General features: G+C 44.7%; 7 protein-coding genes, 1 non-coding gene and 3 pseudogenes across 11 annotated transcripts; 8 read left to right on the forward strand and 3 right to left on the reverse strand.

Annotated features, from left to right (window-relative positions):
* Positions 1 to 2,905: 2,905 nt before the first annotated feature.
* LOC127775743 (aspartyl protease family protein 1-like) lies at positions 2,906 to 7,013 on the forward strand. Of its 4 annotated transcripts, none has more exons than XR_008018030.1 (9): positions 2,906 to 3,449; positions 3,536 to 4,159; positions 4,241 to 4,376; positions 4,684 to 4,772; positions 4,875 to 4,989; positions 5,141 to 5,204; positions 5,287 to 5,358; positions 5,482 to 6,445; positions 6,605 to 7,013. XR_008018030.1 is itself a non-coding variant. In XM_052302035.1 (8 exons), the coding sequence occupies exons 1-8, from the start codon at positions 3,142 to 3,144 to the stop codon at positions 5,733 to 5,735; spliced, it is 1,662 nt and encodes a 553-aa protein (XP_052157995.1). In that variant the 5' UTR covers positions 2,906 to 3,141; the 3' UTR covers positions 5,736 to 7,013. The 4 variants fall into 4 exon arrangements, 1 of the variants encoding a protein (XP_052157995.1); XR_008018031.1 differs by having other exon boundaries at positions 6,616 to 7,013; XR_008018032.1 differs by having other exon boundaries at positions 5,482 to 6,339.
* Positions 7,014 to 17,147: 10,134 nt separating this feature from the next.
* LOC127775453 (expansin-A29) lies at positions 17,148 to 18,366 on the forward strand. The gene is made up of 2 exons (XM_052301699.1): positions 17,148 to 17,435; positions 17,521 to 18,366. The coding sequence occupies exons 1-2, from the start codon at positions 17,282 to 17,284 to the stop codon at positions 18,156 to 18,158; spliced, it is 792 nt and encodes a 263-aa protein (XP_052157659.1). The 5' UTR covers positions 17,148 to 17,281; the 3' UTR covers positions 18,159 to 18,366.
* A 34-nt stretch (positions 18,367 to 18,400) lies between these two features.
* TRNAA-AGC (transfer RNA alanine (anticodon AGC)) lies at positions 18,401 to 18,473 on the forward strand. Its single transcript has one exon. It is a non-coding gene; the product is annotated as a tRNA-Ala (tRNA).
* A 144-nt stretch (positions 18,474 to 18,617) lies between these two features.
* LOC127777460 (putative UPF0496 protein 2) lies at positions 18,618 to 21,273 on the reverse strand. Its single transcript, XM_052304058.1, has 2 exons — positions 21,066 to 21,273; positions 18,618 to 20,131 (listed from the first exon to the last, which is right to left on the reverse strand). Exons 1-2 carry the CDS (start codon positions 21,118 to 21,120, stop codon positions 18,894 to 18,896), a joined length of 1,293 nt encoding a protein of 430 aa, XP_052160018.1. The 5' UTR covers positions 21,121 to 21,273; the 3' UTR covers positions 18,618 to 18,893.
* Positions 21,274 to 25,220: 3,947 nt separating this feature from the next.
* LOC127777564 (basic blue protein-like) lies at positions 25,221 to 26,108 on the forward strand (annotated as a pseudogene).
* Positions 26,109 to 26,521: 413 nt separating this feature from the next.
* Positions 26,522 to 29,453, forward strand: LOC127777448 (uncharacterized). The gene is made up of 2 exons (XM_052304042.1): positions 26,522 to 27,995; positions 29,041 to 29,453. The coding sequence occupies exons 1-2, from the start codon at positions 26,522 to 26,524 to the stop codon at positions 29,067 to 29,069; spliced, it is 1,503 nt and encodes a 500-aa protein (XP_052160002.1). The 3' UTR covers positions 29,070 to 29,453.
* Positions 29,454 to 33,266: 3,813 nt separating this feature from the next.
* LOC127776630 (uncharacterized) lies at positions 33,267 to 36,744 on the forward strand. The gene is made up of 13 exons (XM_052303113.1): positions 33,267 to 34,142; positions 34,218 to 34,327; positions 34,406 to 34,482; positions 34,559 to 34,652; positions 34,793 to 34,916; positions 35,016 to 35,070; positions 35,145 to 35,226; positions 35,301 to 35,378; positions 35,464 to 35,604; positions 35,884 to 36,113; positions 36,192 to 36,335; positions 36,402 to 36,515; positions 36,607 to 36,744. Exons 1-13 carry the CDS (start codon positions 33,515 to 33,517, stop codon positions 36,710 to 36,712), a joined length of 1,983 nt encoding a protein of 660 aa, XP_052159073.1. The 5' UTR covers positions 33,267 to 33,514; the 3' UTR covers positions 36,713 to 36,744.
* Position 36,745: 1 nt separating this feature from the next.
* On the forward strand, positions 36,746 to 40,993 carry LOC127776631 (uncharacterized). The gene is made up of 9 exons (XM_052303114.1): positions 36,746 to 37,468; positions 37,623 to 37,786; positions 37,872 to 37,919; positions 38,558 to 38,590; positions 39,905 to 39,970; positions 40,043 to 40,074; positions 40,165 to 40,225; positions 40,315 to 40,392; positions 40,792 to 40,993. Exons 1-9 carry the CDS (start codon positions 36,746 to 36,748, stop codon positions 40,832 to 40,834), a joined length of 1,248 nt encoding a protein of 415 aa, XP_052159074.1. The 3' UTR covers positions 40,835 to 40,993.
* Positions 40,994 to 53,967: 12,974 nt separating this feature from the next.
* Positions 53,968 to 56,489, reverse strand: LOC127776844 (uncharacterized). The gene is made up of 2 exons (XM_052303406.1): positions 55,007 to 56,489; positions 53,968 to 54,310 (listed from the first exon to the last, which is right to left on the reverse strand). The coding sequence occupies exons 1-2, from the start codon at positions 56,424 to 56,426 to the stop codon at positions 54,264 to 54,266; spliced, it is 1,467 nt and encodes a 488-aa protein (XP_052159366.1). The 5' UTR covers positions 56,427 to 56,489; the 3' UTR covers positions 53,968 to 54,263.
* A 49-nt stretch (positions 56,490 to 56,538) lies between these two features.
* Positions 56,539 to 57,231, reverse strand: LOC127777075 (uncharacterized; annotated as a pseudogene).
* Positions 57,232 to 60,589: 3,358 nt separating this feature from the next.
* Positions 60,590 to 67,067, forward strand: LOC127776475 (homeobox-leucine zipper protein HOX29-like; annotated as a pseudogene).
* The last annotated feature ends 2,333 nt before the right edge of the window (positions 67,068 to 69,400 follow it).

The following is a 69,400-nucleotide window of genomic DNA, read 5'->3' on the forward strand; positions in this document are numbered from 1 at the left end:
CAAGGGTGGCCCTCTCTAACTCTACGCGTTTCTTCTCTGTCCAACGAAACGCCCATTTAACTACCTGACAGCATACGTCTTGAGGATCACTGCACTATTATTATTAACTGATGTTTCAGCTAATTAATAACAACGAACAAATCCGTCGAACAAGTCAAGCAAATCATCTACCTTAATTAGCTGTTGTTAGCTGAGCATTTTTGTTCTGCCTAAAACTATATTTGTCGGAAGTTGTGGGCTGCATGAATAATTCGGTCGAAGAGAGAACACTTTCCGCTGCTGTATTCTGTTGCCACAAGAAAAAATAACAATTCTCACGGTCAACACGACACCAAGTATTAAGAAAACGGCTTAGCAAAAATCAAGTTTATCACAGGCGACGATCTCTCGTAATTTGTCGAGTTGACGTGCATATTATCCAAATGAATATCCAAGATCTCCTCCCATTAGTACATGCCTGCATGTGCAACTAACTGCATTACATTATTACAGGATAATTCAGTTGATCAGGTACTGATGATTATGTGTCAATCAGAAGAAACTGCTCTAACGTGCACAAATCATTTTCTGCAACATAATCTCTTTCTTATTCCGACTTCCCTACAGCTTGCAGATAGCATAACCTCGGAACCTTTTTCTTTATTATTCTTGATGGCTGGAAACTATGATATTGTTTTTTTCTTCTAAAGTGTTGACCACTGGAATAAATTAAAATGTCTGGTATTTCTTTTACATATATATGAGAATTGCAACATTATATATGTTGTTAGAAATGCCTTGATAATACCAGTTCTTATTTCTATATTTTAATACAAGGTTATAAAAATATAACGGTCGCAATCCCATTTTATTTAAAGACTCTGTCAAAAACAGCGCGCACAAAAAATGCAGTTATTAACTAGTTGTTGGAAAATTTTGAAGATTATCAGGTTCACTGAATGCCCCGTAATAAGTTGAACTGCACAAAAGTGCTGTGGTACAGTCAAGTCATGATGCATAAACATGAGTCCATGTATATTAATTAATTAATTTCAAGTTTTGGTCTGCCTAGATTAATTACTTTTTTGAGTGCCATGGCCATGGGTTAAGTTGAATGGTAACGTGGCCATGTAGGTCAGTTCCAACCACAAAAGACTGAGCAATCAACATCAAGCTGGCGACAGTCAATCCGTGTTGGTCCTGATTCATGAACAAAACACAAAAAGTAACATGGTTTGCTCGTACGAACCACTGAGCTTGAAAAAAGAAGAATATTATATTAAATTGATATATATGGAAATCATTTTGACGGATTCCTAAGACTTGTTTGGTTGGAGACTAATGATGCCACAACTTTTTGACTAAAGTGGCTAAGATTAGTCTTGTCATACTTTTGTGGCAAACTAAGGGCTTATTTAGTTTGGAGAAATTTAAACTCATAGGAATAGGAAAATGGAGGACTAGGAATGTTTGCACATATTAATCCATAGGAATTTTTCCAAGAGCTTTGAGTGGATGGAAAAATTCATATGTTTTCTCTATACACCTTGTAGAAAAGGAAATTTTACTTTGATTTTCCTATAGTTCAATCCTACAAACCGAATAACATCTATAGGCATTAATCCTTAGGAATCCAAATCCTTTGTTTTTCATCAAAAACAAACAAGCCCTAAGCTTAGGCAGAGTTAGAGAGTATAATATGTGGGCCAGATGACTAAGAGATAGGTAAAATAGAGTTGTGGTAGAAATCAAATATTGTCTACAAAATAGAGGTATGATAAATTTAGTTGATAACCAAACATGCCCATCAGGATACAATGCATTTTCTATTGTTAGTCAAGTACAGAACAAATGTTTCTTATTTTTTGTACGGTTAAATTGATTTCAGCATGAAAACATAGAACAACGACGTAGAAAATTGTAACCCAATTCAACGAGAATCAAGAGAGCACAATTTGGGTATGGTGAGTGAATTTTGGATGAATTACTTTATCCAATAAACTTCAAGTATCTTGGTTAATATTCATGCACAATGAGGTGTGTTTTAATACTTTTTTTTTGAGGTTCAAAGAGCAATATAATGCTGCATGCCATCAATTCAGTGCCTGTTATCATGGATTATATATTTGATTGTAGAGATTTTCTATACTTGATTATAGAGATAGATCAAATATTTTCAGGAATAATCTTAAAAAAAACTACATACGTAATCTGTAGCAATATATTACTTCAGAACACAATTTTTTTTGAACGTTTAGAAGTGCTATACCTTCATAGTATAAGCTGAAAAAGACATGGCCTAAGTACATAGTTGCACCCATATTTCATATATCTGAAAAAATCGAACAAAACTCTAAAACATTTCTCTTTCTCTTTAGAGAATGATAATGATTTACATCTCTAACCTTTTCCATTAAGCATACAACTAATCCAATACTCTCTTTAATCCAATACTCTCTTTAGGGAGATTCTAGCAATTGCAACATCTTCCAGAATCTACAACTCTTCTAAACAGTCCAAATTCTTACTTAGGGTGTGTTTAGTTCACGCCAAAATTAAAAGTTTGGTTGAAATTGAAACGATGTGACGGAAAAGTTGAAAGTTTAAAGAAAAAGTTTGGAACTAAACTTGGCCTTGAGTAGATTTTAAGAACAGTCCTAGAATATAGAGAATAAATTAGAAACCAGAAATTTAAAAGCGCAACCTTTTTCTAATTGTTATCAGGCGGTTACTCTACTCATTAACTGTTTATTAGAATATTAATCTCCCCTAAAAAGGATTATTTCCCTTTACACAAAAGTATGTTGTGCATTCCTATCCTAATTAATCCCTCACCCCCACAGGTTAGCAAAAAAAGATATACTCCAGGGACCTAGGCGTAAAAAGCCCCCTGCCTGCCTGCCGTCCCACACGGGCACGCCGCGGCGGCCACGTTCTCTTCCCGCTCCGACGAATTCTGCTCTCCATTCTCCTCGCCGTTGACGAAAACCAAACTAAGCCAAGACTTTGACTCGCTCGTCACCTCGACCTCGACCTCGACCTCGACCTCACCATGCGCGTCGCTCTCCTCCTCCTCCTCTTAAAATCGATGTCGATGGCGCGCACCAACCTTCATCTTGCTGCCCCCGCGCGCACGCCACCTCGCCCCGTCCCCACCCCACCATGCCTCACTCCTCCTACCTCGCCCTCGCCCTCGCCGTTGCGGCGGTTCTTGCTATGGCCGCCGTCGAGGTGTCCGGCCTCGGCTTCGACCTCCACCACCGCTACTCCCCCATCGTCCAGCGGTGGGCGGAGGAGCGTGGCCACGCTGGCGTGTCCTGGCCTGCCGGCGCCGAGGTGATCGGCTCGCCCGAGTACTACTCCGCGCTGTCCCGACACGACCACGCCCTCTTCGCGCGACGCGGGCTCGCCCAGGGCGACGGCCTCGTCACCTTCGCCGATGGCAACATCACCCTGCGGCTCGACGGATCGTACGGACACCTTCTCGCCGCCACGCGCCCCCCTGCTCTTGCTCCCTCCTGCGCGCCGGCGAGTTGACCTGATCGAGTTTTTGCAGGCTGCACTACGCGGAGGTGGCGGTGGGCACGCCGAACACGACGTTCCTGGTGGCGCTCGACACCGGCAGCGACCTCTTCTGGGTGCCCTGCGACTGCAAGCAGTGCGCTCCCCTCGGCAACCTCACGGCGGTGGACGGCGGCGGCGGCCCGGAGCTCAGGCAGTACAGCCCGAGCAAGTCGTCGACGAGCAAGACGGTCACCTGCGCCAGCAACCTCTGCGACCAGCCCAACGCCTGCGCCACGGCCACCAGCAGCTGCCCCTACGCCGTCCGCTACGCCATGGCCAACACCTCCTCCTCCGGCGAGCTCGTCGAGGACGTGCTCTACCTCACCAGGGAGAAGGGCGCCGCCGCCGCCGCCGCGGGAGCCGCCGTGCGAACTCCCGTGGTGTTCGGGTGCGGGCAGGTGCAGACGGGCTCGTTCCTCGACGGCGCCGCCGCCGACGGCCTCATGGGTCTCGGCATGGAGAAGGTGTCCGTGCCCAGCATCCTCGCCAGCACCGGCGTCGTCAAGTCGAACAGCTTCTCCATGTGCTTCAGCAAAGACGGCCTCGGCCGGATCAACTTCGGCGACACCGGCAGCGCCGACCAGTCCGAGACGCCGTTCATCGTCAAATCCACACAGTAATTAAGCAAGCTTAACCTGTTCATGATTTGATCGAGCTGCGACAATTAACTGAATTACTACTGAATTTGTTGCTGCAGCTCGTACTACAACATCAGCATCACGTCGATGAGCGTCGGGGACAAGAACTTGCCGTTGGGGTTCTACGCCATTGCTGACTCCGGCACGTCCTTCACCTACCTCAACGACCCGGCCTACACGGCCTACACCACCAATGTATAGTACTAACTTGTCCTACATGTTCACTGACAGTTTTCTTATAGCCTCTTAATGAATCATGTCTCTGAAACTCTGATGTGAGCTAGATATTGATTATACTTAAGACTTAAGAAAGCCCAAGTTGGTGACTGGCTTTCTTTAGTTTTTGTAGACCAAGTCAGATTAATCGGGTGGAGTACTATATAGAATGGTCCTGAAGAGTTGATCAAAAATGCAATTACAAAAAGAATGCAATGAACAGAGTGTACAAAGTTAAATGAGGTCAACTTGCTCATCATTTCTGTTTATTCATTCTGTATCGCAGTTCAACGCGCAGATCAGCGAGAGGAGGGCCAACTTCAGCGGCAGTACTCGTTCTGGTCCATTTCCTTTCGAGTACTGCTACTCGTTGAGGTAACAATTCTGCATCTAAGCCTCTACAAATTTAAGTTGCAAGATTGTTTCATCTCGCAAGTCGCAGCACAAATCGTTCTGATGGTGTTTGGGAAAATGCAGTCCTGATCAAACAACGGTGGAACTGCCTATTGTGAGCCTGACGACCAATGGAGGAGCCGTGTTCCCGGTGACCAGCCCTGTTTACCCCATCGCGGCTCAGATGACAAACGGAGAGGTAAATTACAGAAAAGATCACCATGTAGTCAGTAGTCATGGAACAAGAAGCACCAATTGCATCGTCATCTCTGAATCTCTCTGACATTTAGTACTAGTTGAAGTTGATTATTCAACTAATCGAATGTGATTCTTCTTACCGTGACAAGCAGATTCGTATCATTGGTTACTGCCTGGCTGTCATCAAGAGCGATCTCCCCATCGACATCATTGGCCGTACGTTGTTAACTGTGTTTTTCTGCTTGCTGCACGCACTGTTTCAGTCTTCAGTTAATAATGCTGAATGTGTTGCGTGCAGAGAACTTCATGACCGGGCTCAAGGTCGTCTTCAACCGTGAGAAATCCGTCCTGGGCTGGCAAAAGTTCGACTGTAAGTTACCTCATTCATCTCGATCCCCTGCAGCTAGCAAGAATTAACGATGACATTTTTTCTTTCTGCATCTGATCGATCACTGGCTCACTGCTGCGAATGACTGAAACTGAATTTGTTCAGGTTACAAGGACGAGAAGATGACAGACGACGGGTCGAGCGTCGGGAGCCCGAGCCCATCGCCGGGGCCGACCACTCACGTCTTCCCGCAGCCGCAGGAGAGCGACTCGCCGGCGGGCAGAACGCCCATCCCCGGCGCGGCGCCGGTGCCGCGGTCGAGCAGCGCGGCAGCTGGCGGCCGTGCAGGCTTCCGGCTCCTGTCGTCCATGGCGCTCTTGCTGCTGGCTGCTGCTGCTGCTGCTGCAGCTGTTTTCTGATGATTTTTTTTTTTACTTGGGGAGTTTATAGGTGATTTCATTCGTGGTGGCTGCTCTGCTGTGTACATAACACATGCATGCATTCGAGATGATTTTTATTCAGAAAGCGTAGATAGATCGATCGATCATTGTAGGATTTAGTAATTTGTTCTTGTGATGATGATTGATGTGTATATGGTTACGAGAATTTTCGTTGTTGGATTCGATGATAAGCGAGCTACGTTCATTTATTATACGAATAAAGATGGATAAAATTAGGCAAAATTTGCTACAGGACACTCAAAAATCGTGTAATTAGCTGTGAGACACCGCAAAAACGCATCACAGCACACGGACACTATGAAAGTTGCGTAATTGGCTGTAGGACACTGGAGTAAATATTTTATAATTTTCGAGCTTTGAAAGGTGAGAGTTTTTTCGTAATGCCCGGATTGCCCCTGTGGCGCCATGTAAACCCGACTGGGTCGAACCAGACCCAGTTGTCCCCATCTCCCCCACTCAAGTTTCATTCCCCAATCTTCCCCAATCGGCGGCGGCGGCGAGGACGGCGGCGCTGGAAGCAGCGACGACTGCAGCGACGTTGGGCGATGGAGCAGTTATATTGGTAAGCGCCTGAGCGGTAGCTGGGATGATGTCGCCGAGCGGCGCTGCGGCAGCGGCAGCTGGGATGACGTTGGGCGATGGAGCAGTTATATGTGTAATTTTTGCATGTATGGCACTAACTACTTTCATGTATGGCACCTAGTTTACGTGGAAATGGAACATCAAACCACATTACATTCAGAAATTACACATTCCTTTGCTACCAAATACTAATTGCTTGCTTGCCTATTACATTACTTGCTAATGACAACTACTAATATCAACAGCAACAATACAGCTTCCAGCGCCGCCAACCTTCACCGCCCTCGTCATCGCTTCCAGCGCCGCCAATGTCGCCGCCGTCGTCGCTTCCAGCGCCGTCGCCAACACAAGCTGGGGTTAGAGATTGGGGATGATTGGGGAATGGAACTCAGGTGGGGGAGATGGGGACGACTGGGTCTGGTTCGACCCAGTCGGGTTTACAACGTGTACGCCAGGGGCAATCCGGGCATTACGAAAAAACTCTCACCTCTCAAAACTTGGAAACTATACAATATTCACTCCAGTGTCCTACAACCAATTATGCAACTTTCGTGGTGTCTATGGGACATGTTTTTATAGTGTCTCACAGCTAATTACACGATTTTTACGTGTCCTGTAGCAAATTTTGCCATAAAATTATACTGCATCTTTCAATTGATCTGTCCAACAACTTGCGGTGTTGGTGTGATCTGGCTTTCGTGGAGCAATTCTCCATCGCCGGGGTTCTTATAGCATAACCGGATACTGCAGCTGAAGGCTTCGTTAGATGCCTCGACGCCGGCGACGGACACTGACTGGTGGGACCGGGCAAGATAGCTTCCTGACCGTTTATTTTAAAGATGGATGGCCCAGATCGATGCACAAGCTATGGTACTAGCATCTGTGGGCCAATATCTACCGTTCGTTGAAAGATGGACGGATGAGATCAATGCTACTTTCCACCATCTTCGCCGAGTCGCCGCCGCCCGCTGCCAATCCGGCTTTCTTCTCCGGCGACAGTTTCCGCTTCTTCTTCTTCTTCTCCGTCCTAGTTCTTGCCTTGTACTACGATCGATATGGACAAATGGCAGACTAATCGGCGCCCTCCACTGCTCGAGCGCGTGATTATGTATTCCTCTTCTTCTTTTTTTTGCGGGGAGATTATTTATTCCTCTTGGCTTGCCGGCATCGAAGTCCTCGCTTTTTCTTTCTCACCGGGTGTTCGCCGGCCGAAATTAATTAAGATCAGGAGAATTCCTGGCCATTCTTAATTATGAAAACATCATTGAGTGACTGGATGACGAAACTTGGCCAATCGTCTGCGTTGATGTGGCAATTGCTGAATTGCTATGCCAATTGCCAAATGGGATCAGAAAATAAGTATCTTTGGTTACAGAATTCAGAGATAAGAAGAGAGGCAGATTTTAGCAAGTCAAGAATATGGACATAATTTCCATTTTTTTTCTCTTGCTATAATCTATGGATTCCTTCGGAATATTGGATGATTGGATCTGACATTCCTTGTGGATCTAACAGAGTCTGACCAACCAGACGTCAATGGTTCAGTCTCTCCCTGCCTTCAGGTTGCTAACTGTTTATCTCTGACACTATTGGCAATTGACATATGGCCTGTTTGGTTGGTAACTAAATTTGCCACACCTAACCTTAGGCAAGCCACAGTTTTAGTAGATAGTGTTTGGTTCTTGCCACAAGTCTATTTTGCCTAATTCTTAGCCACCTGGCCCACATGCCATACACACTATTTTCTTGCCAAACATTGCCTAAGCTTAGTTTGTCATTTTGTTTGCCACAAAAGTGTGGCAAGACTAAGCTTAGCTATCTTAGTAAAAAAATATGTGGAAATATTAGTCCCCAACCAAACAGACCCTAAGGGATAGGCAATATTAGTCCTCAGCAAGTCTATTTAATGTTTTCTTCAGGAATAGGCTGCTCCTGACGACAAGTTTGTGACCTCTGATGCTCTGGAGATGGAGTAGCAGACTTGCTGAAGACTATCAAGCAAACTCAATTATCTCTCGGCTTTAAGTTCGTTGCTTGCTCGGTTGCTCCTCCAAATTAAGTTGCTAGCAGTAATGAGATACGTAGGAAATAAACAAGTAATCAACATTGTGAAATCTGGAACAAACAAGTGAACAAGCAACACGAACAAAGATACTGGCTGGCTGGCTGCTGCTTTAGACTTGAAGCTGCTTAAGAGAGGCTGAACTGGGTGTTGGAATTAATGAATGGGCCTTAGCCCACTCGAAGATTAATTCTTTGGAAAATCACAAAAGCCCACCTCATGGGATGGCATGCATGTGGAGTTTAGTACCACCTTGCTTATTCTAGGAGAGGAGGACCTCCTTAAAAGGGAGGATGCCCTCCTAGCCACTTGAAGCATGTGTGGTGGAGAGAAGAGGGGAAACACACGCGCGCTCGCTCGCCTGGCCTGGCAGGCGGCGCGCGTGCACGACGTACGCGTCGAATGGTCCGAAAAATTGGCTTCTCACCCTTGCGCAGATGCAGCCTCCTTTTGCAGTTTTGTTTTGCTGCAAATTCGGATTCGTTTTTGTTTTGGAAACGTTCCGAAAAATTCGGTGCGTGCAAACGGCGTGGAGTCCGGATAAGTTACGCGCGATTTATCCGGTTCGGTTACGCGCAGTAGAGATCGTGCGGGCGCCCTGATCAAGCGACCCTTCTCTAAATCAATCTAGGGTTTGCCTCCTACTCTGTACTGCGCCGTCGCTCGTAGACTACTCCATCTCGCTCGCCGGCGTGCACCGGCGATCGGGAGAGCAGGTCTCCGGAACCTCTACCTTCGACGTCCTGCACCGGGAGAAGGCGGCAATAAGGTTTTTGGGAAGCGCTTCGCGCGACGGCTCGCCTTCCTCTTCGCTCGCGTGTTTCGTGCCTTCGTAGACGCCTGCGAAAAGTTTCGACCAAGCAGCCGGTCTTTCCGTCACCTCGGTACGTGTTCAATATGTTGCGCATATTTGATCTGTTCATGTTATACTGTGGAGTTTACATGTGTAGATCTAATGATGCGTTCATGCTAGTTTTCATCTGTAATGTCATGATTTATTTATGGAATAGATTAAATCATTATATGCCTATAATCTCAACAATCCAAAAACCTTATTATAGGCACTGTGATTTTACTATGGCTGGTTTTGCCCATGCACTGTGGCCGGATAAATTCACCGGTGTGCATTTTAAGAGATGGCAGATCAGGGTCACTCTGTGGCTGACAGCTATGAAATGCTTCTGGGTGAGTACTGGCAAACCTGAAGGAGTTCTTACTGCTGAACAGCAGAAGCAATTCGAGGAAGCCACTACTCTCTTTGTGGGATGCATTCTTAGCGTTCTTGGCGATCGTCTGGTCGAGGTGTATATGCATATGACCGACGCTAAGGAGTTGTGGGATGCACTGAATACTAAATTCGGTGCTACTGATGCTAGCAATGATCTGTATATCATGGAGCAGTTTCATGACTACAAGATAGCTGACAACCGTTCTGTAGTCGAACAGGCTCATGAGATACAAACCATGGCTAAGGAACTCGAACTCCTTAAGTGTGTCTTACCCGACAAATTTGTGGCCGGGTGCATTATTGCGAAATTACCTCCATCTTGGAGAAGTTTCGGTACTGCACTCAAACACAAGAGACAGGAATACTCCGTTGAGGGGTTGATAGCGTCTCTTGATGTTGAGGAGAAAGCTCGGGAAAAGGATGCCACGTCTAAGGGCGATGGTGGGCAGTCCAGTGCCAATGTTGTGCACAAGGCCCAAAACAAGAGCAAGGGAAAATACAAAGCTCAGCAGACCACCAACTTCAAGAAGCAGAAGAAGAACAACAACAATCCTAATCAGGATGAGAGGACTTGCTTTGTGTGTGGCCAAGTTGGTCATCTGGCTAGGAAGTGTCCACAGCGCAAGGGGATGAAGGCACCTGCAGGGCAGACTTCTAAGTCTGCTAATGTGACTATTGGCAACACTGGAGATGGAAGCGGGTATGGTAATCTACCTACTGTTTTTCCAGTGAATCAGTCTACTAATTGGTGGGTTGACACTGGGGCCAATGTACATGTTTGTGCTAACATCTCATTGTTTTCTTCTTATCAGGTCGCACGGGGTTCCACCGTCCTAATGGGGAATGGGTCACATGCTTCTGTTCATGGTGTTGGCACGGTAGATCTGAAGTTTACTTCGGGAAAGATCGTGCAGTTGAAGAACGTGCAGCATGTCCCTTCTATCGATAGGAATCTTGTTAGTGGCTCCCGTCTGACTAGAGATGGATTTAAGTTGGTTTTTGAGTCTAATAAAGTAGTCGTGTCTAAACATGGATATTTTATTGGTAAAGGTTATGAGTGCGGAGGCCTATTCCGCTTTTCCCTTTCTGATTTCTGCAATAAGTCTGTGAACCATATTTGTGGCAGTGTGGATGATGAGGCTAATGTTTGGCACTCACGTTTATGTCATATTAATTTTGGCTTGATGTCTCGGCTTTCCAGCATGTGTTTAATTCCTAAGTTTTCCATTGTCAAAGGTTCTAAGTGTCATAGTTGTGTGCAATCGAAGCAACCTCGCAAGCCTCACAAGGCTACCGAGGAGAGAAACTTGATACCACTAGAACTCCTACATTCAGATCTTTGTGAAATGAATGGGGTGTTGACGAAGGGTGGAAAACGATATTTCATGACGTTGATTGATGATGCTACTAAATTTTGCTATGTGTACTTGTTGAAAACGAAAGACGAGGCTCTAGACTATTTTAAAATTTATAAGGCAGAAGTTGAAAATCAACTTGACAGAAAGATAAAAAGGCTTAGGTTTGATCGTGGTGGAGAGTTTTTCTCGAACGAGTTTGATTTATTCTGTGAGGAACATGGCATCATACATGAGAGGACGCCTCCCTATTCTCCCGAGTCTAATGGGATTGCTGAAAGGAAGAACCGCACACTGACTGACTTGGTGAATGCCATGTTGGACACCGCGGGACTGCCTAAGGCATGGTGGGGGGAGGCATTGTTGACCTCAAATCATGTGTTAAACAGAGTTCCTAACAGAAATAAGGACAAAACACCATATGAGATATGGATTGGGAGAAAACCATCACTTTCTTATTTGCGCACATGGGGGTGCTTGGCGAAAGTCAATGTACCAATAACGAAAAAACGCAAACTTGGACCCAAGACTGTGGACTGTGTCTTTCTGGGATATGCTCATCATAGCATTGCCTATAGATTTTTAATAGTTAAATCCGAGGTACCGGACATGCATGTTGGTACAATTATGGAGTCTCGTGACGCTACCTTCTTTGAGAGCTTTTTCCCAATGAAGGATACACATAGCGGTTCGAACCAACCCTCTGAAATAATTCCCAGTTCAAGCACACCACCAGAACAAACTGAACATACACATGAACATGTCTCTGAGGAGGATGTCAGTGAAGCTCCTCGAAGGAGTAAGAGACAAAGGACGGCTAAGTCTTTTGGTGATGATTTCACTGTGTACCTCGTGGATGACACTCCTAAGTCAATTTCAGAAGCATATGCATCTCCTGATGCAGACTACTGGAAGGAGGCTGTCCGTAGTGAAATGGATTCCATTATCGCTAACAGGACTTGGGAGGTGACAGAGCGACCCTATGGGTGTAAACCTGTGGGGTGCAAGTGGGTGTTCAAGAAGAAGCTTAGGCCTGACGGTACTATTGAGAAGTACAAGGCTCGGCTTGTTGCTAAGGGCTATACTCAGAAAGAAGGCGAAGATTTCTTTGACAACTTACTCACCTGTTGCTAGATTGACCACAATTCGTGTGCTACTTTCCCTAGCAGCCTCACATGGTCTTCTCGTTCATCAAATGGACGTTAAGACAGCTTTTCTTAATGGAGAGCTGGATGAGGAGATCTATATGGATCAACCTGATGGGTTTGTAGTTGAAGGTCAAGAAGGCAAAGTGTGCAAATTGTTGAAGTCTTTGTATGGTCTGAAACAAGCTCCTAAGCAATGGCACGAGAAATTTGACAAAACATTGACATCTGCAGGCTTTGCAGTCAATGAGGCAGATAAATGTGTGTACTATCGCCATGGTGGGGGTGAGGGAGTTATTTTGTGCTTGTATGTTGACGACATACTGATATTTGGGACAAACCTTGAGGTGATAAATGAGGTTAAATTATTCTTGTCTCAAAATTTTAATATGAAGGATTTGGGAGTAGCTGATGTTATCTTAAACATTAAGCTAATTAGATGTGAGAATGGGATTACACTCTTGCAGTCCCATTATGTGGAGAAGATTTTGAATCGCTTTGGCTACATTGATAGTAAGCCTTCTCCAACACCTTATGATCCTAGCTTGTTGCTTCGCAAGAACAAGAGAATTGCTAGGAATCAACTGGAATACTCCCAAATCATTGGCTCGTTGATGTACCTGGCTAGTGCAACTAGGCCTGATATCTCCTTTGCTGTGAGCAAGTTGAGCCGATTTACCTCTAATCCAGGAGATGATCACTGGCGTGCGCTTGAGCGAGTAATGCGCTATCTGAAAGGTACTGTGGAATTGGGGCTTCACTATACTGGGTATCCTGCGGTACTGGAGGGTTATAGTGATTCTAACTGGATCTCTGATGTGGATGAGATCAAAGCCACTAGTGGATATATCTTCACACTGGGTGGTGGTGCTGTTTCATGGAGGTCTTGCAAACAGACCATTTTGACGAGGTCAACTATGGAAGCAGAGCTGACGGCACTGGATACTGCTACTGTTGAGGCAGAATGGCTGCGTGATCTATTAATGATCTGCCTATTGTTGAAAAACTGGTGCCGGCTATCCTTATGAACTGTGACAATCAAACGGTAATTGTCAAAGTGAATAGTTGTAAGGATAATATGAAATCGTCTAGACATGTGAAAAGACGATTGAAGTCTGTCAGGAAATTAAGAAACTCCGGAGTTATAACGTTGGATTACATCCAAACAGCGAGAAACCTGGCAGATCCCTTCACGAAGGGACTATCACGAAATGTGATAGACAATGCATCGAAGGAGATGGGTTTGAGACCTATGTGAGTTATACTATGGTGGTAACCCAGTCTATGTGATCGGAGATCCCATGAATTAGATCCTGGGAAGAACAAATCATTAGTAAACTAGAGGAGAGTACCAATATATACCCTCTCCAAGTGAAGATGCATGTACTCTCGTGAGCTGCAAGGCAGGTTGGCTATGTCTTAATGAGTTCTGTTGGCTTTAATTAGCGAAGATGTTGTCCTGCAGAGCATTCTTGAAAGAACTCACCTTTGTGAGCTTGACTGTTGGTCGTAGTATGTGAAGATTTTGGGTGAATCTTCTAAGAAGCTTACTAAAAACCTAGGAGTATGACTTATACGCTCCACCCGAGGGGTAGTCTACAGACGGTCTAGTACCAGATAAGACTTTGAGTGAAACTTGCTTGCACAAGACTTGCAATTCAAGGCGTAGTCCATTGTTCAAGTTGTGAGTAAGTGTAGCTTGGAGTTCTAGGTGGATGTTCAACCTTAATCGGTCTCCATCGAACCGCTGGTATATAAACAGTACATTGGAAAAGGCAAATCTCAGTGGGATTTTGAGATTTGGTGGGAGATTGTTGGAATTAATGAATGGGCCTTAGCCCACTCGAAGATTAATTCTTTGGAAAATCACAAAAGCCCACCTCATGGGATGGCATGCATGTGGAGTTTAGTACCACCTTGCTTATTCTAGGAGAGGAGGACCTCCTTAAAAGGGAGGATGCCCTCCTAGCCACTTGAAGCATGTGTGGTGGAGAGAAGAGGGGAAACACGCTCGCGCTCGCTCGCCTGGCCTGGCCTGGCCTGGCAGGGCAGGCGGCGCGTGTGCACGACGTACGTGTCGAATGGTCCGAAAAATTGGCTTCTCACCCTTGCGCAGATGCAGCCTCCTTTTGCAAATTTGTTTTGCTGCAAATTCGGATTCATTTTTGTTTTGGAAACGTTCCGAAAAATTCAGTGCGTGCAAACGGCATGGAGTCCGGATAAGTTACGCGCGATTTATCCGGTTCAGTTACGCGCAGTAGAGATCGTGCGGGCGCCCTGATCAAGCGACCCTTCTCTATATAAACCGACCTGCCGTCTTCACGCAACACACGCGAAATCAATCTAGGGTTTGCCTCTTACTCTGTACTGCGCCGTCGCTCGTAGACTACTCCATCTCGCTCGCCGGCGTGCACCGGCGATCGGGAGAGCAGGTCTCCGGATCCTCTGCCTTCGACGTCCTGCACCAGGAGAAGGCGGCAATAAGGTTTTTGGGAAGCGCTTCGCGCGACTGCTCCCTGTTCGTTCGCGACGGCTCGCCTTCCTCTTCGCTCGCGTGTTTCGTGCCTTCGTAGACGCCTGCGAAAAGTTTCGACCAAGCAGCCGGTCTTTCCGTCACCTCGGTACGTGTTCAATATGTTGCGCATATTTGATCTGTTCATGTTATACTGTGGAGTTTACATGTGTAGATCTAATGATGCGTTCATGCTAGTTTTCATCTGTAATGTCATGATTTATTTATGGAATAGATTAAATCATTATATGCCTATAATCTCAACACTGGGTGCGCTCGTTCCCGCGGGCAACCGCTCCTGCCACCTCATTTTTCGCACGCACGCTTCCCAAGCTGTTAAACGGTGTGTTTTTTATAAAAAATTTATATATAAAAGTTGCTTAAAAAATTCATGTTAATCTATTTTTTAAAAAAATAGCTAATACTTAATTAATCATGTGCTAATGGCCTGCTCCTTTTTCTATGCCGGCGGGATTATTCCCCGTCCCTCGCTCTCTCTTGGGGCCTAAGTTTAAAAGAAACGCAAGCGAGCAACGTTAAGTTCATCTTCATCATGCACGATATAACCTGCGCCGCAATATCCGAGCTATCAGTTAAAATAAAAACCATCAAATCCAGGTGAAATGAGAGAAGTGGCAAGGTTTTGATCTTGTAAAATTTTGGGAGTACAATTTGGTAGGTAGTACATGGTCTGCTACTCATTTGCAGGCAGACCACGTACTGCCTGCAAAATTGTACTTCCAAACTGATTGGCGGCCCATGTCAGTCAAATCAGTTTCTTTCTTTTTTTCTTCTGAATATCACTGAACTTTCAGCATGCTGCTGTCTAGGACGCATGATCCTACAAAATTCCGTCATGTAATGAGTGCTGGGACTAAAATACTGGAGTGCATAAGACGGATCCTGCAGCTCAAGTGTGAAAAGGGGAAATTTTGCGGCTGCAAATCCATGTGCCTTTGAATTTTAATTTTGATTGTTAACATTACAAAGCTTGGACCTCAGTTCATATGGTAATCTTATATTGACATGTCAAAAGCTTGCTTTTACTCAACTTTAGCTATACCTTAGAGAATTAGCAGGAATGGGGAATCCTTTGTGTTCTGACCCTCATTTTAGTTTTCAAGTCAATGTTACTGATGCAGTGAAGTCAACCACAAAACCTTATCTTTTACTCAAATCAAAAGTGTTCTTTTAGGAAAAGTTTTTTTTTTTCTGTGGAGCACTTTTCACTGGCATTAATCCCTAATGTAAATCTCATATCACTATATCAGCTACAAGACTTGACCTAGGTAAACTGAAATGACTGACATATGCTGACATAGTATGCATTTAGCCACTTCCTCATTTTCTATGAGCTTACTTTAAAACAGCTAAACGATGTGTTTTTCTATAAAAAAGAATTTATATACAGAAGTTTCTTTAAAAAATCAAATAAAACCATTTTTCAACTTTAAAATAATTGATAATTAATTAATCAAATACTAATGGGTTATCTCGTTTTGCGTGCAAGTAAAAGCTCAGCCGTTTGGCATACTCAAACGCAGCCTCACTCAACACGAACCAATCCACACTGCACTGCAACTGAAGAATTTGTCTAGATGTTCTGCTGTTTCTTGTCTTTGCAGGCAGTTCATCATGCCCTCAAATTGAGATGAGGTTAAAAATAAAATATAAAAGCAAGATATCCTAAACAAATTGATGTGTAATATCATTTTTGGAGCTTACTGTTTTGTGGTGGCAGCAGATGCAGAGAGATTTGGAAGGAGACCATGTGCACCGCGCAATTCATCTCCCGTCTCAGTCTCAGATTGTCCATGTGCTCGGCTGGCCTCCTTCACTTCAGTGTCCGGACCATACTGCAGTGATCTGCAGCTGCTCTGCTAGTATTACTGCACCCAACCAACCACACAGTGCGTGTTCTTTCTGAAGCAATTAATGCTTGTTAATCTGCAGTTAGTTGTCAGGCAGATTTGCAAATATACCGGCCATTTTTGTGCTCTTGATATCTTCTACTATAGTTGTATGCTTCCTTGCCATACTGAAGAAAGAAACAGAGGCAGATTTCGGAAGGTGCCTAATCTAAATCGGCTTGCTGCCTCTGAAGCAGAGCTAGCGGCAGTGTTTGCAACCTGTTTAATGGCAGTATTACGAATGCCTCCTCCAAGGAAATCAGCATGTCTGTCTCTCAATCTCCTGAGCATGGACTATATAGCTAACCTAACAAGGTTGTCACCGACTTTAACATCTTCAAGTTTAATTGTGCAGCTAGCTCTGAACCTGATGACGGCAGAGGCATGCATGGTCGGTGCAGAAGCAGCAGCAGAAAGACGTAATAACTTGGCTCGAATTAAAGCGAGATAGAAAGCGTACGTACGACCGTACGTCCTCCCTGTTCTTCTTGGGCGAGATGGATGTATCGAGCAGAATATGGGACGGATTGATCGTGACATGACAAATTTTAATTTCGCCCGCAAGCCATGGCTCTGCATGTGCAAAGCTATCTCTCGCGTGTATATATACAGCTCACGTATGCAGCAATCAGATTCAGTTCACCATAGTAGCTAAGCTAGCACAGGTTGCAACGAGCAGAGAGCTAGGCGAAATCGATCGGAATTCGGAGATGGCGCGCCGTGGCCATGTGTTCGCCGTGGTGGCGTTCGTCTGCTACGCGCTGCTCGCCGCCGCCTCGACGACGGTGGAGGCGTTCGCGGCGTCGGGCTGGAGCAAGGGCACCGCCACCTTCTACGGCGGCAGCGACGCCTCCGGCACCATGGGTACGTACCTATGTGTTCGTCCGTTGCGTCGCGTCGCGACGCGTGCTTGGACTGACTGACAGAGTGCGGTGTGCGTGCATTGCAGGCGGCGCGTGCGGGTACGGCAACCTGTACACGCAAGGGTACGGGACGCGGACGGCGGCGCTGAGCACGGCGCTGTTCGACGACGGCGCGTCGTGCGGGCAGTGCTACGCGCTGACCTGCGACGCGAGGGCGGACCCGCGGTGGTGCCGCGCGGGGGCGTCGGTGACGGTGACGGCCACCAACTTCTGCCCGCCCAACTACGCGCTCCCCAGCGACGACGGCGGCTGGTGCAACCCGCCGCGGCCGCACTTCGACATGGCGCAGCCGGCGTGGGAGCGGATCGGCGTGTACCGGGGCGGCATCGTGCCGGTGGCGTTCCGCCGCGTGCCGTGCCGGAGGCGCGGCGGCGTGCGGTTCACGGTGGCCGGGCGGGACTACTTCGAGCTGGTGCTGGTGACGAACGTGGCGGCGGCCGGGTCGGTGAGGTCGATGGAGGTGAGGGGCAGCCGCCGTGGCGCCGGGTGGATGGCCATGTCGCGCAACTGGGGCGCCAACTGGCAGTCGCTGGCGTACCTCGACGGGCAGGGCCTCTCGTTCCGGGTCACCGCCACCGACGGCCAGACCATCGTCTTCGCCGGCGTCGTGCCGCCGTCGTGGAGGTTCGGCCAGACGTTCGCGAGCACCCAGCAGTTCATGTAGCTAGTCTCACTCTCGCTCGGGTTCCCTTTGGTTGGCACTTGGCAGTGGCGTTGTTTGCTATACTTTGCTCTCTTCTGTTGGTGTTTAATTAGCAGCCCGCCAACGATTTGTGCTATGTAATCGTGTTAATTTGACAGTTTTTGTGGTGTATTGAGAAGACTTGTCCACGTATCAATCTAGCACAAATTGCTTTGCAAAGTAACCATGTTTGGAGGCTAAAAAAAATTAAGCTTACATCAACTGGGGATGTAGCTCAGATGGTAGAGCGCTCGCTTAGCATGCGAGAGGTACGGGGATCGATACCCCGCATCTCCATTTCTCAATTTTCTTTTTTATTTTCCTCCTCCACTTCTGAATTCTAATTTCTCACTTTTTTTTTCTCCACCTTCCATGCTACGTACGTACTAATACACAAGCATTTATTTAGACATAATGCACAAGAAGTAGTAGATCATAAGCATAAGCAAGACAGGCAAAATATTTTTTGCTCCAACAAGTAATCTCGTCTCCTCAATCCAACAAGCAAAACGATTCTTACATTTTCCTAGCTATCCACGAAAAACAAAAAATGGCCGTGTACTACACTACTACTTAATTTCTGTATGTACATTCATTTATTTTTCTATCTACTGTAAGATCATAATTAATCAACAAAGAAATAAAAATAAACAAATGAATCATGAATGAACAAGTTAACCAGCAACCAGAGTAAGCAACTGTTGCTGATCAATGATCTCATCGGCTACTAGTTAATCTTTCTTCGGACGTCGTCGTCACCGTCGCCGGCGACGGCGGCGGCAGCCCACGCGCCATCTCGTGAGCCACCAGCCGGCGCGTCCGGTTGATGGTGATGAGGCAGAGGCAGACGTGCTCCTCCAGCTCCGCCAGCTGCGCCCTCAGATCCTCCTCGCACTCCTCTTCCTCCCTCGCCACCTCCTGCAGCAGCGGCCGCTCGCCGTGCCCGCGCATGGCGATGCGCGCCACGTCGCGCCCGTGCTCCAGCTCGTCGTGCGCGCGCCGCACCATGCGGCTCACCGTGTCGAGGTCCCGCCCCACGATGTACGCCCCGCGCGCCGCCGCGTCCAGCGTCGCGCCGGCGCGCGCGTAGTGCCGCGAGCTCACCTTCTCCGCCGCCCTCCTGCCCCACCACCGCGCGGCGCCCGCGGGTGTGGCGCCGAACGCCGCGGCGGCGACGCCGATCCCCACGAGGGCGTGCGCGGCGAGGACCACCGCGGCGACGATGGCCGCCGCGCACGCGCCGACGAGCGCCGCCGCGGCCGTGCCCCGCGCGATGCGCAGCGCGCGCGCCAGCCTGCGGAGCCGGCGCTGCGCCGCGGCGAGGCGCGACGCCAGCGGGGAGCACCGGGCGTGCACGTCGTGGAACTCCGAGAGGCTGCCCGGGGAGAGCGGGTTGTCGAGGCGGACATGGCGCGCGAGGGCATCCTTGGCGTCGTCGTCGTCTCCCCCGTCGAGCCGGAGCAGCAGCCGCCGGAGCGTGAGGTGGTGCCGCCGCGCGGCGCCGATGGCGGCGAGCAGCGCGGAGCAAGCCTCGCACGCCTCCTCCGTCACATCAAAATACTCAATCAGCAGCGTCTCCACGCGGTGACGCCGCGGCCGCCGCCGCCGCCGTTGCTGGAGACGAGCACCCCGAGCAAGCGACTCCGGGCTCGGCTCGAGGACGAAGTCGTCAAGAACAGTATAAGAGCACGACTGCTCCGAGTCATCCGCCGCGCCGCCATCACCGCCGGCGTGCAAGAAGTCGTCCTCCCTGGCACCGCCGCGGCCGGCGCAGGGGGTGGAGGTGGAGAGCTTGAAGGAGGAGAAGGTGTGGGTGAGGTGGTGGTGGGCGTGAGACCATAGGTCGAGGAAGGACTTGGAGCGGAAGGCCTGGTTGTACTCCTCGTCGACGGCGAGCGGTGGCCTCGCCGGAGTGGCGGAAGGGGTGGAGTTGCTTCTCTCGATCATGGCTCCCTCTGCAGCATTGGCGCGAAGATGAGGAAGACGACGACCAAGTTAGTAAGTTATTAGTAGTTAGTTAAAGCAGCAAATTAATTAAATTAAGGCGGCAAACAACGCGGAAGAGCAAGCATGAGAGCGCGAAAGCGTCAAGAAATGGAGATGAGTCTCTTTGGGAGCACAGCTATCTCTATAGCTTGCTGTTGCTTGTGATGCAAGTGTGCAATTTAGCTACACTACCATTGACTCTCTAGTGTGCAACGTGTACAAGCTATTGGCTATAGCTTAGCTAGCAGATGAAACCTGAGGAAAAGCATGCATTTGTAGGTCGGTTAACCGGCCTAAACGTACCCTGTTTAGTTTTCAGATTATTTGTCCGATTATTGAAACAGATTATTTGCTCTACGCTTCAGAAAATACATTTCTGAAGAAAAGAAAAAATATCTCTGTTGTATTGCTTATACCAATTGTATTAAGTTATTTGCTAAGTTTGTATCTCAAAATTTTTATATTTTTTATATATAATCAAGTGAATAATCCGTAGCAACAACCTACTCAATAATCTAAATTACACAGGACTAATTGGCTTACCCACCATAGTTATTTTAAGTGAATAATTGTGTGTGTGCTTCTTGATTAAAGTTTTGATTCTAGCTAGCTGCAGGCTTGCCTACCATAACTTTTGTTCTGATGCAAATGTAGGGATTAGTTAACGAGTATGAATTAAGGCGAGTGGAACATTGTAGGTAGTTTGATCTTTCAAAATGATTTGCGCAAACTGAACAAAACCGAAACACACAAGAGCTGACAAATATGGATTTTATTATGAGGTCATGCATGCATGTTGCTACTTAAAAAAAATTTAAACATTGGCAGAATTTTATAATAAGCTTCCAGTATAAAACTGTTGAATTCAAAGATGCTATACATGTATAGCAAGTGTCTACTTACGAGTTCCGAGGCTAAATATGGATTTAGCCAACGAAGGTGACGACGAAGACCTCATCTGACTCGCCGGATGAATTAAGCAGAAAAAAAGAAAAGGAGAAAAAACTCTCCAACTGTGTTCTCTCGATCAACCGGCCGGTGCTCTGCTCTCACGACATGTGGAGCTTATTGGAAATTTCATTTGAGTTCATGCCTCTCCTCTTATATAGGGATCGACCCAGGAATGTAGCTATATAGCTAGCAATGGAGAGAGAGAGAGAGAGAGAGAGAGAGAGAGAGAGAGAGAGAGATTATTAGGGGAAGCTAGCTCTTGCAAGGCAAGAAACAAGATCCAAAAGCCAAGAAGAGAAAGGTGTCCTCTTTCTGGCACACACTGGAAAGGAGAAACGATAAAGCAACACATCACAAGGAACACGAAAGCGATCCATCGAGCAATAGCAATATGCACACAACCTTACAATTTGCACCACAGATATGTGGCTATATATCTTCTTTATTATTTTGTTGGCATGTAACTGTGGTGTGTAGTGTTTGAGTAACATAACATCAAATATATGTTGAGCTTGACATGTAATCAATGGCGACTAATGATTCAACATAGAAATGTGCAGGAAATTGAGTGAGATTGCCTTATTTCTCTCGTTATGCTTATTTTGGGGAAAAAACCGCCGTGTGTTTAACCAGAGACATATATATTAAGTGGACGCAAAACATGGCGTTATAAAATGCTCCTTTGTTGCGGCTGTAATCAAGTTAAAGGAGATGGAGTAATTATATATCCGTGGCAAGCGAGTTTCATGCTTATCATGTTACGTGTTGTAGCTATCTCCCTAGTTTAGTGAATTGTTTTCATGTTATGCATACTCCCACCGTTTCAGGTTATAATATGTTTTTACTTTGATCAAAGTTAAACTGCTCTAAATTTGACTAAGTTTATGGATAAATTAAGGGGTTTTCTAATATTATATAACTTAAACTCATCGCATAAATTTAAGATTAAAAGTAATTAATTGTATCCATTCTTACAATAGTTAGATGCTATTATGGCTCTAATAAACAACTATAGTTGACCACTTTATTTTATAGCACAAATTAAAACCACAAGAATATCGATATAATATTTATATATATTAATTAATAGGAATATAGGAAACATTACAATTGACATAGTCTTTTATATATCCTTTTCTTTTCTTTAGTACATCCGTAAAAAAAAATTAATCCTAACTATAAATCTGGATATATATATATATATAAAATTAATCCTAACTATAAATCTGGATATATATATATATATATATATATATATATAAAATTTATAGTTAGGATTAATTTATATATATATATATATATATATAGCGTGTCCAGATTTATATAGCTAGAATTTGCTTTCTGTGGGACGGAATGGCAGCTAGCTAGCCAAGGTGGAGCACGGTGGATCGAACACTTAGAATTTTGCGGGAGGAGACTTTGCTGCTCTCGCTGTTAGCAGCTATATATACGTATTAGTTGTACGTACGTACGTACACAGATACTATGCGCGTAGTTAAAATTAATTTCACGCGCCGCTTGCTAAGCGAGGTCGTCATCCATCGATCAGGTAAAGTTAATTAAGCTTGGACGCGTCGGCAATTGCTATAGCTAGCTGGATCTCGATCGATCTCGATACGCATGAGATCGACGTAGCAGATCGATCGATCGATCGCTTGCCGTTGCCGCATGTAATTTGAAATATTTATCCATTATTAATTCACATTCATGCCGCATCAGTACGCATATGCAATATCCGATCCGATATCGATTTGATCCCGTAATTAAGATATTAATTCTACGTGTTAGATAACCCATATGCATGCATATGGTTGATATCGATCGGCCGACGACTGTACGTAGTGCGTTGCATTAATTAGCTACGTACGACATATATGCATGTAGGCTCCCATGATCTAATAAGCTAAAGAAAAAGTCAAATTTTAAAATTTTAAATTTATTTATTTTGAGACATAGCATTGGCTTTTAAATTACTAAGAACACATATATAAAAGTTTTACCTACAAATTTATTTTTATTTACTAATAAGCCATTAAGGAAAAAGCGAAACGATCGGTACTGTATCCACGATCCACACGTACATAGTCTTTGCATGATCCAGCTAGCTCCGATGGCAAGCACCGCAAGCTCACGTAACCCTGCGGTAATTTTTTGCCGCTCACAATATAGGTATAAGAACATAAAATTGAATGTAATATTTTCTACTACTATAAATCTAGACAGGCTATTAAATGATTCATACGGTTGTAAGCTTTTATTTTTGCGACGAGAGGAGTAGTATTTCATCAGTATGTCGTTACGTGCCAAGCATGCATCAACTCATAATTGTTTTTGATCTGGGAGTACCTTTTACAAGCACTAACTTGCTCGGCATGGGCCGTAATGGATTGATGGGCCTTTGGTCCCGACCCTCCCTGCTCCTGGTCAACAAGGCCCACCACCCACGGACTAATGGGCCAAATTCTACTGAAATGCCGTTACGGCCCAAATAATACTATATGCCGCACACTCGTTGCTATTTCCGATCTGGGCCAGAAAATATTATGCCGCACTTCCAGCCCAGTACACTTCCAGCCCATCTTGATATGCATGGCCCGCACGTTCAGCGTAATCCCGTACCGCATCACATACGTGTGTCCAGATTATAATCACGTGGCTGGCTGACTGGCTGAATGGCGGGCGTCTACCTGGACCAAATCGTCGCCACGTCATCAATCAATCTATCCCTTTTAGGAAAATCAAAGAAAAACCCATGATTAAGGGGAAGGATGGAAGACGGCTTCAAAGTCGAAATGAAACGCATGTGCAGGAGAACCTTCGAATGGATCAACTCTACATATTTATAGATGGAGATGGACGGATAAACAAAGGCCCCCATCGATTAGTCTTGCTTATTATAAGTCATAACGGCTTATTTGTGATTAAAAAATAATATGTGAGTAAAACTTTTGTATATATGTTCTTAGTGATTGAAAAGCCAAAGTTGAAAAAAAAACTATGTTGAAAAAGAATCAAATTCAAATTTAAGTTTTTAAATTCAAATTTTGGCTTTGGCTTACAAGCTTTAGGGCAAACGATGAGGCCCAAACATGTGAACAAATGATCAGTAGGCTTTATTAGTACATCTTTTGCTTTTGCAATTACTTAGTTTACGGTGAGCATGTTTTCTGAACTACTTGTATTAAATAGTTTAGTTTTAAAAGCTTTTTTAATAAAAAAAAAGTATATTGAAGAATTCAAATGAATCTAATTTTTAAATTGCTTGCTTCGATTAGCTCAGTTCTATACTTCTATTTCATCTGTTGGTCACATTTAGCGGCGGTCGGACCGGTGCTAAACCTTCTTCTTAGCTGTATATAGGTGACATCGATGTGTGATGGTGGAATTTTTTCTTCTTTCCTAGCTACTCCCTCCGTTTCACAATATAGGTCATTCTAGCATTTTCCACATTAATATTCATGTTACTGAATCTAGACATATATATCTATCTAGATTCGTTAACATCGATATGAATGTAGGAAATGCTAGAATGACTTACATTGTGAAACGGACGAAGTATTGCCTTTGAAGACTCTATCCTTGTATTTATTTCCTACTTTAATCAATAAATCATACCACTGATTGTTCAAAAAAACAAAAACCTTATCCATCATCAATGGTGTATTCTGCAAATAAAATCACCACAGCTTATATAATTGCATGTAACATAGGTAGCTACAAGGATGAGCTTGATACCTATGCATGAATTAATTGATTTTCTATTTCATATAGCTAATGTAACAGCTAATTTACTGCATATGCTTTCTCTCTTAGTGGCTACTCCCTCCGTCCAAAAAAAAAACCCAATCCTAAGTTTAAACCTGGACTCTGGGTTTTTTTTGGGACGGAGGGAGTATATGTGAAATAACCAAATATTGCCGCTAAGTACCCTGCTATATCATTGACATTGCTCTAATCATTGATGACATATATAAGCTTGACTTGGTCAAAAAGAAAAAAAAATCTACCTTTTCCGCGCACGCATGCATATTGCTGTGCCGGTCGCCATCAGCAACCTTCTTTAATTAGCTTTCCAAAACTTCAATCACAACACAATAACATCCACCACAAAGCTAATTAAGCTTAGTCGTAACAAACAAGCTAATATATGTCCACTGAACCATATTAATTCCAGTGATTAATCTCTTCTCCATCTCTGCCCTGCACCCTCGCCTCTGTTCGACAGGATGCCACCGTCGCCGCCGCTGCAGCTCGTCGCCCTGCTCCTCCTCTCTCTGCTCCTCCGATCCGCCACCGCGGCCGAGTACACCGTCGGCGATGGCCCCTGGGACACCGGCACCAACTACGCCACCTGGTCCGACAAGCACGCCTTCCTCGCCGGCGACATCCTAGGTTTCGATCAATTCGTTTCTTGGATTTGGATTGGATTTTGACGACGATATATATCCTACTAGCTATTTGTGTTTGCGCCAGTGTTCCAGTACGTGAGGAGCCAGCACAACGTGCTCCAGGTGACGGAGGCCACCTACCGGTCGTGCGACACCGGCGGCGGCGGCGTCGCCGGCGTGATCAAGAGCTACGACACCGGCTACGACAGGGTGCAGCTCACGGAGCCCAACGCCACCTACTGGTTCATCTGCGACTTCCCCGGCCACTGCCTCGGAGGGATGAGGCTCGCCGTCAAAGTCGCCGCCGGCGGCGGCGGCGGCGGCGGCGGCGGCGGAGGGAGCCCGCCGCCCAGCGGCGTCCCCTTGCATCCGCCGGCCGCCGGCGGCGCGGGGCGGAGCCAATGGCCGGCGTGGGGGTTGACTCTCGCCGTCCTCCTCGTCGTCTTCCATTATTGTATTATTATTTTTTGAGCTTGATGGTTATGTTTTTTTCCGGAGAAAATTTAGAGACTTTGTTCGTTTGATTTGGGTGGGTTGATTTGTTCAACGAATTGTTCCCTACAAGCTGGTGATTCAACTGGTAAACAAAATAATTAACTATTGTCCAATTGATTGATTTTTAAACTTTACTCTTAGTATAATAAGGGTTGATGTTTTATTCTCTGTTTTTCTAATAATACTAACTCTGTACACGATTGCACATGCACTTATACAGATTTGTTGTATTAGGAAGTGTCGTGCAATCATGTATCATGTAGCAACATTTTAGAACAGAAAAAGTAATGAACAACATTTTGTTTGAACAGTAATAAACAATAGACTTGGTGGACTTGATCAGCATTTTGTCTATATGTTTTTACAACTTGGAGCTGGTCTTGGCAAGTTGGCATATCCTCTCTTCTACTGTGGGCCACTGGGCCTTAGTGGATTGGTTCAATTGGGCCCAAATACAGCCCAGCATAATGCGTCGTCGAGCCCTTCTACGTACCCTTTCTCGGAGATTGGCCTGGAATATTTTGGATGGATCGATCGAACGCCATGGCCGGCGCCGGCGCCGGTGAAGGCGGCACCGTCCTGGTGGGCGTCCGAGGCTACGACAGCGGCCACCGCGAGAAGGAGGGAGGCAGCACGGCCACCTCCAGAACAAGCAACGGGCGTCCCATCGAGATGACATTCTGGAACGAGGCCCCTCCCGCGCTCTCCCACTTTTCCGCCCACGGCTCCGATCTGCCGCCCGCCGCCCATGGCGATCTGCTCCTGGCGCCCAAAGTCATCGCCGCCGCCGACGGCTTGCTCCTCCTCAGAGTCCCCGTCAACCCCGTGCCCGGCGGCAAGAGTCTCTTCCGTCAGGACGACTACTTCGTCTACCATCACCATCAACCCGCCAGGCTAGATCTGCTCCCCAGGCCGTGCCAGCAATATTGCTTACGTGACGACGATTTCGCCATCGTTAGCATCTGCGGCGACAAGCCGCAGTACGTCGTTGCCGCCCTCGAGATGATCAACCTGCCCAGTCAATTCGCTCTGCACCGGTACAAATCATCTTCTTCTGGTGGTGGCGGCGATGGCGATGAGATCGCCGGAAATTGGACGTGCGAGGAGGTGTTTGTGGAGGAGGCGGTGAGGGACAGGGTATGCCCGATCCCTGACTCAGCTGAGAGGCCATTGTACCACATCACCACCAAGACCATCGCGCTCGGAGGCGCGAAGGGCACCGTCGGCTGGGTCGATCTCTGGCGTGGCATCCTCCTCTGCGACCTGCTCGACGAAATGTCTCCCCCAAAGCTCCGCGACATGCCGCTGCCATGGCCGGCCAAGGGTAATTGGACAAGATACCTCAGTGACAGCGAGTCCTTCTATCGGGACATCACCGTCAGCCAACACAAGGACTTCATCAAGTACGTCGAGATGGAAATCACCATGCCAAGAGTTGTGACCAAAACCATAATATCCTCCGGTGATCGCACCATGCCTGCAGATGATCCTCCTGATTCGTTCCTCGAATGGGTTCGCCGGAGCAGAGAACCTCAGCCTCAGCCGACGACACGGCAGCGCTCCTCCGTCCGGCGGCCTGGTCAGTGGAGGCTCACTACATGGACCATGCCTATCCCGGTCACTTCATGGGAGGACTGGCGCCCTGACTGCACAGCTAACTTGCACGAATTCCATGTCGTCGACAACACAGCCCATCATGGGTTGCTGAATAAGCTCATGCTCAGCACCAGCGATGATGAGGAAGCCAAAGGGTCCAGCTTGTCCCTAGGATGCCTGGCTATGTCTTACCCCGCCTTGAGCATCGACGACGACGATGTTGTTTACCTCTTGTGCAATTCTGCCAACAGGGATTGTGATATGGGAGGAGTGATGATCGCCCTTGATGTCAGGAAGAAGGAGATTCAAGGAGCGGCCAAGCTTGACGGAAAAAAGAACACCCTCTTCTCCATGCGATGCTATCTCGCAACTGCCATCTCCAAACATCCCACTCCTACTGCAGGTACTTAATTTACCTCTCCTTGCTATCATATGCATGTGCTCTGGTACTTGTCAATTGTATATGTTTATACTATATGACAAAGATTAATACATCGATAAAATGTTATTTGCAAGCCGGTCTCAAGTTATAGTAAGGTGGGATCATAGGGGTTTTTATTAGCTGCAGTGCTGCACTGTGATTTAACTCTTGATGATCATGATAGTGCAAAGCAACACCAAAAAAATTGAACAGTTGCAGTAATTTAATGCAGCTATTGGTTATTTTTTTAATTTCTTTAAAAAAAAATATAATGTCGGTTGTTTATCCAGAGAATAGGAAGGCTGCTAATTTGCAGTATAAAATAGACCACAATCCATAACTTTCAGTTTTGTAAAACGGCTTAAATGTATGGAAATGTTTTTTTTTCTTGACAATTTACTAACCTATAGAGGATATACATGCATCCAAGAAATGGTATTTGCAGATCCCTGACAAATTCAGCATCATGTGCATATGGGCAGTAAATTGCCATAGCTCAATCTTTGTTTAGCATGGTATGAATGATATATACGTCAACCAAACTAAGATTAGAACACAGTAACTTAGTGAACTTCGTTTAGGACGTTAAGCTTTATATGTTGATATAATACAATGCCAGAGCAGTACCAAGAGACATTACACAGTATACTGTTCCGTGTGAGTTTAAGAAAAACCCTTCGGTATCTAACCATAGTTGGAAAATGAGGCCTGAACTTTGTCAACGGAATATAGTCATCTCCACCTCTATTTCCTTATCATTAATTATGCTTCTATATATTTTGCTAGCATGTATTTAAATATAAAGTAGTAATAATCAAAGTACATTGGGACCATGCCAATTTCCAAACAAGAGAATACAACAAGTAATAAGGCATTAACCAAAGCCAACTTGAATAGTTTTATGTACTAGTATTAGCCTTAGGTTTTTGCTTTCTCTATTGTACTCATTGCGGACAACATGAATGCTCTTCCCCTTCATTGAAAAGGGTACTAACTCTTGCTTTACTGGCTACTTTATTTGATTTAGATACAAGAGTTGGACAACCTAAGGAGTAGGCAGAAGCCACAAAGTAGAAGGTGTGAACCCCAGTGTCCACCAGTGACCTGGATTGCAGTGGGCCCGGATGAGTATTATAGGCCCAATAATTTGTTATCTTGATGGGATTTTAAGGAGTTGTACTGTTGATGGGCATATATAGTTTTGTGATCAAAACCTTTGGGGGTTGCTTTGTTGCATTATACAAGCTTGCTGGAGGGAGGGTTGATGAATCTATCTATAATAAAGGTACAGATGCAATGTGAGTTATTTATGTATCTTGACTTACCTTTGCATCCGCTGTGTACTCGGCAATTGTCGAGTATTTGGGCACATTGCCAGTGATTGTTTGCTTTGAGTTCAACACAAAAGTCATTTTTTTGGAATGTCGGCCTAGCATTTAGTTTGAGTGAGATAATGAATTTAATTCATCACTTGATTCTTGATGAGTTGTTTGGTTTGAGGAATGGGATGGGATTATCCATTACCACCTCATTCCTCAACGCACATGCTATGCTATGTTGTTGGATGAAAATTACTCAGCAATAGTATTTTTTCATCATACTCATCAGAGGTAGTTAAGAACTTATTTACAGCTAACATGCTAACATAAAATTGAGCGTTAGTGAGCAGTTCCATGAGTAACATAAAAGAGTAAACAAAATTGAGCTAAGCTAGCAGCCCAATTTTCTGGTTTCTGGTGTAAGCTAAGACTTTGGTGCAACATTAACATTGCAATTCCTGCGGAGGATGGCAGGTCACTTGGATCGCGACAAGACGGCATTTTCAGAACGGCTACAGGACAGATTTCGATAGTTTGTTCATGCTCATTTGTTGGCTTATTTGGAGAGAGCGGAATGTTAGGATCTTTCAGCACATCGCCAAGTCGGTTGATTTGCTAGCAAACGGCATCAATAAGGAAATCGTAGTTTGGAGGGCAGCAGGGATCTTTTCCCAGCCTGGCGAGTAATCCCGATCAGAGGCGAGGCTTGCCACATTGTTTTCTATTTCCTTACCGTCAGCGTGACATCCTTCATATAGTTATAATTAAAACTTTATTTCCTCCAATCATAATGAGATTGGCCAGCCAATCTTTCTTTGGCCGACCCGGAAAAAAAGTTCTGGTTCCTTCCATTGTCCCTCCCATTCAAAACATCATCAGATTTATCGTAAATAGGTAAAAGCAAGGAGTTCCACGAAAGAACAATAAAGAGCTAGCACATTCAGACGGCTACCTCTAACTTTTGTTTGTCGTTTTCATATCCAGGTTTGCCTCATTTTACACCATCCTCTCCTTTGAACAGTTCATATAATTATTCACACGTGTCAGTAAGGATATCCACCGAAGAAAAATAAAAGAGTGAACACATTTGAGCAAGCGGTATAATTTCTTTGAAGTTTTTTGCTTGTTGCTTTCGTCCAGGTTGTCTCCTTTTACACCATCGTCCTATGAACAGTTGACATTTATATCTTCAGCTATGTATTATATCTTACGTCATCCTCCAATCAAAACGATCATCTTTGCCAAGAAGATCGTTCATATATACTAAACCCGTAGCAGCGTGTTCAATATGTGTATTTGAAATCTATCTATCTATCCATCTTATTATACGCGTGCAGAATTAGAATCAATCTCTAGCTAGGACCTTTACATGCAAACGGTCTCAAAAGAGTTTTGTCTGATTTCCTAAACCAATTAACCAGAGTTAGGTTCTAGATAAATTAGGCTATAATACACATATATAAATGAAGTAGCAGACAACGAACCACTGTAGAACCGTAATTTGGATGCGTTTTTGTTGATATGAAGATAGATGCTAGCAACGAGCGACGGAAATCCGAAGCAGCGGGTCAAGCCGTGCGGCTGCACAATGAGTCGGATTTGGGTGATGCACGTTAGCAACCAGAAAAGCATGACGGCATGTGCACGGATTTTTTATTTGATTTTGAAATAACACAATAAAAAAATGAAAGAAGAGTTCATGCCGAACACAATTAAAGATTAATTAAAATCCATAATAAAAAATAAAATAAATTTAGAAATTAGAAAAATCAAATATAAGAGTTCAAGTAAAAATACATTTTACAAACAACTGAAATTAGGAATAAAAAATAAAAAATATTAGAAGAATAATTCATATAGACACAGTATGAGATTAATAGAAAATAAAATAAATTTCACAATTAAAAAAGAAAAAGAAGAGTACAAATAGGAATATAATTTATAAATAACCAAAATTCGAAATTAAAGAAAAGATTGTTGAAAGAAAAGATCATCTAGAACCCATCACGAGATAAATTAAAAATCGAAATAAAAATAAAATAAAATTTGAAAATATAAAATAATTATATAAGAGTGCAAGTATGAATAAAATTTATAAATAAAAGAACATCGGAATGAATATGATTTTTCTTTAAAAAAAGGTCTATATAGAACACAACAATGATAAATGATAATAAAGAGGGAAAAACAATAAGTTAATAGAGGAGTATGGTGATGATGCATGATGAGACATATAAAAACTATAAACAAAATCTCAAATAGAAATCCAATGACAATTAAGATGAGGGACGACGAGCATGCCGTTAAATACTTAAATAGCACGGTCACTACAGTTGGCTGGACTTTTAAAAAGTAAAAAAGTAAACCCCAATGATAATTATGTTCGATTTTTAAAATCTCAATGATAATAAAGAGGGGAGTTAGCGGGTGGGCCATAGAGGATCACAGTGGTGGAGCTGATGACTGTTTGACCGAACTTCTAGAAAGTAAAGAAAAAGAACCCCAATGATAATTTTGTTCGATTGTTAAAATCCTATTGGCAATAAAAATAAGGGGTAGCGGGCGGACCATAGAGGACCCAACTGGACAATAAACTCTAAAAGCTATAAGATCCAATTTGTAAAGGTTTCAAGGAGAAAGAAATATAAACAATGGTAGATCAAGCAAGCAAATAAAAAATGATATGACAGAAGTAAGGGGTAGCAACTGGTGTGACTTTTAAAAATTATAAAATTAGAAACACATGGATGATAAGGTTTGGTCTTTCAAAGTCTTAAGACAACGAGACAAATATTTAATAAATTTTAAGTAAAATAATATAAAAATATATACTTTTGTATGGGTGCTAGCCGCGCAATTGCGCGGGCACCCAACTAGTTGTTATAATAAACCCGTAGCAGCGTGTTCCTACCGCTTTTGTGTTCAAATTATAACATTTATGCAGCTTAGTATTTTAATAGATCATACTAATATGTGTATTTTAAATTATTATAATAAACCTGTAGCAGCGTGTGGGGTATCATCTAATGTAAAAGATACCAACGTTGGCACCGAGGTATCAACACATTTCCAGAAATAAGTCTTGCTAATGGTATTTTCATGAAATACGGAGTAAGTTTTTCTTAGAAGGCTAGATTGTAAAAGAGTAAATTTTACAAAACCTCATCTATAATGGTCAAAGTTGCACAAAACCACATAAAATTTGGCACGTGACATATAACTTAAGATATTAATGGTCCAAGTTCCATAAAACCACGTCACTAATCAGTTTGACATATTCACATATCAAAATTTTAAAAGGCTATAGTTACATGGATGTAGATCATTTATATGATGAATAAAGAACACATAAATTTGAGATGTTATTGTAGAATTCAAAACTGTGATAAATAAAAGTCGAAATGATCAATAGTGTGGTCTTGTGTAACTTAAAGTATAATAATACATGAGGCTAGGTAAAATTTACTCTTTGTAAAACATTTTTTTAATATTTATATTTATTTCATTTTGAAGTTTTATAGAAATATACTCCTCCCAACCTATTGTAAAAAAAATCATTTCAAAGTTTCACAATTTTGCAGGTGGCCCCTCCCGACGATAAATCGCCCAACGGGAGGCTTGCAAAATTGTCGCGATGTGCCCCTTCTACGGGGTGCCACGTCACATAGATGGTCTTATCGTAGGGTGATTTATATGCCGAAGGAGAGTATTTTTGTAAAACTTTGGAACGATAATTTATATTAGAGTAATTTTTATAAATCTTTAGAAAAAACAATAATAAAAAAAATCCTGTAAAACTTGCAGCGCAACTGAACACTCCGTAGTCCAAGACGCGGGCCGTCTTGGTCCGTTCGGACCACAGCCCACAGGCCGACTTCAGTAGACTGCAGTCGCCTCCTCGCACCTACTACCCTACTAGGTCATGCCATTCCACTCGAGCCAACTCCACCATTCAAACCAAACGCCGCCGCCGCCGCCTCCTAGGGTTTAGGGTTCATGCGAGTTCCTCTCGAAAAAAAAGAAAAAGAAAAAAAAAACATCCGCGAGATCCGCCGCCAAGATCGGTCGCGGCGAGGTCCTCCGCTCGGTCGGACGGGGGAGCGTCGGTGCGCGCTTGCGTCGAGGTTGACGGCGAGGGTGGAGCCTCAGTTCCCACCGCTCCCCTAGAAGACCTTCTCTACGATGGGATCCAACTATCCGCGGCGAGATCCTCCGCCCGGTCGGCAGCGGCAGGTTCCACCGCGGGGAGATCCTCCGCCCGGTCGGCAGCGGGTACCGCCGCGGCTTCTGATCAATCCCTTCCGCGACATAGGTCAGAGGCTGAGCACCGGTCAGGCCTTCAAGCCGATCGGTCAGGTGTCCGTCAGCCGGATGTTGGCCGGCCCGCAGTTGTTCGGCCGGCTAGCTTCGCAGCTCTTCGAGGTTGACCCCTCGCTGGCCTTCTCTACCGCTGGTGACTCCGCAGAGGAGGGTGATGAGGAGGACGAGGAGGGCGAGGAGGAGGAGACCGAAGAGGAGTGTGAGGACAAGGGTGAGACGAAGACCAAGGCCAAGTGTTTGGAGGACAAGGACAAGGTTCAGAAGGATGAAGAGGAGTGTGAGGACAAGGGTGAGACGAAGACCAAGTCCAAGGGTTTGGAGGACAAGGACAAGGTACAGAAGGATGAAGGAGGGGAGAGCACTTTGCCTCCACCGCAAGTGCCTCGTGTGCCCAGAGATTTTTGTGAAACAACACTCATATCCTTTCTGGGCCGGCGGTATAAGATCATCCTCCAGTCCAAGAATGGACCCTGCTCCTTGATAGCCATATGTGAGATTTTGTTTGTTGTTTATACTATACCCGCTGATAAACTGTCCCATGTAGCTTAACTACTCTGTTTTGCAGGCAATTATCTAATACTTACCAGGAAACTCACCTTGCCACCATCCATGACAATTGTTTACCTAGATTATTTAGTTGACCGTGTGTTTAGTCAAGTTTTCAGCAAAATGAAGGTTCGATCTGATCCACTTATCAAAACAATATATTCCATTTTTTTAATTGAAGATTATTAATCACATTGCAATGTGTAGGACGACAGCTATAAAACTGCACAGGCAGCAGTGGAACAAACGGCTACAGGACTAGATATTGATATTTATTGCACAAGGTTTGTGGTTATGCGAGTTCTTAAGCAATAATATAGCCTCCATTTGTATATTTTGATGTGTAATTGGTATGCGCAGTGTCGACGGGTTTGAGGACACCCCTCAGTATGGGCTTTTTAGAATCCTGGATATCCCTTTATATCATGCCTGGGTACTAGACATGAACAATCAGGTATGCTACCGGGAGATGTCTTTTAGTATGATTGAACCATGGCTACTTATTACATGGATTAATTTAGTGTTGTAGTCATGTTAATATTTTTTTTCTTGGGTTTTGCCTAATTTTTTCTTCTGTGGTATGTTTGTGAACAGGAAGACACCATTTTATTGAATGCAGTTGATGGACGTTCATACAATCAGCTGAATATCGATAGGGCTAAATACAACTCAAAGAAAGATGCTGATTTTATGATAGATGCTGCTGAAACTAGAAGATGTAACGATCTTACATTTTTCACCTGTCAACTATTTACGGATGCAAATATGTTTCTTTCTTTGATCGCTAATGCTCTGTTTTTAAATTGTTTATTTGTAGATGAGTTGATTCACACGTTCTTGAAAGATAATCCTGGACAAGTCACAGAGTTTGGGTATGCATGCTAGCTATAGGTAAATACAATTGTCATTTTGTTTCTTCTATTGACATTTTTTTTAAAAATCACAGTTTACACACTTTGAAAGCAGCAACTCCTGATAGGAAGTTGTTCATTTTCTTTCAAAACGAGCACTTCAACGTTGTATACAAGGTATTGTAATTTACGAGTTGTGATACCTGCCTTTTTTTAAATAAGCTTGGTATGCTAGTTTTTCTTCTTTTCAGTACCATGGAAGATTTTTTGTTCTGGAATCAGATGTGGGCTTCCGGAACTACCAAAATATTTGGCGATCTGTTGATTCTGTAAGCCCTTAGTAATTCTGCCACTTTCTTTGATTAAGCAGTGCATTTTTTTAATTACTGACCTTTTTTGTTTAAAAATAATTAGCCTGGTGAAAGCGGTGTGTTGGTTCATGATATCACAATCTCAAGGGACCAACATTCTGTGTTGAAAAGTGGCAATTATTTTGAAGGTGCTAAGCAAAGCTTTAAGAAGAAGCCTCACAGTGCCAAGCAAACCCAGCATCATGTACGTTTTTGTTGCCTTAAATGTTAACTGCTATCCCATGCTTAGCACATTGTTGTTCTAAATGTAGAATTGCCATGTTACTTCAGCATGTTGCTAGAAATATGCATTCCTTTGATTGTTGGATTTTAGTGGCAAATCTACTGTGTTCAAAGCCACTTCTATTGTCACGGTCTTTTTGATGTTACCTGTAAACGTTCATATTGCTATAACCATGTAATATATTCATCTAGTTGATTTGATCTAGCAAAATGCCTTCATCATTTTTTTTCTCTGTTCTAGAGCGTAAGCTCGTCACTTGAGTCAAGCCAAGGTCCTCCTCCAGTACGGCATTCCCGTATGGCAGGAGAACATGGTAGCAGTTCCAGTGTTAAGCCAAGGCCATCACCCACCAATGCGCAGCTAGAAACCAGGCCTCCCTCTCCTGGAACAGTGAGAGCGGATTTTGCGTCTTATTTCATGAGTGGAAAAGACCAAAAGCTGGAACACATGTTCCTCGACTTTTTAAGAAGGTAAAAATCTATCATTCTTAGGAAATATGTTTTATGGCTTATGAAATCAAAGCAGCATCTGATCTGTTTTTTAATCAGCTTCGAGCGGAACAATATACCATATTATGGAGCAATTGTTGATTCTATGAAGACCCTGAGCTCTCCTGAGATGCACATACATTTCGATCATATTTGGAGTTATGCTCCTGAACTCGCACATGACTTGTGCCAATGCTACCCAAGGTGACTTTCTTGTCCTAGATCATCTTCATATGAGAGTCAGTGTCTTAATTTCTATATTTTTTGCAGGATTCAGAAGAATCTTGAAAATGCTGTGCGCACATTTATTCGTGATTTGAACTTACCAGGTTTTCATTGTGAAAATCCAGTTATATGCATATGTGACATGCCCAAACCGGATAGGTATTTTACTTGAGTCCATTTAAATTTGGTCAATAACAATGGCTTGATGTTAACATTATTAGGAATAAATAATAGAGTACTATATTTGCAGATGGATTCCATTGAGGACATTTCTGAAGCTACGTGGGTATCATCTGACCAAGCCCCGCCATATTAGATGTGATGGTTTTTTCCTGCCAGTGATAGATACCACCTAGATTGGGAGAATCATTTTGACCAATCTGTTGACAATGATAACAAGGTCTCATAAGGGAGGTAGATCTTGGAATGGCCATTGGGATTTGGATCATGTTATGGTCAGTGACTCGTTGGATGTTAAGATCAATTTGCCATGTAATTATCAAGCGGCATGTAAAACAGAGGCACATGATTTTCTTAGAGTTGCTACTGACGTTCTTCCAGAGTATGAGGTAGGTGGTAAACGGCCAGGCCTTTTTAGGCATCTTGACAAGTCACTTAGAAATTACATTGATCATCTGAGGTACGGCAGTGCGATGCTAAGAAAGTTTCAAAGATTTATCACCATCCATCCTGCACTGAAGTCGTCCTTGACAAGATTACAAATAATTGATAATATTTATTCAGCCCATCAAGCAACAACTGGTCAAGTGAAGAAATTACTTCAATCAATTCTGGACTCTGTGACACTTCCAGAAGACTGGAGACTCCAATGTCAAAAGAAGGATGGTAGTGTATCCTCTGTCTCCCCAATTCATACTGTTGTATATGAACACCACAGAGCTAAGATGGAAAAAAGTGAATCCAATGAACAAGGAGATGAGAATGCAGAAAAAGAAGGTCATGAACTTGGAGGCTATGTTGGGAATGATGGTGGAAATGAAGAATGCCCTGAACAACGTGAACGTCCAGACCATCAACCCTTTGAGAATTCAGTGGAAGATGGCATGGTTTACTTACGCCATGTTCGTCATCATGGATGGAAAGGCTCAAAAGTGAGTTTTAATCTCTGATTTTCTTTTTTGTTGTATTTATCAATGCACATGCATATGATAGTTTTTGCTGTAGTGTACCATTTGATTAACTTCTATCATGGTATCGTAAGTGCTGCTATAAACACTCTTAACTAAAAAGTAATTTCATTTGAAGGACAATATGGGCAAACAACAATTCTTGCGGCTGTCTGATTTGGAACTGGTAAATTCAAATTCCTTGGGTGAAATTTTACCTGCAATGGTGGAATGTCTAATATTTCATAAAGATGGTTACCACCACATGTATGACAAGGATATCTATGATAGAGTTTTGGGATGGTAAGTATTTTTCTTCTTCTCAATTGTTTGATTTCAAAAAAGAACTGCCTTGCTCTCTGTTATATTTGCATTATTTGTTCTGCAGGATTGATGAAATATTGGAGAACTATGAACTCCTTGAGTTCCCTAAAAGGTACGTATTCAATACTACTAGACTACTCTACACACTATTGTGCTTTGGTCTTAAAAATAATAAAATGGTAGACTGGTGCTGATCTAAGGGAACACATCCTATGCACACAAGGCTTTTTCGTGTACACACCAACTAACAAATATCACAAAAATTCTGGAAAAAAATGTACATGAACTTTAAGTCGTATTATATATATGTGTAAAATCTCAACTTCAAATTCATTATATATAGGGGGTAACAAAAAAGACAACTCTGGCAGATTTACTCTTAAAACTGTCAGAGTTTTTATCTTGTTACGTCTAAAATGTATTGAATTTAAAGTTAAGACTTTACATATAAGTGTATCACTAATGGAAATACATATGTACAATGTTTTCTAGGATTTTTGGTCTAATTTGTTAGTTGGTGTGCATGGTGTGTATACGGAAATCTTATGTGCACAGGATATGTTCCATTGATCTAACATCATCAATATATTTCTTTTAGTTGTTCAAATCTAAATATTCTGCTAGTTAAGGAAAATACTTGTGAAACATGTAATTGAAAGTCGAAGCTTCTCAAGTAAGAAAAAACTTTAATTACGTTCATTAACTGGTATTCTCCAAAAGTTTTTCTAACATAAGGCGCTTGTGTTCCAGCTATGAAAATCAAGACCTCAAAACTACTGAACGGTATGACCTTAAGGCTAAACTCATTTCTCCTTTTGCTTTCTTTGTGTATATTCTTCATTGTTGGGCTTGCGCTTTCTTCTCTCTACCTTTACACAACCTGTTATCAAACTTAAGGGGCAGTTTGGCAGAGCTCCACCTCCACCTCTCCTAGAGCTGGAGCCCAACCTAACAGTTTCAGCTCCACCCAAAAAGTGCGTGAAGTTGCTGGAGTGCTCTCACAAAATGAACTAGAGAGTTGGAGTTGGAGTGGGGTTCAGGCTGCTCCGCAACTATACTCCAAACCCAACTCTGAGTTAAATTTAAGAGTTGGATCCCTGCCAAACGGGCCCTCACTATATTATTTCTGCTCTTGCTCAATCATTAATGACATGTACACCCATGGATTAACCTCTGAAGAACACTGGAACAGTAGGTCATAAAGATAGGAATGAAATGGCACAGTAAATCCTTTGTTTTCTGGAATAGATTTGCTGCAGTAGCCACAAGTTGGGTGATTCATTTTGATGTTGCCGCTAGCTGTGTCATTTTCTTAGACTATTTTGGATAAGTTGGCAAAGCATTAGTGCAATGCTATATGTGAGGTAAAGACTACAAATAATGAATGCTCGAGTCTTTTGTGAACAGAATGCCATTCGAAGGTAGCAATGAGCCAATGATTGTGATGGATTTTATCTGTGATTATTACTGAAATTATCTTTAATGTTTTTTATGAGCCATCAAAATTTAATGCAGTCATTTTAAGGCCATACTACTCTTTCATGTCTTGTATTTCTTGTTATTACTGTGATACTGAACTAACATTGTCGCCTACATAAACAAGGAAATAACAAGAGAACAATACACTCGTGCATATTAAATAAAGTGTTTAGTGTTCATATGTCAGCTCGGCATCAACATGTTGAGGCCTAGCCAGTAGAGATAATATGTACTTAAAACAACTATAAGGTTACTTTCCAGGTTTCACTGGCAACTATAAGCTTATTTCCAGTTTTCACTGAATGAAGCCTTTGCTTGGTCCTTATATATGAACTTGTCTGTTCAGTGCATTCATGAAACTTTGTGATTCATTAATGACTTACTGATACATATGTGACGATGTGCGCTGGATATGAAGGTTCATTCCAAGCACTAGTCATATGTAAAAAAAAGGTGCAATATGCACCTGATAATTGTAGTGCTGTGTATGTACATTTAATCTAACATAGTTAGTAGTTCATTAGAGTAATTAGAGTGGTTCATGATATTAGTTCATTAGTTACTCTAAACATAGTTATATGATGTGATCTTTCTTGTGATTTCTGTTGTGTTACACAGTTACGGCATAGATTTTCCTGCTATAACTCCAACAGGTCACGATGATGCCTTCCCCGATCCTCACAGGTTCGTCTCCAATCACCTAAAATATAGGTAAATCATACTCACATAGTTAATAGTTTCTGTTTTTGTATGCAGTGGTATTGGTGGTGGCAGCAGCCAGCATGTTGGTAATATGACACCCATGGAACTCTCAAAAATATTTCTTTTTATGTTTCTGCATCTCTACAGTCTTGTTTTACCACTTATTTATACAACAGATCCAAATGATCCAAGCTTCTTTCCTTCTAATCCCTTGCATGTACCCTTAAGTGGCACAGGGTAATCCACTTTTTCTTTTTATTATCTTGTCATTTTAGTACACATGAGGTCATTTTTACTTATGAATGGACTTTAATATTTGAAAATAGGAGTGCTCCACCGAGTGGTCATTATAATCCAATTGGTCCACCAGATGTGCCAGGGCTTGAGCCTTCTTGCTCTGCGAGGTAATATAGTTGTTGAGGAACAGTATTTATACACTATTCTTAGCAAATCTGTAAGTTCCAAGATTGCCAGATACTGTACTTGGCTGCATTTAAAACCCATGACCAACAAATCAACCTTCTTTTTCATATACTTCAATTTCTGGCCCAACCTCCAGTTTCCTTAGCAAAGGACTATTTATATCTCACCTCCTGTTGTAACAATATAGTAATAATGTTGGATTAGCACTATCCTACATAATTCTTATATTCCCTTTGCATTACAAAGCTCTAAAAGAGTGTCCATTTACATCTAGTTAAAACTGTCAAAATGATTTTGGGTGATACCATTTTGATTGGGAGTTGCTCATCCTCTGATCAACAGGCAATGCTAACCTAATATAGATTTTTCTTTACATGCAGGCGTCCAAAGCAGGAGGCCCCCCTTCAAAGGCCACCTTCCTAATCGTATTTGAAGCACTTCGAACTGCTAGATTGCAAATAGCTTATCAGACATTGCCTGTAAAAACGTATGCAAACTCCTGTATTTATCATACCCTTGCACACCATATGCTCGATCACAGTGTACACACTTATATGCAATCGTATCAACCTATTTCCGTTACCCTTGCACACCTAATAGCGACCTGTGGGATGGAATGTAAAGCACCTCTCGCAGTCGTTCGAAGGTGCATCATCGTAAAGCAGAGCAGCTGCAGATCATCCTGTGGTGCCATCCGATCCATGTTGGTGTTGATGCTGTGATGCTGTTGAAGGCTTTTCCATCTTTTGCCGCGTTCCCAAAATTTTGAATTTTGAAACCTGATTCCTTTTTTTTAAAACAAAGTTTGTTTTTCAGCATTTGGCTTTTAAATCGCTAAGTACGTAACTAGAAGTTTATCATATTTTTTTCCTAATTAAGCCAGTATTAGGACAACCAATGTTTCCAAAATACTACAAGGAAGTGAATGATTTAAATTTTAAATTCTTCCTCGCAAAATAGTACAATAGTTTATAGTATACTTGTTTGATTAATCATCTCTCTTTTATTGTCTTAATCCAAGTACCCTCCACCCCTTCTCCATGGCTCCTCCTTAATCTCTTCTCATTATATTATGGGGGTGGTGCCATGGAGACAGTAACTAGAATTGGACGATGCGTCTGAACGCGTCTGAACTCTGAAATAAAGCAATTTTTTTTTCATATGGTATAGTTGGTCCGATTACAAAAAATATGTGGTTCAAACTTTAAAACTATAGTGAGATACATAAATTTGTTCATGTCTAATTTTAAGATTTAATTTGAGTAATTTTTTTTAAGGGACTAGTTGACAAACAGCTGATTTCTCTTATACTCCCACCGTCCCAAAATAAGTGTAGTTTTGCACTATTTACGTTTAACGTTTGACCGTTCGTCTTATTTAAAATTTTTTTATGATTAGTATTTTTATTGTATTAGATGATAAAACATGAATAGTACTTTATGTGTGACTAAATATTTTCAATATTTTCACAAATTTTTTAAATAAGATAGACGGTTAAATGTTTGGCACGAATATCCACGGCTGCACTTATTTTGGGATGGAGGTAGTAGGTTTCATCCGTTTTTCTTGACCGTACGATACCCACGTGTCGCCCATCGCTCTTGTCACGGGCCTGTTCAGAATCTCGTTTTGTTGGTTGTAGTAGACCTTGCTACTTTTGTGGCCCACAAGCCATAGTCCAGAAAAGGAATGACTTTATGCTGACTTTGTATAACATCCCTAATCTAATATTAGAAATCTTTACCCCTTAATTATATACCCGTCACAAGTACAAGTAGAATGCATGTCAATGAGGGTAGAAACGCCATATCGTGTGCCTGGCTAGGATAAGACGGACGGAAAACGATCGAGAATTGACGGAAGTGTTAAAAATGGGAACGGGGTGAACTTTGGGTGCTATTAAAGTGAACCGGTATCTTTCAGTGCTATAAATCAAAAAACGTGAACTTTCGATGCTATATAACCAATTTTGCCTTATTATATAATAAAACCGTATAATTTGGGTCTCTGGTTTCGTTGAGTCAGCAAAATAAAAAAACAAAAAGATTATGAGGCCTACATGTAAATGAGGTGGATGGTGGGAGATGGGGAAGAGAAGAGGTGGCGGCGGCGATGGTCCCATCCTCCTAGGTCGAGCGCGACTCCGCGAGAATGGTAGATCGGCAGCAGCACGCGCACGTCCGACACAGCGCCATGGGTAAGCTCCCGCGGCGGCGGACTCGTCGTCTACGACACTGCTCTGGCGGGTGCAAACGCACGCGCCCAGCCCAACTCCACCCAGGTCGTTGGCTTCCTCACGCTCACCGTCCTCCTGCTCCCGACCAGGCTCACGCTCACCAGCACCGTCGTCGTGCTCTGCCCATCGTGCTGCTCACTAGCCCCATCTGGGTGCATGTCGCCATCGTCGTTGCAGACGAGGCAGCAACAACCTTCCATAGTTTCATGGTCAAAAAAGAAGCACTGAAGACATCGTTGCCAGGGCCAATCATCTGCTTCAGCGATCGATGTGTAAGCACATCATTGACAGTTCGACAGTTCGTAATCAAACTTGAGCAGTAATTGAAACAATTTCAGCCAAAAAAAAGAAGAAAAAAAGAGTTCGAGCAGAAAACGGACTCTGTTTCTGACGTTCTGCAATCTGCATTGGTGGCCGGGTGAAGATCTACAGCGGCTGCCAGAGATAGTACAGGTTGGGCCCGGAGGGCGCACTGCGTGTGCCATCGGAGGCGGCGGCGGTGGAGGCGTTCTGTGGCGGACCGTGCCTGGTGCTTGGCTGCGTCGATGCCATCATGGACAGCTTCCGCCTCACGCTCGACCTTGCTTGTGGGGACACCGGTAATCCCATGTGTTATACAGTACCACTTCCTGGATCAGTAGGTGGTACACACATAGCACAGTATAATATTATAACTGACATCGTTTACCGGTGTTTCTACAATAATAATACAAGGGTAACCTCATTGGGTCCCGAAATAGACCAAGCATGATCACTTACAATACAAAATACCAAAGCAATAGATAGAACAGCGGAAGTGAAGCAACGGCGGTCCATCGAACTCCACAAGCAACGACTGGTGAACCTATGGTCCCTAATACATCATCTTCAACACGTTCTTGACAGCAGCATGGCATAAATCTAATCGACACCAACTTCTTTCTAAAAGATTTAATTAAGCAAGAGTGAGTACATACGTACTCAGCAAGCCACCACTACAAAATGAATCTAATGCACACAGGGTTCAAGGATGGCTTAGTTTATTTGCATAAGGCTAGTTTTCACGATTCATTTCACAAGCCTATTGGCATAGCAGTTTTAACTGAAAAACAACGTTATTGTTGAAGTTGTAATTATTCAGGTTTCATCCACCTCTCCAAGCCCCGCTTGGTTCGGTTTACCCTCACATTTCATCTTATTAACTCTACTATACTGACCTTCCCACTCTATGGACAAGGTTCACATGTCTCTCATAACTACTCTAAGCAGTATTAAAATCTATAAATCTAGTCAAGAGTAGTACAGGTCTCGGCGCTCATTAACCGCGAGCACAGCTATTCGAATAGATAGATTTACTCACACTGCAGTGGATGTACGCTTTTAATCCCGCACTCCGTGGCTTGCCCAACACATGAGCCTAGTCCCAACATATAAGACTTGCCACGGCACAGCTTTTCAGTCGCTCTCGCATTTCGGCACCCGCTCCAAGGACTATGAACCCCCATTGCGCCCCGGCACTCCTAACCCCTCTGCCGGATAGTGAGGGGAGTCCTGGCGCTCCAGGGAATTGGGGATATTATATTATATATATAGTTATAGGGTTCATTTTAAGTTTATACCATGGCCTTTACCTTTCCGACATTGCACTCATCACAACACACTTATACAGAACTAACCATGACTGAGGTGTCGCCCCACAAGAGCTTCCTAATCCGCTGGTCTATACCCACTGAAGAAATGCGGTCGTACTCTGTTCGTTTCTCGTATAGCTTCCTGACTCGGTTCATAACTGGCTAGGGTCGGGGACTAACCGTTTCCAGACCCACCCATATTCTATTCATGCCGCCCCAGTCGAAATGGTTTTGTTGTATTAAGTTTTGGTTTTCGCAGAAGGTTTGTGTGTGGCGGGTGGCGCTCATGTCTCCACCCGCAAATCATCAATCACTCACATCGAGTGATCTCACACCCATAATCATCTAGCATAAATATAGAGTGTACGTATGTCTATAATAGCATCGCTAAGCAATGTCAATAAATGACCACACATAAATAAACGACTCAGCTAATCAAAGGTATACAACATGTATAAAGGTAATCAAATATCAAAGGTAGGCATAATCGAGCATAGATACGCACTTTATAAATAGCATGCAATTTATTTGTAAACAAAACATTTATAAATCTAGGATCAATATGTTCAAAGAAGGGAGCGTAGTGACTTGCCTTGCTATAGGTTCCTAATGTCTTCGAGATATCCGCATTAGTTAGAATACCCGCGATCGATAAATATCCGACACGTCTGATAAATAACCGAAGAATATCCACGCATAATCCTAAAAGAAATAAAATAAAGCAACATTCAATACAACTAATGGTGCCAATTTAATAGATCTCGAATTTAGAGAGATTATGGATGTTGGACGGAGTCAATCGGGGTTATGGTCCAAAACATATGAATTTCCGAAGTTGAAAGGTTTTATAAACCGAGGAGGGAGTGCTCTCGGGAAGGGAGGTGATTTAGACTTTATGATAGGGCTCTGGGCTGAAATGAGGATGTGTATGGACTTTATTGTATAGGTAGGCCGATGGTGGGCTCTGGAGGATACCAATTAGACTTCTGTAGGTGAATGAATCCCTCGGGTTCTGCTAGGGGGAAAAGTACACGCAAGGTCCCTCAATTTGTTAGCCAGATACAAAATCGTCCCTTAACCGCAAAACCGGACATCCGACGTCCCCCAACTTACAAAACTGGTCACAATAGGTCTCTCGGCGGTTTCCACCCTGGTTTTGTCCCACGTGGCGGCTAACTCAGTGTGGGACCCACGTGGTCCCCACATGTCAGTAAGCCACGTCAACACCCTATCTCTCTTTGTCTATTTCTCTCCTTCCTCTCGCTCTCTGCTCTCGCACAGGCGGCGGCGCGCGCGGCTGAAAGGTGGTGCGGCTAGCAACGGCGGCTCCCGGGTGGCGGTGCGCGGGCTCAGGGTGGTGCGAGTTCGCCGGCCTCCCCGTCCCCCTCGTGCGGTCGGCGATGGCGGCGCACGGCTACGGCCATCATAACTGACGCGGAGAGAAGGGCCGATGTAGCGGCGGCGGCGGCGTCACCGACGCGGTGGAGAAGAGGGTCGGCACGGCCGACGGGGAAGAAGCGGCGGAGAGGAGGAGCGACGGCAGAGCTGGAGCCACAAGCGCGGCCGGCGGAGGCGCGGTGAGGCCGGTGAGCTCCTCCCAAGTCCAAATCCGGCGGCAAGGCGGGAGGAACGCGGTGACGACGGCAGGGAGGCACGGGGAGGCCAGCGTCGGCATCGAGGCGGGAGGAATGCGTTGGCGTTGGCTCAGGGGAGCAAGGCGGCGGTGGCGGCGGTGAGGGGAGCAAGGCGGCGGTGTCAGCTTCCTCCCCGTGCTCGCCGACGAGAAGGAGCGGCGGGCGACCGCAGCGGCCAAGCTAGAGCCACACGCGTGGCCAGCGGAGGCGCGAGGAGGCCGGCGAGCTCGTCGGCTGGGCGGTGGCGACGAGGCAAGGAGGAACGCGTCGGCGTCGGCTTGGCGGTGGCGGCGAGACGGGAGGAACGCGGCGACGACGGCGACGCCATGATGGCGCTCGAGGACCGAAGCCGCGATGCCCTCGATGGCTGCCACCCGTGCCCAGCTCCTTCCCCGGTGGCTGAGGCTGGGGGAGACGTCGACGCCGTCTTCCTCGGCTTCATCTACAACCACGCGCCGCTGCCGCCCTTCGCGCCGCCCGTCCCATGCCTGTCTGTTGGCCGCCGCGACCGCGCTGGGCTGCTGCCGCCGCCCTCCCCTTCTCCCGTGTCGCCGCCGCCGCGTCGCTGGTCGGCGGTCGGCGGACCTCCTCTCCCGCCTCACCCCGGCGACATCCCCACCCACCGCCCTGGCCGCCCAGCCTGTCGAGAGGAGATAAGTGAGAGAGAGAGGAAGGGGGAGGAAAGATAGAGAGAGGTGATGACATGGCTTACTGACATGTGGGGCCCACGTGGGTCCCACGCTGAGTCAGCCGCCACGTGGGACAAAACCGGGGTCAAAACCGCCGAGGGACCTTTTGTGACCGGTTTTGTAAGTTGGGGGACACCGAATGTCCAGTTTTGCGGTTGAGGGACGATTTTGTATCTGGCTAACAAGTTGAGGGACCTTGCGTGTACTTTTCCCTCTGCTAGGAGGTAAATAGACTTCATAAGAGGGCCTGGTCCTTTGGACTTACACAATAAAGTAGAGGGAAGTGATTTAGACTTCCATGGGGGAAGTCAACTCAGGGAGGAAGGGTCTAGACTGCGGGTCCCACTTCCTTTTCTTTTCCTCTAAATTTTCTTCCTGTATTCTCTCTCTTTCTTATCCCCTTTCTTCCTTCTTTCTCAATTCTTCTCGTTCTCTTCTCTGCTTCCCGCGCACATTGCAATATTGGATTGCAAATATAGGGCTTCGCTGTTTTGACACTCCGAGTGAATAACAAATGGGTCCATCTGTGTCTATAAAATATGGGTCCAGTGTCATTATAGCAAAGGTTAATGTTTGCAGTGTCATAGTTGCAAACCCTCCGGGTGAGAGGGGCGGGGGCGGCGGCGTCGGGGCGGTGTGCGGCGGACCGGCGGTGAGGTGGTGCTCGACTGCAGGGTGGGCTGGCGCGGCGGCGGGGAATGGAGAGGGGAGGGCCGGCGTATGGTGGCTGAGGGCAGCGGCGCGATGGCCTGGCGCGGCTCGGCTCAGTGGCGTCCGGGTGGCAGCCTGGGGGCGTTGGTGGCGGGGCGACGCGCGGTGGGGAGGCAGCCTGGCCGAGGAGGGAGGAGGGGGCGGCGAAGTGGCGGTCGGGGGCGGCGCAGCGCGACCAGGTGGTGGCTAGCGGCGGGGATGGATGGGAGATGGGGGCGGCGGTAGTGAGGTGGATTGGAGGGGAGGCCGTCGGCGTGGTGGCGGCTGCGGTCTGGCGACGGCGCGACGCGGTTGGGCAGCGCCCGTGCACGGCGCCGCGGCCATGGGGGAAGGGAGGCGGCACGGAAGTCGAAGGGGGGATCGGCGTCGGGGCAGGAGGGTGGCGGTTCGAGGTGGAGGTGATACGGCGATGCCGCGCATATGGCGCGGGTGACGAAGCGGCAGTGTAGGGGATAAATGTCAGTGGGTTAGTGCGAGATAAGGGTTAGGGGTTAGCGTGTTAGCGAGTCATAGGTCAGTGAAATGGAAAATACAAGGGGTCAGTCGGCCCGTTTGGTTGGAGGGAGTTTTTAGTAGGGATTGGGAGTTTAGAGGGATGAGGCTATTAAGTGTCTTGTTTGGTTGGGAGACATGAGAATTTTGGTGAGATGGAGATGAGGAATTGAGGAAGGAACTCCCTCCTTTTCAATAGCTGGGTAGTGGCAGGTAATTGGGAGGAAATTACTCCTTTACTTTGCCTAAGCAAATCTCGACCATCCGTTTTTATTAATGATCTAATCTCCAACTAAACTCCCTATCAATTTCCATCACCTCTACCAAACAAGATATTGGAATTAAAAATCAAATTCCCATCTTAATCTCATCATCAATTTCCTCGTGTAAACAAGCCGAGTGTGTTAGAGGTTAGTGAAACAGAAAATAAAGAGTCAGCGGGTTAGTGAGTTAGTGCAACAGAACAACAAAGGGTTAGATGTTAGGCGTAAGACGTCCAAAGTTAGTCGTTCTCAGGTCATTCAATGGCGCGGCGGCCTTCCTGTCCTCTTGCTCAACTGAGGCCCAGCCGGAGCCGGCTGTGGCGGAGCAAGCGGAGAGGTGGCAGGCAGCTTGTGCGCGAGATGGAGGAGTGGCAATGGCAGAGCTCGAGTTGGGAGAAGGGAGAAGAAATGGAGAGGAGCCGAGCTGCTGCTGTCTTTGGTAGGGTTTATATAGCTTTGCTGGCTGCCTGAGCATGGGAGGCAATGTGAGGGTGGGCAGGGAGCAGTGCCGAAACGTCGACATCGCCACAGTACCAGGTACGCATGGCCCATTGTACTTGGCTTTGCCACTTTTCGGTGTGAACTTGGTGTTGCTCTTCTCAGTGAACTTGGTTCTGTGGTGGCATGTATTTAGTGGAGGGTTTTGTGGATTGGGTTCATGGTGAATGTGTTGCTGCTGTTGTGGAGGGACCCCTGTCATTTGGTAGCTGCAAAAGTAGGTTCAATTCACTGTGGTGGCTTGTGGGCAATTGATCGAACACGTTCTGTGCATGCAGGTGTTCGGCTGAGGGAATATGGGAGGCAGGACAGCAATACATGCATGTTTTTTTCGGTGAACTCGGTTTATCATCTTAGTGTGGATTTGTGTCTCCTGTGTTGTTGGTGCTTTGGGGAGGGTCCTGTGAATTGGGATCATGGGTGCATGGGATGTTGTTTGGGAGGGACCCTGGTATTTATTAGCTACTGTTGTGAGCCGGCAAAGGTGGGTGCAAAGTGCTGTAGTGTCTTGTGGGCTTATGTCGAGCACCTCCTGTGCATGTCTGTTGGCTGTTTTGGGCAGGGCAGGCAAAGCAGACTTTGGGTGGTTGACTGAGCAAGTGCACAGGGGTGGGCTGTCAGTCGGCTGGGGGAGGAATAATGGACTTGTGTGGTGAAATGGGCTGTGCTAGCAGAGGGGGAGATGGCCCAAGTGTAATAGGAGCTTTTGTATTTTGTAGGGATTTGAAAAGGAATGGCGTCTGTATTTGAGCTGGCACACATACAGTGTATTTGTAATGGGACTGTAATTTGAACATTTATTTTGGCTCTGTACTCAGACTGTATATATGGAACTGTACAATTGGACTGGACTTGGATCGGTATTAGAAATAGAATATGCACAAGGATTGGATTATTGAACTGCAATACGAGATTTGGTTTGCTTGGATGATACACCGCATCTTCGAACAGGGAATTAGGGATGACGCCCGATAAACAATTCCATCGGCAGTCTTAGGATTTCGTCGTGAGCGCTTTGCACGAACGGGCGACGGAAACAAAACAGTGATTTTTGGGACGACGCATGGCATACAAATCCAATCGTCGCGGTAGGAATAGAATTGAATATATTTGAATTGACGCACGATAAATAAATACGCCGATCAATTGTAGACATTCAAAGGATTTATCGAGTTGAATTAATAGAACGGTTTGAAATAACCGGAGGGTAAGAATTGAGAAAGATATGTCGTGCTGCGACGTAAGGGAAGATTTTCAGGTTAAATATTCTGTGATTTGGTAGCACTTAATAAATCAGACTGTGAAGATAAGGGAAAGAAAGGACGTTGGACTGAGGGCGTCCCTTTAGGAGATATGATTTAATCGAGATCTTTAGCACACAACCTAAATACACACAAATGCATAATAAATCCCAGCATGCAAAAAGGTTTTAAAAAGATTTTTGATTATTCTGAGTTTTTAATTCCGTATTTCAGATTCAAAATTTTCGGGATGTTACAACCTTCTTCGCCAGCTGCGTTTTGGGAAGAAAAGAGAAGAAAGAGGAGGATAGCTGTCATGTGGGCTCCCACGTATTTTTTTTGTTATCTTTATTTGCTGAGTAGGATGTCAAATCAACGAAATTGGACATATATGTTAGAGTATATGGTAGTTAGAGTCATATTAGGATATGATTGATTTATGTAGACTCCTTCCATATCTGTAATTCTTCCATGTCTGTAATTCTTCCTTATCTCCTCTCCATGTACTCTTATATATACCAGCCCCCTGAGGCTCAATACAGTCAATCCACGATTCGCAATATCCTCTCTCCCTATACTATCCAACGTGGTATCAGAGCTTCGGCTTCCGCTTCGTCGTTCTACCCCGCGCATCATCGGCTTGATCACCCGTTCAAGCGGCCGGCTACGACGACACCTTGCTGCTGATCATCTTCGACTACGCGTCTACGCCATCAAGCTTCAGGCTGCCGCTGCGTCGCCCCCCTCGGGCCGCAGTTCCGCTGCCTGTGGTCCACACCTCCACTAGTTGTTGCAGTGCTGACAGGCGCCCTCCTTAGCATGGCTACATCACCGGTGGACTTCTCGCCGCTGCATCGACATGGAACTGTAGTTGTGTTGTCTTCTCGAACCACAGCTTTGCCACTTTCGTCGTTTTCATCGTCGTTAGCGCTTCGACACCCTCGTTGTCCGCATTGGTCATCGTCAGCCACTCGGATCTTCTTTGTCTACTTCGAGCATCGCCGCCGCGTCTCCAAGTTGCCACCGTCGCCGCTCTAGGCCGGTAGTCCAGCTACCTCTACATGGCTACTGACGTTGCCGTCCAGGCCGTTGGTTCCGCTACTTCGCCTTCTTTTTCGTCCATCATGATTCATCGCCAGTGTCGCCGTATTTTCCTCGACTACACTTCGCTCTTCTCCGACAACTACATGCTGCTCCGACAATTCTCCCTCTACGTCGTTCTCGCGTTGCGACCGTTCCGGAGGTCTTCTCTGCTAGTCTCCTTCAACATTGGCTTATGATTCATGGTGGTCCCCTGCCTCGCCCACGCGGTATTGGAAACACTGGCGTGCGCGTTCGTCCCGAGTTGTCCCGGGGTCTGGCAAACCCTGTGTGGCGTCTCGTCCTTCACGGTTCGACTACATCGGCTTTTCGGTGTCATCTTCCTCAACGACTGCCGTGATTGTGTCACCTTCTTCGTCTCCAGTGCATCCTCGCGCACCTTGGTCCACGACGCCCCTCCCGTGCGTCCACGACCACTCTACGGCGCCCTATGCGCGTCCTGCGGCTCGGCTACCTCGACATCAGCTTCCTGACTTCGGCTACAACGACCACGGCTACTCTACACACGGCTTCATCGACTACAGCTCCCTCGCACCCTTCGCTTTGGCTACATTGACTACGGCACACGGGGCTATCATCCGTATTGAGTACTTTTGCCGGTTTCTTCTCCAGTCCAAGTGTCCACGCTGCTCACGCTTGGACTGTGGGGGATGTTAGAGTCATATTAGGATATGATTGATTTGTTTAGACTCCTATATCTGTAATCTTTCCTTATCTCCTCTCCATGTACTCCTATGTATACCAACCCTCTGAGGCTCAATACAGTCAATCCACGATTCGCAATATCCTCTCTCCCTGTACTATCCAACATTATATACTGCTATATAATCTAAATTACACTGTTTTATATAATTTAGGGGATGAAGATTTCTAGTATTGTGGATTAGGAATGTCATACAAACTCGACGTAAAGATAAGGGATGACAGGTTAACTCGACGTAAAGTTGGAGTTTCAACTATATAAACAGCCAATATCTATCTACCAAAAAAAAATCCCCTCGACGCACCCATCCTGATTCACGCATCCAAACTCATTCCACGTTCACGTTGTTGCTAATTGCAAACAAATTCATCTTCTGAGCATTTCAGACACGTTTCACTAATTTTGTGGGGAAAAACATACCACCTAAGTAGAACTGAAACATATTTAAGCCTGGATTCCATGCTTAGACACACAAAAACAAAAAAGGTTGTATTAAGAAATCAAAGCTTTACAAAATTTTAAGTGAAGTTTCACAATTTTATAATTGAAGTTGCACATGGTTAAAAAGTATTGTTTTTGGGATGGAGGGTGCAAATGCACTCGATCGAAAAGAAAAATATGTTCTCTGAATCGCTCAGCATTCAACGCTTAGTGAGGGTTAGATTACATACACATTGAATCTCCTTATTAATATGCCTAGTACAAGCATTTTTCAAGCACACGAGAAAACCTACTAGCACTTGCTACATATCACCAGTCCAAAAGCATAATATTTCAGTACAAGCCATTTCATGCCATTGCAAATTAGATGGAAGCAACAGCTACAGAAGCAAACTCAACAGCTACAGAAGCAAACTGAGATAAAATAGTAAACGTTGGGACTTTACTTATTATTAGTATGTCAAGTACTAACTTCTTTTAGGCAAGCATAACAAAACCTACTAGCATTTGCAAGTTGCAACATATCGCCAGCTCTCCCCGGAAAAAAAAAACATATCGCCAGTTCATGCCATTGCATATTGGACGGAAGCTGCATGTACAGAAGAAAATCAAGATAAATAGGGTCCAGCTCTTCTAGAATCACAAAATAGTATCCAACTCTTATGTACAAAAGGTGTTCATTCCCAACAAAAAATGCTAGTAGATGTACAGTCTAGCAAAAAACAACTCTATATATCCCTGTCAAAACAAATTTGCAATCATCTCATAGCAAAACAAATTTGCAATCATCTCATAGCAAAACAAAAAAAAAAGATTCATACCATCAATTACAGCGAAACATGCAGATAACAAAAAAAAATCACCATCCATACAACCAAAATTGCATACAAATAAAAGATTAACCAAGGAACTGAAAAGACAAACAGATTCTTCAGTACAAGCCAGTTTAGTCTATGCATTGTGCAATTGGAAATTGGATGGAAGCAACAAGAACAGAACTAGGTATTTGTTCTTAAGTAAATGATGTTAAACTCTGCAAGTTTAGTCTATGCATTTTGCAAGTGTATGTGACTGACAATTAAGGAAAAAACCCGACAACAAAACTTATGCTGGGAAATAAACCAAAATATTCTAAGAATTCTCATTAATTTGCAACTTAAGTTGCACGTATTTATAACTAAAGTTGTGCATATTTATAACTTAAGTTGCACATGATTGCATTTTTTTATTCTTAGAAAATCACAAAAATAGGTAAAATACCTAGAGGAAAATTTCCTAGATACACAACAGTAGCAAGTATTCAAGGGTGCGGAAATAAAAAAAAAATATTACTCTAGGTACCTAGATACACAATGCAGCAAGCATTCAAGGGTGGCAAAATAAAAAAAAAGAAAACAAAATGCAAAAAGCACAAGCAGTTCGGAACTGGCCCTACAGCCATTTTTCTGATATATAACATTACTGAGAACATTCAAATTTTTAGTTTTCGAAAACTTGCAGCTAAATCCTAAAAAGTTGCAAAAGTTTTTGCTAAAAATTTGCACATTCCAAAAAAGCAATGGGTATAAAAATCGACTGACAGATTGAAGATTTTCAATCACCTGCAAAATAACAAAGCAGTTTTTTTCTGTATGTTAAGTTTTTCTTATAAATTATAATGTTTTCCAGTTCTATTTTGATCTAAGGTATAGCTAGCATGTTTATATATACCCAATATAATGCCTCCTAAATTTCTTATCATCAAATTTGCTAACAGAAGTTTTATACCAATTCCCGCAGCAACGCGCAGGAAATCATCTGTTTAAGTATGGTGACCTCATGGTCACCGTCACCGAGGCAGCGGGGAGACGGGTTCAGGAGCAGGTCCAGTTTGAGGGAGGACTCCAAGTGGTGAAAAATTCATTAACTCATTACTTGCAACAAACAGGTCCAAAGAGTTGGATCATTGTTTTGTGATTAACTCAAAGGCATAAAGACAATTAGTGCCACATAAATAAGCCAACATCCCCTCAAAACATAAGCCAACATATATTGATATTATTAACGTCTACTCCTACTTTTATCATCAACCCAAAGTAAGCAACCTGGATAAGATTCTTGTCACAAAACTATATATGCCCAGCAACAGCACAACTCCTTAACCCCCATTCAAGCCAACAAACCACTGATACGATAATATTTGCATCCAGGCAGGCTGCAGTATGATGCATATATGTCACTGGGTTCGCACATTCTACTCGGCGGCTTCTGCATCCTCCTCAGGTCGTCCAACTCTTGTGTCTACATCAAATAAAATAGCTATTATCTCATAAAATGTCCTTGAAGCAAGAATTAGTACTCAAGAGGAAGAGCATTCATGTTGTCCACATTGAGTACAACAGGAAAAGCAAAACCTAAAGCAATATACTACTTTTTCAAGTATGCTTTGGTCAAGTACTACCTTATTATTACTTGCTCTATTCTCTTGTTCTTTTGACATGGTACGAATGCACTTTGATTAATTACTTCATATTTAAATGCATGCTAGCAAAATATATTACACGCATAATGACAAGGAAACAAGAGTGACGACACATTTACTGCTATGAATTTTCACGAAGAATGCAAATAATTTTATGCATTAGTCGTCGACATTTTAGTGGAGGTGTCTTTATTCTGTTAACAAAGTTCAGGTTTTGTTTTTGCAAGTACAGTTAGAAACACAACGTTTGTCTGAAACTCACACAAAACAGTATATTGCATAATGAGTATTGGTACTACTCTGCCAAAAGGACTCTTGGTACTGTTCTGCCCTTGTATCAACATATCAAGCCTATCACCCTAAATAAAGTTACTACATTCTAGTCCTAGTTTGGTCATTCGGACCATCATAAACAAAGAACTATAATGATCAGCCCTAGATCCTTAAATGGCATTTTATTACCCATATGCACATGGTGCTGCATTTGTTCTGGAATACGAGCGGTAATTAAGTACCTGTGGTAGTGTTGAGGCGTTTGGAGATCCCAGTTGCAAGGTAGCATCGCATGGAGTAGAGGGTGTTCTTTTCGGGGTCAAGCTTGGCCACTCCTCGCAGCTCCTTGTTCCTGACGTCAACAGCGACCATCATTCCTCCCATCTTAGCACCCCTGCCGGCAGCGTTGCCCAAGAGGTAAACAACATCATCATCGATGCAACTCAAGGCCGGGTAACTCAAACGCAGGCGTCCTAGGGACAAGGAAGAGGTTGCCCCTTGACCTTGAGCCTCCTCCCTGTGTTCATCACCGCTGTTGCTGAGCATGAGGCTATGAAGCAACCCGTAATGGTGACTTGGGTTGGTGTCAAGATGGACTTCACGCGATTCAGCAGTGCAGTCACGGCGCCAGTCGTCCCATGAAGTGACCGGGATAGGCATGCTCCATGTAGTGATTCTCCACGAACCAGGGTGGAACACGGAGCGTCGCCGTGTCGGCTGAGGTTCTCTGCTGCGGCGAACCCATTCAAGGTATGAAGTAGGATCTGCAGAGGTGGAGGTGGGTATGGTGGTGGTCACCGTTCTTGGCGAAACGATCTCCATCTCCAGATACTTGATGGAATCCTTGTGTTGGCTGATGGCGATGTCCCGACAGAAGGACACATCTTCATTGAGGTACCTCCTCCAATTGCCCTTGGCCGGCCACGGCAGCGGCATGTCGCGGAGCTTCCTTGGAGACATTTCGTCGAGCACGTCGCAGAGGAGGATGCCGCGCCAGAGATCAACCCAGCCCACGGTGCCCTTCGCACCTCCGAGCGTGATGGTCTTGGTGGTGACGTGGTACAGCTGCCTCTCGGCTGAGTCCGGGATAGGGCACAGCCTGTCCCTCACCGGCTCCTCCACGGACACCTCCTCCGATGTCCAACTCCCAGACGAACAAGAAGATCTGTACAGGTGCAGCGTGGAAGTGAACTCACTCCAGACGTGGAGGGCGGCCACGACGTAGCGGTCGTCGCCGCAGCTGAGTATGGCGAGCTGGTGGTCACCGAGGCGAGGGGGAGACGGGTTGGGGAGCAGATCCAGTCTCGGAGACGGGGGATCCGGATGGTAGACCAAGTAGTCGTTGTCATGCGGGGCACCAAGCTGAACGATGGGGACTCGGAGGAGGAGGAGGAGCTGGCCGTCGGCGTCGTCGACGGCGGCGGCGATGGCTTTAGGCACGCGAAGCAGATTGCCATTGAAGGATGGGAGATCGGGGCAGTGGACGGAGAAGTGGGAGAGGGCAGGCGGGGACGCCTCCCACAAAGTCACCTCGATGGGATGGCCGGCGCTCAACCTGCAGCTGGCGGTGGAGGCGTTCTTGAGGGTGGACGTGTAGCCCCGGACGCCGAGCAGGAGGCTGCTGGCCGTCTTCTCCCCGGCGGCGCCGCCAGTCGCGGCCATGGCGTCGAATTAGGGATTTCGATTTTGGGGGTAAGGAAGGGGAGCGAAGGCTTTTATTTGGGATGCCCGCACCCGGGGTGATTAGTCCGCAAATGACCTAATTAGCGCTAATCTAGACTAATATAAAAAGCACGAGTTGTTAATTGCAATTAACACCACGATTGCAATTAGCGCCGGATTAACCCTGCGGTTGCAATTAGCGCCGGATTAACCGCGTCTCGCTCCGAAAAAAGAACGAAAAAAAATAACGCACGCAGGATAACCTCCGCCGCACGCCTCACCCGCCGCCCGCGTGACTTCCCACCTCGCCTCACCCGACCATGCCGGGCCTCGCCGCCGCCGACCATGCGCGAACTCCACGAGCAGCACCAGCGACCGGCCCACGCCGCCCGGATCGGAGGCGAAGGACGACAGCCCCGGGGCCGCCTTCATCGACGCCGTGCGCGCCCAGTCGATCCGCGGGAGCGCGGCCGCGGCGGGGGAGGAGCGGTAGGCGATGACGTGGACGCGGCTCCCCGTGCTACCGGCGTCGATGACGATGTCGTACCCGTGGGGACGACGACGCGGCGAGCGGGACAGCAGCAGCAGCAGCAGCAGGAGGAGGAGGAGGAGGAGCGCTATGGCGGACGCGGCGGCCGCGGCCACGGCGGGAGCCTATCGTGGAGGAAATGGTCTGAGGAGGAGGAGGAGGAGCTAGGGTTGTCGCAGCCTCTTCAATGGTGATCTCCTGCAGGAGGCGAACGGGAGCAAGTATCAGCAGCAGAAGCTGGGTGATGTGCCCTCGTCGCAGCCGCATCATCTGAATGTGAGTGACTCCACAAGAACAAGAACCCTGAATTGAATCTGACATTTACCATTGTTCTTGCATCATTCATCCAGTGGTAACGTTTTACATGTCTTGGATTATTGGATGACATTGATTTCAACACTGGAAAATTGTTGTTTTTTGCTTCTGGACAGCAGCAAGTTACCCCCAGCATTGACAGCCTGCAGATCGACCACAAACCGGCGATTCGAGCGGCGATGAGCCGGCGACTGCGGCGGGGCGCCAGTTCGGCTCGGCCTCCTCTCCTCCTCCGCCGCCGCCGCCTCCGCGCCATCCCCAACGTCATCCCCTCCGAGCACGGTCGCGCCGCCGACCACGCGGGCTTCCTCGACGCCGTCGACCCTATCCTGAATCTCTCTCTTTTTTTTTTTACTGAATCACCCACATACGAATCAATTTAGAGATTTACCCCCATTGTTGCATCCATTAACTGATGAGTTAGGAGATTTACTGAATCTGACTTCTGCTTGTTCAGTAGATAAGGTATTGATGAAGCAGCTTAGATGCTGAAGGGTTGAGGCACACCCATATATTGCAGTAGTATTTTTTTTTTATAATGGAAATGTGTTAAGGGGTAAGTCAACATGTACCAGACCTTTAGATAATTTTGTATGATTTGCCTGTACAATGCAAATCATGAAAGTTTTGCTGTAATTTTTGTCATTGGTTTTTCAGGAATTTAGGGTGAGTTCAGCAAGTTATAAGGTTGATCAGAATTACTGCTACTTATGGCATTAGACTTTAAGTTTGAATGGCAAGGGGTGTGGGCTGACAGCATGCTTTGAATAATTCCTCCTAAGACCACAAAACAATTGGTCTTCCCAGTTTGGTTGATTGGTGGTCCGAGGATGAAAATCAATTAGAATTTTGTGTATGGAGTTTTTTATTTGAATTTTGAGTATTTACCATTTTTTGTTGTTGATGAGTGAATGTTAGTATCAAGTATTAGTGATAGCGAGATTAACAAACCGCGCTACCAGCTCAACATTGTTCCTCAATCACTGTCTGTGTTGTCACTGCCTTATCGACTTGGCAATGTGAAACAATATATCAAAAGTATTTTGTGTTGTAGATATTTTCTTAATCATTATAGATTATGAATTACCAGGATTTACATATATATTCTAGACCTAGGTCATATTTACACAGATAAATAGATTCTTGTACTTATAATATGCTCAATTCAATTTATGTTTATCACAACGTGCATTGCACGTGCACGATTACTAGTGGTAATATGTACTGGAGTAATATTTTTTTTAAAAAAATACATCAATAATTATTTTTTTTAGGATAGTTCACAGTGTTAAAAAATAGTTGAAAGATCATGAATTTTCAGTTGAAATTTTCCATAATTCGAGTTGAAAGTTTTAGAAGTTTGAGTTAGAAATTTTTTTAATCGCGTTAAAAGTTTTAAAATTCCCAGTTGAAAGTTTTCATAATTCAAGTTGAAAGTTTTTAAAATCAGGTTAAAAGTTTCAAAATTCGAGTTGAAAGTTCAAATTTCATGTTGAGAGTTCAAAGTTTTCAAATTTTGAGTTAGTTTTAAATTTTAGGTAGGACTTTTTTTTATTGAAATATGTAGATCTTTACCTATCATAAATGTTTAAGATGCTTTTGCCAAGTATAATGCGCTGCGTAGTCCAATTTCCTCCCTGTGCGTATTTTTTTCGATTTTCCGGTCCGGTTCCTCCATATCGCCCCCTCCCAAATTGCTCCACGTTTTCCGTTTTCCTGTCCAGATCACATCATGTCCTAGCAAGTAGAACAAATTTTCTCCTCACATCAGTTCAGGCCCATGTAACCGCCACATTCCAGATCAATTTTACATACACACACATACATACATACATACATACATACATACATACATATATATATACATATATATATATATATATATATATATATATATATATATATATATATATACATACAGTGTGTATAGCGATAAAAAAAAAAGTATTGTTTGGTTTAGAGAACTAATCTGCTAAAAAAATTGTTTGTTTTTAGATAAATAATATGCTCTATATTTGCGCACAGAGTGATGTCACGATGGATAAAATTTAACTGAACAATTTTTTAAACAGTCTAGTATTACAATAATAATCACAAAGTTTTTTTTAAAAATATTCCACTTTACATGTGTAAGATATGAGCAATGTTCCTGACGCGTTAGCGTAATAATTGTACTACGGTGGATAAATTTAACTGATCGATTTTTAAGCAGTTTAGTATTAAAAAATAATAATCACAAATGTTTTTTTACAGTTATTCCACCTATACGTGTATGATATAAATGTTGTACCTGATGCATTGGCGTAATCTCTAATATCGAAATCTCTGCGGATTCACGTGCAAACAACCCCTCCACGTGGCACAATACGATTCCAGCGTTAGTCCTCTCCCTCAGCCGTCGGATCGATGATCAACGGTGTGGAATAGCTGCGGTGGACCTCTTTGTAATATATGAGGTTTTAGGGGTCTTTTTGAAAAAGTTATACCCTGCTATGCCCTTCTCTCCGCCGGCAGCCCCGCCCCCGCTTCCTCCGCCTCATTCGTCGGAGGTCGACCTACGCCGATGTCGCCGCCTCTTCTTCCTCCTCACGCTCCAGCTCCACCTCCGCCCCTCCGCCGCCCGAGGCCGACCCTCCCACACGCCGGCGCGCTGTTCTGTGCCGTCTCTCCCCTCAAGCTCGGCGGCAGTGGCACAGATTCACCTCGTCGCTGGATGTGGCGATGAATTCGGTTGCCGTGCTTGGGGATGGGGAGGGTGAAATCACGTGCATCGCTACGTCTGTCTTTGCCTGCCTTTTGATTCGCCAGCCGCCTCTCTCCCCAAGCCGCGGCACCGAGAGGATCTTGGACGGAGGCCACTGGCCGTGCAGCAAAGGGCGTGGCTGAGGACCGCGCTACCGCTGCCGGATAACGTCATGCAGGAGCAGGAGCTCCCTCTCCTGCTTCCCTATGTGTTCACACCACAGGTGATTAATTCCACCTGTAATCAGAATCGGAATCGGAATATATAAAGGGGCGCACATGGGGCGAGCGAGGAGGGGTGCCACGTAAGGATTTTGCTACCGTATATACAGCGTGCGGGGTGGTATTTTTGCGAAAAGGCCCTCCGCTTCGCGCGTAATTCGGCCGCCGTCCTCCATGAACAGTCCCACCGAGTTGTCTATTTACGTTTAGGCCTCTGGTGAATCCAGTTATTGCATAGGAGGAAGGGAGATGTGGCGAGTTAGGGTCGCGCTGTAAAACTTGAAAGACGAGGGCCTTTTTCGCAAAAACGCCGTGCACCCAGCCCCAAGCCCCCAACCTGCCCGCCGCTGCCTGCTCGTCTCCTCGTCCCTCCCGTCCCCCGTCTCGCCCTCTCCCTCTCCTTCTCCCGCCTCGCGTCGCCGCCGCCGCCGCCTCCCCGCGCGCCGCCCCTCCTCCCTCTCCCTCAGCCATCCTCCTCCTCCTCCGCCGCCGGTCCATTCTCCGCCCTTCACCGCCTCCGTTGCCGGCCACCACTGCCCCCGTCCACGCCTCGCGTCGCCGCCCCCATCCCCGTCCCCGCCCCGTCGCTAGGGTTTCGTCACGAGCGACCTCCCGCCGTGGAAGCTTCCACCTTCCTCCTCATCCTTGTCCTCACGGCCGCGGCGTTCGCGGAGTAGGCGGCGGGGGACGGGTGCAGCGCCGGGTGCGAGCTCGCGCTGGCCTCCTCATCCTCGAGCGCCTCCACCCCAATACTTTCTTCGTCCTCGCCTCGTCGCGTCGCTCTGTCTTCTCCCCTCCCTGCCTCTTCGGTTGATGTCTTCATTTCTTCCCCTTTCGTGCGAATGGGACCAACGGCGGATCAAGCGAGGGCGCCGCAGATCGACTGGCGGCACAGCTTCTCCCCATCCTTTGGTGCTGCATTGCTGGTATCATCGTCGTGTTTCCCGCTGTTGGTGCGTGTCTCACGGAGGTAAGGTTTGCAGCGTGCATAATGATGTACGGTTGAAGTTGAACTCAGTTTTGTGTTCCTTTTTTGATATTTCGATTTTCTTCTTTTCATAGAAAGAATGGATTGGAGTAAATCAGCAGCGGTGTGGATTGTGCTCTGACCTCGGCAGGGGCGGATACAAGAACACAGCGATGAGATCCGGTGCGGTTTGTGGCGGACCAAGCATGCCGGCCGATGGAGATGGTTCTCTGCATCTACGCATTCCCCACCAACATGCCGCCCTTCAGGTACAAATCAAGTCTGATAAAACACTGCCATCCTTCTTGTGTTACATGTTCTGTGTTACATGGTGGCCTCCTCCTCCACCACAGCGGCGGTGTCGGCAAACAGATTTGAGAGGTAAAAACATCCCTTCTTGTGTTGCTTTACGGCCATATTTGAGAGGAGAATGGCATGATGCTGCAGTTTGATTTCACCGGCTTTCCTGCTTGCCGTATTTGTAATCTCAACTTTCATTTCAAGTGATTGTTGGGGCCAAACCTATGGTGGCTAGTCGCTGAGGTGGTGTCATTAATGGAGGCAAAGAGTGGCAAGTGGTGACCAAAGCGGAAGGACCTGGTGTGTTGCGCGTGCGCCGGCCACTGGCGGTGCGAGGCCACGGCGACGGTCATGCTGCCATTATCCAAGTATGGCTGCTGACCAATTTCTTCCCTGAAGTAGGTGAGGTTAGCCCGATAGGAACACATACCACCTATATTGTGATATTTGGAGCTAGGGCACATTCAGTCCTGTTATTTGATCTGTAGCATCAAGGTTGTGAAATTATCAGTTTTGCAGAGGATTTTTGGTCAACAAATTGGAGTTGATGATATTTTTTGAGACACTGAATTAACTAATATCAAATATATAATCTGGATTTCCCTTCAACTCAAAGCTTGTTGTTGTCTTGTTGTCTGCGTGCATGCTGGGGTGGCTCTTCTGCGGGCGATCAAAAGGGCAGTGACAGCATGTATTGACGAACGCAATGTGCTTGCTGGCCGAATAGACATGAACACATATCACTGAGAGGGAGTGAAACAGTGTTGACGAGTAGCCTGCTTTTGGGTTAGTTCTTGATCAAGCTAAAATGCACTTCTTTTTCTTGATCGGTATAAAGGGCACCCTTTTTTTTTCTTGCAGCATTTTCATATGCACCCAATATTGCCCACACGGCCACACCACCATCATCTATAGGCAAGTTGTATGTTCATGTGCAAATTTTGCAGGGATCAAATAAATGTCATTTCCCTGATCCATTATTTGGCTATCTCGTGTACTTGATGCAGATTTTTAATTTCTTATTGCTGCATGAACTATTTCTTTTGGACGGTCAGAGTCTCAATCCTTGCCATCATTAACCGAGAATCTTTTTTCCATGATTCTTACTGTTTCAGGTGATAGAAATAGCATTGTAGTAGGGTGGTAATAGCAAGAAGCCGAAAGGTAAGGATCAGGCTATAACGTTGGGGCATTGGCAACTCAATTAAAAGGTAAGTATCTATTGGTCACAGAGCTTGACAACTTTGAATCTTTGATGATCGTATTGTACCATTGTTTCAGTTGTAGTGGCCATTGTTCCTGTTAAATGCAAGTTGATACTAATAAACCCATTGAATAGAGGCCTTCATATAATTCAATGTTTAAGAGAAACCAACCGTGGACTGGAGCTCTCAGATTAGTTTATTCAAGCCACTTTTTTCTAGCATGCAATTATTTCGTGGCTTATTGCATTCCCTATAATTTTCATTGACTTAGAGGAGGTTTGGGGCTTTTTATTTTTAATGAGGTGCAACAATCTGTCCATCTCACTCGTCGGTGCAATTACATTTTTTGCTTGATTTTCTTCACTGCTTTATGACGACTGAGATAAAAACTTATCTGTGCAGCTTCATGTTTCTGATGCAGGGGTAGGGTAGTTGTCTGGTTGTTCATGTTCTGATTTAACTCATTAGTGTTGTGCTAAATGGAAGGTCAAGCTGCTCTACATGCAGGCAAGAACAGACAAGCCTGAAAATTTTTGTGGCAAATTCTTAGCTCAACCTGAAATTCCGAAGCTGAAATCTGTATTCAGTCTTCAACTCTATGCTCCGACGACGCTGGCGCCGGCTCACGACTTCTGGCTGCTGCGGTACACCTCCATTCTCGGTGATGGAAGCTTAGTGGTTAGTTGTCTGATCATGGAGCGCAAAACAAATTATCCATGTGCTGATGTGCAATTAATACCAAAGTATTTGTGTGTCACTATGATGTCTTGTCTGCTTGCCTGAATGTTCTTGTTCTGAATTCTGAAGGTGTGTGAGAGATCACTCAGTAGCAAGCAAGGAGGCCCAAGCATGCCACTTGTCCAGCCTTTTATCAGAGATGAGATGCTTCCCAGTGGGTTCTTGATCCGACCTAGCGATGGTGGAGGCAGCGTGATACACATCGTTGATCATATGGACCTGGAGGTAATAACTAATAACCATTACAATTTCTTATCCAAATAGTTCATTCATCTAGCAGAAAGAAATTTCAGCCAATTTTTTTGTGTTCACAGCCTTGGAGCGTGCCTGAAGTTGTGCGACCTCTGTATGAATCTTCTGCCTTGGTTGCGCAGAAGATATCGATGGCGGTACAGTAATTATAGTACCCTGTTCTTGATGTTCTTGTTGATTTGTAAAAATTATTGCCTAATTCAGTCATGCAAAATTCAGTCTTTACGCTGCCTGAGGCAGGTTGCCTACAAAGATACCCGTTCTGTGATCACAGGATGGGGAAGGAAGCTTGCGGCTTTGCATGCTCTGAGCCAAAAAGCTCACCACGTAGGACTCCTGAACAGCAGATGCTTCTTGGTTCTTGCCATGAATCTTCAATTCAAAAGTGTGAAAAATAATTTTGCATGCTCTCTTTTCAGAGGCTTCAATGAAGTTCTCAATGGGCTTGCGGATGATGGATGGTCCGTGATCGAGAGCGATGGCATCGACGATGTTTGCATCTCTGTCAATTCATCCAAAGTGACCGGTTGCAATGCAACATTCAGCAGTGGACTCACTATTGTCAGTACCGGTGTTCTTTGTGCCAAGGCATCCATGCTGTTGCAGGTTAGCTTCACTATGAAACTAGAATTAGTACTTTCTTTTTGTTTGTTTTGTAATTGCCAATATTTTTCATACAATATTTCTTCTGCTGTTTGCTAGGATGTCTCTCCTCCATCACTACTGCAATTTTTGCGCGAACACCAGTCACAATGGGCCGACGATGAAACCAAACTTCTGCAATTTACCCATGTCTCGTCTTGGAGGATTCAGTGGTCAGGTCATACTTCCTTTAGCACACACTTTTGAACCTGCAGAGGTAAGTCCATCTTCTACTGTCTGTCGGTTACAAAAAAGGTCCTGTCCAATTCTGTTTTCCTGCTCGATGTTTTGGTGCAACCATCTACTGTTTCAGTTCCTGGAAGTTATCAAGCTAGGAAACACCAGAAACTACCAAGATACACTGGTGCACCGTGATCTGTTCCTCTTGCAGGTGACTTCTTGATTCATGAAACTTATCACCAGTTGAAGAATCATTTTCTTTTTTCCTCTGTAAAACTTGTGTTCTTGGCCTGATTGCAATGGCAGATGTACAATGGAGTAGAGGAGAGCAGTGCAGGAACATGTTCAGAGCTAATCTTTGCACCCATCGATGCATCGTTCAGTGATGATTCTCCGCTGCTGCCTTCCGGTTTCTACATCATCCCTATCGATTCTCCTCTGTAAGTAAATCTCACACAATTAGATAATACACTAGCATTTCGAATCAAATTTTCTAAAATTTTTATGCTATAAAAAACATAATTCTTCTGGATTTTCTTTCCTTGCAAATGTTAGGACACATCTAGCTCGAACTGCATGCTGGATCTCGCTTCCATGCTCGAAGCAGCGACGCCATGGAGCAGGATCAGCGGCATCAATAGCAGCGGCTGTGCTGCTGCGGCGAGCTCCAAGGCGGTGATGACGATCGCGTTCCAGTTCGCGTTCGAGAGCCACCTGCAGGGCAGCGTGCCCGCCATGGCGCAGCAGTACATGTGCAGCATCATCTCATCGGTGCAGAGGATTGCCGTGGTGCTCTCATCCTCCCGCCTCGTCCCTCCCGGCGTTGCCGCCGCCACGCAGCACGCGCCGGCGACTCGGTGCTGCCCAGATGGATTTGCCAGAGCTATAGGTTTGTGGCTTCGCAGCTGCTTGTAATACAGTTCATATCTGTAAGATTTTTTTAAAAAAAACAGTTCGCTTTTCAGAACTCATGATGCTTTGCTTATGCAGATTTCATTTTGGAGCTGAACTCATCAAATCTGCAGATGCCAACAGCAGCAGTGAATCGGTTCTGAAAGCAGTTTGGCATCATCCCAGTGCCATACTCTACTGCTCTCTCAAGGTTTCTTCAGCCTCTATTTTTCTTTTTTTGATTAAGATACAGATTTTACCTAGATTTTTATAAATACGTTTTTTTAAACTGTTGAACTGTATATTTCGAACGAAAAAAATTTATATAGAAGCTTTAATTATAAGATAAATCTATTTTTCAATTTTAAAATAATTAAACCTTAATTAGTGAGATGTTAATGATTTTCTCGTTTTACCTGTCCGAACTTAATCTTTTATCTTAAACTCGAATGGGGCCAGTACTCAATACTGTTATGCATGGAGGATTGTTTGTTATCTCAATTTATTTCAGGGACTTTTGAATCTTTCGTGCAGCTTGACTGAAATTTTGTTGACACAAATTCACCTTAAAGTTGACAGTGTTGCACACCATTAACCATTTGATTTTTCATGTAGGTGATGCCAGTGTTCACGTTTGCAAACCGAAGACGGAGGCGGCGCCAGGCACAAGATGGCGGAGGAGGTGAACAAATCTATGATCATCAGGAAAATCAATCAAATTTATGTTACCTAATCTATCCAACAAGTGAACAAATTGGAGGCAGCTAAGACTATATAAGAAATTGAAAAGCACGGCCATACTCTTTTGACTAAGTTTCGAAGTCAGGCTTGCAAGGATAGACTAAAGCTCTTATATCAGTCTTTCTTCTCTTAGCAAATTCTCATTGCTAGATCTCAGATCATCTTGCAAACCTCTTATATCATTTATATCATTTTCCATATGCAAATCTGTGGTTCATCTCTAAATTGTAATGACTGGGTAAGCTCTCTGGTCCTCCCATGTCCTTGACAATAACAGTAATATCCTTCTACTTTTCAACTTATCTTCATTCTCATAGGTAAGTCTTGTAATTCATCTTCTATTTGTGCTAGCCTTGATGTTAAGTCTGCATTTATAACGGTACTCTCTTGAGTTTCTAAACTAATCTTAAATTTTTTGCGTCATGTTCTATAAACTGTAATTGTATCGCAAGCATCTTCACATCTTCCCCAAGCTACATCAGTGGGTTCCTTATATATATTTCACTTGCACTGAGTTATTTGGAAGAAGGTTCTTTCTATCATTTTTGTACAATTTTACTAAGGTTTGTGTTTCCATGTTCCTCTCATGAATTTTCCCACTCATTAACTATGTCTTCTTTGATCTTACTGAAGAAACATTCCAGGATATTCAAAGATGCGGAATGTATCCACAGACTATGGGAGCCTGAGCATTTTTGTCTTTCCAAGAATCGACCTATACTCTATTGAATATGGCCTTTTAGTATGGCAGCTGCTCATCATGGTGCTAACCCCACGTCCATAGCAATTCATTTTTCATTTTATTCTGGCTCATAGTATGAACTTGAAGCGATTTGTACCAGTAAATTATGACGTGCATAGAAACAATGTACTTATTCTCAGACGGTGAAACTGAAGAGCTTGAGTAGAATTACTTCACATGTGAAAGCGAGTACTCATTGTCCTATAGCTGTAATCATATTGTTTGCCTTTTCTTTTTAAGAAGAGTGTTGTTTGGTTTGTTAGATGAACTTCCAGGCGGCGCGCAAAGGCGCGCCCCTAGCTCTAGTTAAGAAAAAAGAAGGAATTTCTTTTGCTGTTTTCGGTGGTTTTTGCGTGTTACACGATGCTACTGAATATTGCTCAGATTGGCACCAAGGAATGAATTAGTTGCCAAAAATTAACTGTCGCATTGTAAAATGTTTTGTCTTTGTCTGAAATCTGAAGAGTTGGCATTTCTTGACTCACAGTACGAAGGTGGCAGAAGACCAAGCATCCGTAACACCTTCACACATCAGCACCTAGGCATGTTAACTACATCTCTGTTCACCTTTGCCTGCTAGCTGTGCTCTGTACAGAATTATGTTAATCAAGTTCAATTAGGTGTATTTGTATATCTACAAGTATAAAATTTGTCCTATTTAGCAACGAAAAACACTTCAACAATGTATGGCAGAAACTAACAAGCTGAATACACAATGACACATATGATATCATAGCAGTATCTGAAAAAGATGTTAGTGATATGCCCTAGAGGCAATCATAGAGATGATTGTATTTCATACTATGTTTACATATTTATCCGATATTGTTTCTTGAAATAGATAACTCATTATTGGTTAATAAATATGTGATTCTTTCATGAGACTCTTTATGTTGTTTGTTACTATTTCTAAAGGATCCCTGATCAAATATCATATGTGGAACAAATATGTTTATATGATCAGCACATGTATTAATTGAGGATCATGTCTTATGGATCATGGTATGGAGATACCAAATTAATAATGTGGACACAGGTTGGTGAACATGTTGTTGGATAGATCCAACATGAGACACTGCAAGAGCCATATGTGTTGTGTCATTAGTGATCTCATTTAGTGTTGGTGTTGAATTCTTAGACCTGAGATTATCATGGTTCCCAACATGTGTAGTAGCTTACTTAGGGACTGCTAAACGCTACTCTGTAATTGGATAGTTATAAAAGTAGTTTTCGGGCATGCTATGAAACATGTAGTGGGATATGAATGATCAAGATGGGATTTGCCCCTCCTATGGAGAGATATCTCTGGGCCCCTCGATGTTGTAGATTATGAAAGTGCATGGCCATGCCAAAGGTGATTGAGGAGTCAATCACAAGTTATATAATCTATCAACATGTTTGAGTGAATGATTGAGCTATTAGAGGATGGCACATATCTAGCCTTGAGCTTAATCAATATCGTGAGGCAAAGGGGTTCATACAAGTATATACTAGAGGTTCAGCCGATATGATCTTTATGTATGCCCGGTGGGTCAATACGTTCTGCTAGGGGCCGCTGTTGACGCGTGGACCGAAAAGGAGTTTTCGGGTTACAGCCGAGTATACATGAACCTACAGGGTCGCCCGCTTAATGGGCTAGAATAAGGGGATTGGATGGAGATCCAATATTAGCTTAATTCGGATAGAGATCCGAATAGGAGTCCTACGGGCCTTGGAGGCCCGAGTGATGGATCCTATATATTCGTGAGGGGTGTGACCGGCGGAGGTATTGCATCATGTGAGAAACCCTATCCGTCGCTTCCCTCCCCGAGCAAAACCCTAGCCGCGCGCGGGTGCTAGCACATCTGCGCGTGGCGTTCCGTCCCTGTACGTGTGGATACCGGTAGAGGTGCCGTTGGTTTGCGGTGCTGATCGGCGTGGGAATACGGCGAGGAGAACGCACGAGGAGGAGAAGGTCGAGCCGGTGCGATCGACTACTTCCTCTACATTGACGCGCGCTACTTCGCGAGAATTCTTTCGACTTCTTAGCGCCTTTTTCCGCTGCGCAGCGCGTCGAGTGGTAACGATCTATGATCTAATATTTGCATGGTTCCTGGTTTACGCGATAGAAAATTTTGATTTATGCTATCGTAGCTTACGCGTATCCCAACAAAACAAACATGTATATATGTCTATTATTGTCTGAAATATGACAAATAGTCTATCATGTGGTTGTCCTTGTTGATAATTCTTCTATGCAACTAGACCATCCTGTCTTTTGCCAATGGTCATAGCTTTGTTATGAGAAAGATTTTACTCTTCCTATGATAGCTTAGCGAGTATCTAGACCTATCAAGTTTATGTCGTCAAACAAATTTAGTTCATTTATTCCAGAATGTATAGATCCTATCAGTTGAACCTACTCGCAGGGATTATTCCTGTTGTCAGTTCACTCATATAGTTATATAATAAGTCTAACTCACACCTTTTGACATAGTTAGATAGGTTCAAGAAATAGAATATTGGCTA

The sequence above is a fragment of the Oryza glaberrima genome, chromosome 6 (genome assembly GCF_000147395.1).
Source record: "Oryza glaberrima chromosome 6, OglaRS2, whole genome shotgun sequence".
NCBI classification, from domain to species: Eukaryota; Viridiplantae; Streptophyta; class Magnoliopsida; order Poales; family Poaceae; genus Oryza; species Oryza glaberrima.

Bases quoted from the DNA above. Each gene is read 5' to 3' on its own strand.
- LOC127775743 (XM_052302035.1), top strand. From the start codon at position 3,142: ATGCCTCACTCCTCCTACCTCGCCCTCGCCCTCGCCGTTGCGGCGGTT. The intron at 3,450-3,535 runs GTACGGACACCT...GAGTTTTTGCAG, and splicing joins ACCCTGCGGCTCGACGGATC to GCTGCACTACGCGGAGGTGG. The intron at 4,160-4,240 runs GTAATTAAGCAA...TTGTTGCTGCAG, and splicing joins TTCATCGTCAAATCCACACA to CTCGTACTACAACATCAGCA.
- LOC127775453 (XM_052301699.1), top strand. From the start codon at position 17,282: ATGGCGCGCCGTGGCCATGTGTTCGCCGTGGTGGCGTTCGTCTGCTAC. The intron at 17,436-17,520 runs GTACGTACCTAT...CGTGCATTGCAG, and splicing joins CGACGCCTCCGGCACCATGG to GCGGCGCGTGCGGGTACGGC.
- LOC127777460 (XM_052304058.1), bottom strand. From the start codon at position 21,120: ATGAGGTCTTCGTCGTCACCTTCGTTGGCTAAATCCATATTTAGCCTC. The intron at 20,132-21,065 runs GTAAGTAGACAC...CCAATGCTGCAG, and splicing joins CATATTTAGCCTCGGAACTC to AGGGAGCCATGATCGAGAGA.
- LOC127777448 (XM_052304042.1), top strand. From the start codon at position 26,522: ATGGATCGATCGAACGCCATGGCCGGCGCCGGCGCCGGTGAAGGCGGC. The intron at 27,996-29,040 runs GTACTTAATTTA...TATTTGATTTAG, and splicing joins ACATCCCACTCCTACTGCAG to ATACAAGAGTTGGACAACCT.
- LOC127776630 (XM_052303113.1), top strand. From the start codon at position 33,515: ATGGGATCCAACTATCCGCGGCGAGATCCTCCGCCCGGTCGGCAGCGG. The intron at 34,653-34,792 runs GTATGCTACCGG...GTTTGTGAACAG, and splicing joins TACTAGACATGAACAATCAG to GAAGACACCATTTTATTGAA. The intron at 35,071-35,144 runs GTATGCATGCTA...TAAAAATCACAG, and splicing joins GGACAAGTCACAGAGTTTGG to TTTACACACTTTGAAAGCAG.
- LOC127776631 (XM_052303114.1), top strand. From the start codon at position 36,746: ATGATAACAAGGTCTCATAAGGGAGGTAGATCTTGGAATGGCCATTGG. The intron at 37,787-37,871 runs GTAAGTATTTTT...TTTGTTCTGCAG, and splicing joins TATGATAGAGTTTTGGGATG to GATTGATGAAATATTGGAGA. The intron at 40,075-40,164 runs GTAATATGACAC...TTTATACAACAG, and splicing joins TGGCAGCAGCCAGCATGTTG to ATCCAAATGATCCAAGCTTC.
- LOC127776844 (XM_052303406.1), bottom strand. From the start codon at position 56,426: ATGGCCGCGACTGGCGGCGCCGCCGGGGAGAAGACGGCCAGCAGCCTC. The intron at 54,311-55,006 runs GTACTTAATTAC...TATTTGATGTAG, and splicing joins ACGCCTCAACACTACCACAG to ACACAAGAGTTGGACGACCT.